This window comes from Humulus lupulus, chromosome 6, assembly GCF_963169125.1.
Source record: "Humulus lupulus chromosome 6, drHumLupu1.1, whole genome shotgun sequence".
Taxonomy (NCBI): domain Eukaryota; kingdom Viridiplantae; phylum Streptophyta; class Magnoliopsida; order Rosales; family Cannabaceae; genus Humulus; species Humulus lupulus.
Window position 1 is genome coordinate 39,738,316 of NC_084798.1, and position 72,089 is coordinate 39,810,404.

At 37.8% G+C, this 72,089-nt stretch overlaps 2 protein-coding genes and 1 long non-coding RNA gene across 3 annotated transcripts; all 3 read right to left on the reverse strand.

The window, feature by feature from the left end:
- Nucleotides 1-13,379: 13,379 nt before the first annotated feature.
- LOC133783974 (putative clathrin assembly protein At1g03050) lies at nucleotides 13,380-16,728 on the reverse strand. The gene is made up of 2 exons (XM_062223540.1): nucleotides 15,491-16,728; nucleotides 13,380-14,650 (listed from the first exon to the last, which is right to left on the reverse strand). The coding sequence occupies exons 1-2, from the start codon at nucleotides 16,143-16,145 to the stop codon at nucleotides 13,545-13,547; spliced, it is 1,761 nt and encodes a 586-aa protein (XP_062079524.1). The 5' UTR covers nucleotides 16,146-16,728; the 3' UTR covers nucleotides 13,380-13,544.
- A 1,747-nt stretch (nucleotides 16,729-18,475) lies between these two features.
- Nucleotides 18,476-19,831, reverse strand: LOC133783975 (uncharacterized). Its single transcript, XR_009871055.1, has 3 exons — nucleotides 19,607-19,831; nucleotides 19,392-19,495; nucleotides 18,476-18,690 (listed from the first exon to the last, which is right to left on the reverse strand). It is a non-coding gene; the product is annotated as an uncharacterized LOC133783975 (long non-coding RNA).
- Nucleotides 19,832-28,738: 8,907 nt separating this feature from the next.
- Nucleotides 28,739-29,092, reverse strand: LOC133784999 (uncharacterized). Its single transcript, XM_062224259.1, has one exon. The coding sequence runs from the start codon at nucleotides 29,090-29,092 to the stop codon at nucleotides 28,739-28,741; it is 354 nt and encodes a 117-aa protein (XP_062080243.1).
- Nucleotides 29,093-72,089: the final 42,997 nt, after the last annotated feature.

Sequence of the window (72,089 nt, forward strand, 5' to 3'; positions counted from 1 at the left end):
TTGAGTAAATTATATCCATGCTTACTTAGTAATCTCAGGGAGTTCTAGTAAGTATTGGTTGTAAGAGGACCATTTTTATGAATTGTGACCCCTCCACAATTATCTATGGACACCGGCAACGGCGTTTAAATTTATTTAACACCCAAAATGTGCATCCACTAAGTAGTGGTTGTAGTATAGATTGGGTGGTCGATTCCACACACTACAAAAAAGGGGACTTTTGCCGGCGCAAATTTGCGCCGGTAAAAGTATGGTTTTGCGCCAGCAAAACACATGGAGTTTTTGCCGACGTAATTTTGCGCTGGCAAAGAATCGCGTTGTATCTCCGTCGCTAATTTCACTTTTTCCGACGCAAATATAATGCGCCGGCAATGGCCTTTTTTGGCGACGAAAAAATACGCCGGTAAAAATATGGATACGCCGGTAAAAAAATCTGTCACGATATTGTGGAAAACACTTTTAGCGGCGCAATAATGCGCCGGCAATAGTTTACTTTTTTAGTGGCGCATTTTTGTGCCGGTAAAAGTGTATATGTGAAGTTAATATTGAAACTTTTTGCCGACGTAATTTTGGGCCGGTAAAAGTATTTTTGAAATAATAATTTTGATTAAATTACTAATATTATTTTCAATATATTAATATTAATTAATAATTTTCAATTTTAATATATTAATAATTATTTAATTTTTTAGTAATATTATTTAATTAGAAATAAAATTAAAATTAAAATTTTATAAATAAATAAATAAAAAATTACAACTATTAATATTTATTGTCTCTACCAAACATGAAAATATAAAAGTAATTTAGTAAAATAAATGTCTCATAAATTAAATTTTGAATAAATAGAAAAAAAGTTCTACAAATGAGTACTGCCCGCCTCATCATTCCCGCCCCCGTCAGCATCATCGTCCTCGTCCGAATCCTGGTCTGGTAAGTCAACAGTAAAACCAGGAGCCAATTCACCAACATGCTTCAACAAAGCACTGAGCAGGAGATCTTGACGCCGTTGACGACTCTCAAGTTTAGTCGTATGCTTCTTTAGGTTCTGATTTTCTAGCATAATGTCCAGATTTTGCTGCAAAATGGTGTCCACTTCAGGTGGCAATTGCTCGGAAATTTGAGAAGTTGACGAAGATGATGCCCTCTTTGCGCCAATTGCCTTCAACCTAGGCACCCCCCCCCCCCCCCCAAACCCTTTCTTATAACGCGAGCGGGGTCCAAGGACATCCGTGACAATATCCATATCAGGCGGGAAATGACCGTCGACATTATCGCCGACATAAGAAGCAGCAGATGATGCAGGGGCCGTACTCTGCGATGCTCGACGTTCGGTCATCTCATTCTGCACAATAAAAAGCACGTATTTCGAATTCCAATATAACATTATTTGAAAACCTAACTTATAAATTTTTAATATAACAACATATAAAATATAACTTTATTATCTATCTGCCAACATCCTATCATTAATGACTGCAGACCAGTGATTGAAAAAGAATGTAATTAATTTTGTTCCCGTATCAGGGAGCAAGTGGGCTAAAGTAAATTTGGTCATGAAAATCCATTTCTGATTGAAAATCATGAAGATATTATTGATATATACGGTAGGTGCAGTTAATTCCATTAATGGGGAATTTACGTCTCCAAACATATACATCAACTACATTTGCATGTTTTTCAATCAGAAATGGATTTTCATGACCAAATTTACTTTAGCCCGCAAGCTCCCTGATACGGGGACAACATTAGTTACATTCTTTTTTTATCTTAGTCCACAATCATTAATCATAAAAATATGGGCACATAGATTATAAAGATTTCATTGTTAAAAATTTAATTAATAATTAATAAATAATTACTAATTGATAACAACCAATTAATAATTAATATTTATTAATTATTTACTAAACTTTTTTAAAGTTAAATGATCATAAATTAGTTAAGGTTATGCAACTTACATGTTTTGTCGCCGCTGCATCACTAATCCACTTATCCTTCTTCTTGTGGAGGTGCTCGAATGTGTCGATCATGCTCGGGAGCTGGCCAGTAGATGGGTCCATCTAAAAAAGCAAATTATTTAAACATTGTGACATTTATAATATTTTCATAAATGTAAGGATATAAGTTATTATAATTTACGTGATCATAAACATGGGCAACGATGGATTTGGAACCGTGTCCTCCTGGTATGGTCATTTTAGCTCGAGCTTCTTTATTTTTCTTCGATATACGCTTCAAAAAGAAAACAGTACTCATTAATCTAAATTGTAATTTTGTAATTAAAAATTAATGTAAAATCTACGGCATACCTGATGAGAATCAGAAGCCCAAAAATCACACAGAATTGCCCAATAAGAAGAAGTAATCGACACAAAAGGTTTTGACTTCGCTCTCTCATTGTCCACCTCTCCTCCAACATCTACCCAGTGTTTCTTCATCGTGTGGCGCCAATCAGTCAGATGTTTTTGCATTTGTCTTACCATGGCATCGTTGATTACTGGATTGTCTTCTGGATAAATGAATTTTTCCTAAAATCACAATTAAAATTGGAATTTGTTAAAATATTATGAATATAGACAAAATATTTAATAATGAGTTATTAAAGGATTAAAGAATGCTTACAGATAGTCTCTTTCGAATAACTTCGATATCAGCTGGTTTTACTTGTTCCCAAGCTAGTGTAGTTGGGGGTACGGTGCAACGCAAATAACGAGCCATGGAATTGTTGAACCACTTGCCGTACTTTTGAATAGCTTTTCCAGTTTCTTTATCAAACTCTACTTTCAAATGACTAACTTTTTTTATGGCCAGCTCCTTCTCGATATTGGCACCGTAATAAGCTCCCCTGCCTCTCTTGGAGCCACCACCTGTGTCATTACTTGTTTCGGCCATTCTACATTAAAATATTCACTAATTAACTAATTCAAATTATGTATGTCTGTTGTTTTTTGTTATAAAATTAACATTTATTCATTATGGTATTTCCAAACCTACCTTATTCTGACATAGTGGATCCCTTGGAGATAGTAAGGAGTCATGTACTTCTCCTCATTTTTTTAAGATGTTTCTCAAACATCTTGAAAAAATGAGGAGCAGTACATGAATACATTTGCTATCCCCAAGGCATCCACTAGGTGCATCACTATTGTTTTTTGTTATTAAATTAACATTTTATTACTTATTGTCTTTCCCAACCTTCCCTATTCCGACCTAGTGGATCCCTTGGAGATAGTAAGCAGACATGTGCGACTACCCATTTTTTCAACATATTTCATCAAATATATTGAAAAAATGAGTACCAGTACATGAATACATGGACTATCCCCAAAGCATCCACTAGGTGCGTGTGTACCATTGTTTTTTGTTATTGAATTAACATTTTATTACTCATTGTCTTTCCCAACCTACCCTATCCCTTGGAGATAGTAAGCAGACATGTGCGACTACCCATTTTTTCAACATATTTCATCAAATATGCTCACTACAAATGAACAAAAAAAATTATGATTTTGGCATTTACTCGGTATATAAACCAAACATCATTATTGAAAAAATACTAGAAAACACACCTAAGGTACTCCTTAATTTCGGCACAATTGTTCAAGATATACCACTCAGACTTTTGCTTTAACTGCGGATTGAGGAGCATACTTGATTTCTTACCAAATGGACGACCAACAACCTTATAAATAGAATATTCCCAATTTGGTTGGGATTCAACGCGATCGTCATTCCTCTCAGGTCGATTGAATCGAGTCTCAATCCCCCGCAGGTACATTGAGCAAAAGGTTAAAGCCTCGTTCACCACGTAAGCTTCTGCGATTGAACCTTCCGAACGTGCACGATTTCTTACATATTGTTTATAAACTCCCATCGAACGTTCAATGGGATACATCCACCTAAAGTGCACGGGACCACCAAGAATTGCCTCTTTCGGAAGATGCAAAACCAAATGTACCATAATGTCAAAAAATGCTGGAGGAAATATCATTTCCAACTTGCATAAAATGGTGATAATGTCTGTCTCCATCTTCTCAAGGTCTTTCACATTCAAAGTCCGTGCACAAAGATTTTTGAAAAAACCGCACAACTCAATAATTGGCTTCCGAACTTCCGGAACCAAAAACGACCTAATTGCGGCGGGCAACAACTGCTGAAACAACACGTGGAAATCGTGTGATTTCAACCTAGTTATCTTGCCATCATTGACATTGACATTCTTCAAAAGGTTTGCAGAAAAACCGTCCGGGAATTCAACTGACTTCACAAATTCACAGAAAACTCGACGCTCCGAGACACTGAGGGTGTAACTGGCGTGCAGTTTCTTCCACTTGTTTCCCTCTTTGCGGAGGTGGAGTTTTTCCCTAATTTTCATGTCTGCTAGATCAAGTCTTGCCTTGTCAGTGTATTTAGATTTTCCCTCTAAGTTCAACAAAGTTCCCAAGACACTGTCGCAAACATTCTTCTCAATGTGCATTACGTCCAAATTATGCCTCAACAATAACTCCTTCCAATAATCAAGCTCAAAAAATATGCTCTTCTTCGACCAATTAAGTTCAATCAGAGCTCTTTTGTGTTTCACACCACCAAATTCTTTGTGTTTCCCAGGATGTCTAATAAGCAAATTCTCTAATTGCTTCAACACATCATCACCGGAGTAATGTTTCAGTGGTGGCCTGAGTTCCTTGTTACCGTCGAATAGTGCTCGTTTGCTCCTCCATTCATGATCCATATCAAGAAATCTCCTATGGCCAATGTATGCAATTTTACTTCTAATCCCTACAGAGGGAGATTCTTCATTGCATGTGGGACACGCCTTGTACCCTTTTGTGCTCCACCCAGACATCATAGCATAAGCTGGGTAGTCGTTAATGGTCCACAAGATTGCTGCACGCATATTGAACAAGGTACTATTGTATGCATCTCTTGTCTCGACACCATTCATCCATAACTCCTTCAACTCGTCAACCAAAGGTCTCATATAGACATCGATATCTTTTCCAGGTGAAGAAGGACCTAATATAAGAATAGACAACATTGATGACTGTGGTTTCATGCACTTCCACGGCGGCAAGTTGTATGGGACAAGTATCACAGGCCACATGCTGTAAGAGTTGCTCATGTTTCCAAAAGGATTGAAACCATCTGTAGCCAACCCAAGCCTAACATTTCGAGGTTCGGCTGCGAAAGATGGGTACAACTCATCAAGGTGTTTCCACGCCTTACTGTCAGCGGGGTGCCTCATCACACCATCTTCCCTTGGCCTTTTAGAATAGTGCCATCTCATATCCTCTGCAGTATATCTGGAACTGTACAGCCTTTTCAATCTCGGCGTCAACGGAAAGTACCGCATGACCTTATGGGCCACTTTCTTCCTGTTCCCACGATTATCTTGCCAACGACACTCACCACAAACCGGACAGAATTCCAAATTCGCATTCTCCTTCCAAAATAGTGAACAGTCATGCTTGCAAGCATCGATGGACTCATATCCCAATCCAATACTCCGCAACTTTGCCTTCGCCTCATAGTTAGACTTAGGTAAAATTGTTCCGTCAGGCATAGTGTTGACTAACAATTCCAGCAAACCATCAAAGTAATGATTGCTGCACTTGTTAATTACTTTGAGATGCATCAGCTTCACCAAGAAGTTCAACGCGGAATACTTTCGGCAACCCGGGTACAGTTCACTTGACATCTCCTTAAATAAATTGTCATACTTGTCGCGATGTTGAGGATCATCTTGGGGAGGATCATTATAGTATCCAGCGGGAACGTCATCTTCAGCGTAAACATCCTCCAGGATATCCGCTATCTCATTTCTATCATGATCTCGTACCACAGCTGGTGGCGACGGCAGCGCCTCTCCATGGTAATGCCACACTTTGTAGGACTGTACGATGCCATTGTTGAATAAATGCATCGAAATTGCATTTATAGGCTGGAACTTAACATTCCCACATTTCTTGCACGGACAGCGAACCAAACCCCGATCGTTCAACTGATTTTTGGCGATATCGAAGAACTCCTTAACACCATTTCTATACTCCAGAGACCAACGATTCCTCGCACTCATCCAGCTCCTGTCGCTCGCCATCTTTAAGCGAAATAATTAAGAAAATATTAATAATTGTCTTAAAATGAGGGAAATGATAGTCAAAGTATTTCATGACTGTTTGTCTCTCTAATTATCACTAACTGATAATAATATCCTTTCTCTGGCAAGAATAATTATTTATAGAGATATTTCCGGCTAAATTACTCAAACTTACAACTTACTAACACTTAAATGACACGTGGCACCACATGATTGGTACACATTATTATTATTATTATTTTAAATAATTTTTCATAAAAAAATCATTTTATATTTTTTATTTTTTTTAAAAAATCCAATTTATTGTTTTCCAATTTAAAGGTAACAAAAAATAATTTTTTTTTTTATTTTTTACAAAAAAAAAATCAAATTTGCTGCTTTTAATCAATTATTTAGGAATAAGTAAAAAAAATATTTAATCTTAAATTATTGCTTAGATTTTAAACAAAATTACTTAATCTTTAATTACAAACAAGTAGACAAAATGATAAATAGGAAGATTTTAATAATAATAATAATAATAATAATAATAATAATAATAATAATAATAATAATAATAATAATAATAATAAATTAAAAAATTTGAGGATATTAACAATATAAAATTAAATTTTAAAAAAAATGTATTTTTCATACTTAATCTTAAGTTGAAAAAAATTTTGAATTTTTTTTTAAAAAATGTAAATTTTATTTTTTTGTTAAATTAAAAATTATTTTAAGAATAATAACAATGTAGATCAATCATGTACTGCCACGTGTCCGTTGACTAGTCTACTTTAACATTTACTTATTTATTACTTTTAATTTAAAATTAATTTAATTATACATTAATCTCCATTTTGTAATTTTTTATTAAATTCTTCAATTTGTATTGGATTATTTACTTAATCAATAATAATTTTATTATATTTATATTTTATTAAATCATTTATATTTTTAACTTTTTCAATTACAAAACATCTAATATTAATGTTAAAATTAATTATTAATTATTATGATTGGTAATTTTATTTTATTTAAATTATAGTTAAAAATTATTTTTTTGATGAATTTTTAATTATACTTAAATTTTTATTTAATTAATTATTAAACTTTTATTAATTTTACTAACTCCAACAAAATTTGGGCAGCATAACGACTATATTTCAAACTATCCCAAAAATTGAAAAACCTACAAATTAAACACATATATAACTAGAATATTCCCAGAGCAATATACAGAACATTATCATAACATGCACAACATAAACCAAGATTAATAACATATATCAAATCTTTTTATATCATTTTATATCAGTAACATCAAAACAATTTATTTAATAAATATTTATAAAGAAGTAATATTTAATATAAAAAATATAATATATATTTTTTTAATATACATAATCTAATCTATTTTTTAATATACATATTAAGCATTAAAATTAAAAAATATACATACTCAAATCAAATTTTTTTTAATAAATACTAAAATCATATTTTCTTTTTCATTATTAATCTCATTTTTATAAAACTACACATATTTATTTATTTTTTTAACAGAAAAATATAACTATAATATCAAATATCACACACATACATTTATATTAATCAATTTTCTAAAAAAATTTAACATTAAATAAACATATATATACACACATTTACACATATACATAAACATATATACACACACATTTACACATATACATAAACATATATACACACATATACTGAAATGCATATATATATATATATATATATTCGGATATATAAATATATACATATACTCAGATATATAAATATAAACATATACTGATATATATAAATATATACATATATATAAACTGATAAATATAAATTAATATATATAATCAGATATATATAAATATATATATAAAACAAAATAAATATATATATAAACCGAAATATATATATAAACATATATAAATATATATATAAACTAACCTTTTTAGACTTGTTTTATCGAGAGTAGCTACACACATGTATATATAGGGAGAGAATAACAAAAAAAATACAATTACAAAAAAAAATATAGAGAAAAAAATCCAAAAATGTTAAAAAATCCCGAATACTAACTTGAGAGAGAAGCTTCACTAACCTTGAGAGAGAAGCCACGGTGGGATAATGGCTCACGGTGGTCGGAGAGTATATCACAGAGGAGAGAGAGAGAGACGCTTTGTTTCAGAGAGAGAACTGAAATGGGGAAGAAGGAGGCTCGGGCGGCTGAGTATATCGTTATAACTTTTGCCGGCGCATTTCGTTGCGCCGGCAAAAGTATTTTACTAAACCCTACACTCAAACGACGTCGTTTTAATTATTTCAACTTTTTCCGGCGCATTTTTTCACTTTTGCCGGCGCAACTAAACGCGCGGCAAAAGTATACCCACCTACCTTCTTTAAAACGTGTGAAAATTTTAAAAAACACGTTTGAATTTTGCCGGCGCGTTAGGTGAAATGCGCCAGCATAAGTTTGTATGTTTATTTTAAAAATCTGGTGGTACTTTTGCCGGCGCAATTCGGGGTTGCGCCGGCAAAAGTGATGACATTTTTTTAACACGATACCTTTGCCGGCGCAACCCCGAATTGCGCCGGCAAAAGTCACCTTTCCCAGCGTAAATTTGCGCCGGTAAATGGGTTGATTTTTGCCGGCGCAATTCACGAATTGCGCCGGTGAAAGTAATTTTTGCCTGCGCAATTCCGAATTGCGCCAGCAAAGAACTTATTTCTTGTAGTGACAAGAAGGCAAAGAAATAAAGTTAATCAATAAATAAAGTTTAGAAATTAATAATATGAGGAAAATATAACAAATGATATTTTTATTGTTTTTGAGATTTAAAGATTAGAAATAAAGATAGACTAAAGTGTGATGTAACAATAGGTAACAAGTCGGAAGGATCAAGAGTCACCAATATGTATACTTATTTATTTGAATCTTTGATTCATAAAAATTAGACAAATGAGTAGTTCACATCCCAACTACTCATTTGGAAGATTTAACATTGAAGCACAAATATGTTTCACAAAAATGTATTCAAGTGATTATTATACTTTACCATGGAAAGATGAGATAAATCTTATGAGAAATCTAAAAATGACATTATACCATTGGCAATAATGCAATAAAAGATTGGACATAAAACCTAACACAAATATTATTTTTACTATTTATAAAATACATAGAAAGAGCATGACTAATTCTATATAGATTTTAACAAAAGTAAATATATATGAATGAGATGGAGAAAATGATAAAGATATTATCTATATTATTTTCACTAATTTGATAATACATAGAAAGTGCTTGACAAAATCTATATATTATTAGTAAATATAACTATAGATAACAAGAAGAAGAGGATAAAAGAAAATAAATCACTCAAATATATAAACTTTAAGCACACAGTGAATCAAAAGTATCAAACAAAGTCATAGTGCATATATGATCATCCTAACTTCCTAAGAAGGTTAGCCTATTATGCTAGACATTCTCATGAAATTCTAGAGAGAAAATATGAGAAATGAGACTAAAATTTGGTAGAGTTTTGTGACCTAAAAATTACATGGTAAATATGAAAGAAGAGTCCCTATTTATAGAAGGAGAAAATGACTAAAAAGTAATTAAATAACAATTGGGGTTTACAAAATAAATTTGAAATATTAATAATAAAATATGATTTTGAAAAATCAAATCTTATTATAAATATTAACCTAGTTATTTTGGTGCATGGTCAATATACTCTTTTTCTAAAATACCACAAAGTATGAACTTTAAAGCTCAAAATAGCAATTTACAAGGCTCAATACCCACAAAAATATTGGTTGAAGGTGGCTGGTGGCAGAAGTGGGTTTTAACCCATTCCCAGCCAATAGCAAGGCACCACGTGGCGCTGGCTGGGAGAGGAGAAGGCAGATGGGTGCTGGGCTGGTTGGCGAATGCTGGGATGCTTCGGATGGGTTGCTGCTACGTTGAGGAGGCAAGGCTGGAGCTTGGGCATATGGCTGAAGGAGGCAAGGCTGGGACGGGTCCAAGTGTGAGGCGGCTCGGCGGCTTTGTGGCTCGGCTCGACAGGCGTGGCTCGAGCTAGCTTCGGTGGGCAAGGGCCTTTGGATTGGGTCCTTTGTTTCAAGAAAAATACCATTTTTTTCTTCTCTTTTTCAGATTTAATTGTTTTCTTTTCTCTTCATTTTAAAGTGCTAAAAGACAACTTTAATTCCTAAAAAATAATAATAAATTAAATCATAATAAAATATTTTCATTTATTAAATAAATCACATTAATTCTATGAAAATATTAATTAAAACTTCATTTATTTTGACAATAAAATCAATCAATGTGTATTTTTCACCACTAATCAATGCACTATAAGCTTGAAGGCAAATCTTCAAAATATTGTTGCATTATCTACAACTGAAGCAGAATCTAGTGCGTGTACTGATCAGATAACTTGGGTTGGAGCAGAGAGTTGTGATTGTTTATTATGATAGTCAAAGTGCTTTATACCTCAGTAAAAATCAAGTATTTCATGAAACAACCAAACATTGATGTGAGACTTCATTTTATTCGAGACATTATTTCATAAGGGAAAGTTATGCTTAGTAAAGTTTCAACCGAAGAGAATTCAGCTGACACGCTCTCCAAGTCATTGCCAACAACAAGTTTAGACATTGTCTAAACTTGCTGCACATCACTGAAGACTAAACATAGTGATCATAGATGCCTCTCTCTCAATCGAAAGTAAGTAAAACGATACTAGATTGACAGTCAATGTAATGACCCACTAATCTAGACTATTTGGACCATTAACAAAACTATACATAAACTTACATTTTTACGAAAATACCACAATTTTATTTAGTAACTTGTAAAATAAGAGTTACTTACAAATAAATAAAATTCTAATAAGGATATGGGATCCCATTGTCTTTAAAAACAAAAGATGATTTTAAATAAAAGACATTACATAATTGGTGCGGAAAATACACATAAAACCATAAAAACATAAAATGAGACTACATCCTCGAATCGAATAACGCTCGGCCCCTTGACTCCATTCACCATCGATACACATCCTCTAAGCGTCACGAATCTTACCGCCTCTAAAACTTATTTTCCTGCACATAAAACAGAAAGGAATGAGCCTAATACCCAACAAGGAAAATCTAACACATAGTCATATACAAAATTTCATAAGAAACATAAAGACTTAACATAATACATATAACATACACTTATTATAATGCCCATTATTACTTGGGGTCCCATAGACTAAACAAGCATATGCCCATGGAATTTGTGGGGTCCTACTAGCTAAGTAGGTCATATGCCCATAATCCATTTGGGGTCTTGTTAGTCATATGGGTCATATGCCCAAGCCTACAAACATACATACATATCATAACACATTAATAACATAAAACATATAGATAACATAAGCACATAACATATTGATTCTAGCCTATTTTCCTTACCAAAGTTACCAGGATATAATGGACTGAGTTGGGACTTTTTGGAACACTCCTAAAACCATAAGAAAGAGTGAGTCTAAAGAAAGGAGATGAAATGAAAGAGATGGAAAGACTAAACCATTTGAGAAACACGCTTACCGAACTTATGTGCTCAAGAACTTAGATTCCCTAACCAAAATGAAGATTAAGGTTAGAGATTGAGTAGAAGACTATGAGAAAGAAAATAACATAATACAGAAAGGAACTAGAGTTTTGGTTACCTCAAAGACTTGAAAGACCAATCTACACCTCCACCGAAATACTATAGAACTCACTTCCCAAAGTGTTTGATAAGCTTATGATGTTTAAGCTTATAGTTTTCCCAAATCAGGTGTTTACACTCTCACACTCACTTAACACTAGCAGCTTCTGAACTTAGAGCAAAAGGTGAATAATGGCTGGGTACTAGGTCCTATTTATAGAGTTTGGGAATGAAAGTATCTTGATTTTACTTGAATAAAAATAATGGCTTTTTAGGTGAAAATCATTTGAATAATCGTTCAGCAGAGGCTGAAGACTCGTTCAAAAGAAGCTGGACTGTTGAAGGAGTTTGAATGGCTGAAAGGAAATGAATTAAAAAACGTTTGAAAACATACTGGAGGAGGCGATATATCGCCCCCTATAGGCGATATATCGCCTGGGCCAGTATGCCCGAGGCGACCGTGCATCGTTTCGTGTTTTCCGTATTTACGTGCTACGATATATCGGCACACGCTGAATAATTAAACACGAAATTACACATTTTTAGCTAAGTTTGAATGGAGTAAACAGCCTTGACTAAGCCCTCAACGTATTCAATGCTGCTGACTGGCCCTATAACATTCAAACTTTACTCCTTATTAAATTAAATCCTCAAAAATCTTTAATCCTTAATCACCATTCATAACATGTGCTTAAAATCCTATTGGTTGATGTCTAAACCTTATAATATAATAAATATAATCCTTAATATCAGTCACATTAATCAAACCTTAGGTTATACTTAATATTCTTAAACTATAGATTAAACTTAAGAAAATCTATAACTACTACTATGAGTGTCCAAATAATTCCCGGTCTGAACCAAAAATCCATAGTAACAAAGATAACATTAAACATACTATAACACTACTAAACAATTAGCTAAGTAAAGTTCTTGGACTCTACAGTCAAGGTGGAGAATTTGTAATATGTTAACTGCCAATCAGTACACGTGTATGTTTCTTTTATTCTTAATGGCTATAAGTTGTAATTAGAGAAAAGATTCCGTTAGGTTCGGTACTCTTGTCCTTTTCTTTGGTCAGAGCCGACTTTGTTGTATTGTATTGTAACATACCATTGATCAATAAAGATTGGAAGAGCTGGGTTTTCCCCCGTGGATGTAGGTTGATTAAACTCAGCTTTACCACGTAACTTTGAGTACTTTATGTGTGTGTGTTGTTCAGTTTGTGTTGAGTGTGTTCTTGGCTGTTCTTGGATCAAATCTAGAGAGTGTTTGCATAACAGTTTATATCTTTTATAAATACTTTGCTTCTACATTTATTATTTCTTAATTTAAATTTGTCTTTTTTCAAATGAAAGTAGAGTTAATTGATTTGATTAATGAATAGTTAGATTAATCTATCTCTAGATATTCCACCGCAATGTAAATAATTAGAAGAAATACGTACAATGTCAACAATGTGAGTGTTTAATATATCACCAGACTAAAAGCTTTGTCATACCATTTTACCCCAATTCAATGACATTTTGAAAGTTAATAATTTCTATTCCTGTTTGCACGTTTATATATATGCCAAAGTTAAAACACAAATAATTTTTGTGCACGGATCGATTGAACATATATACTCTTTCAAATCCCACAAGACAGTAGAGAATTATCAACAAGTTCAAAAAATTACGACCAAAACCATATAATGTTAACCCTAATTAACAATTAAATAATTAATGAAGCCTATTTTTAGTAGGTACGTGTATAACCTCCATTGTAACTTTTATGTTGTATCTTTCCCATTCCAAGCTGCCCCTGCATTCCATCCCTAGCATACTGCTGCCACATCAACTGCTCCTCCACCAACAACTTCTGCTTCTTCTCCATCTCCGACATCTGAACATACGGCGGCGGCGCCACTCCTAGCGAGGCAGCAAATGGATCAACATTGCCATTAGAAGGTACCACGGCGATCCCATCGGACGTGGGCGGTGGAGCAGGTAGCGCAAGCATGGCCGGCTGCCCAGAAGAACCCACCGCCACGCTGCTGGCACTTCCACTGGCTCCGAACCCCGGCCCAGCAATCGCCATCGACGTCTTTGCCTGTCGGTACATTCCGTCGAGCAACAACATGTCGAACCCTCCCGCAAGATTAGTCTTCTGGTTGGCTAACCCAGTGGCCGACTGAACCAGCGCCGTCTCCCAATCAGCCGCTGCTTTGTCCGAAAAAGCTTCCCAACCAGGCTGCTGCTGCTGCGGTGGCTCCTGCGGAACATGATCAAACAAAGCCAAAGCTAATTTATCAGCTTGGTCTTGGCTCGACAAGCCATAATCTTCTCCCAAGTTCAACAGGTCACCCTCTTGTTGTTGAGGCTTCGTATCAGTAATGGCTTCTTTTTCTGGCTTTTCTTTCTTCTCTTCCACAACTAGGGTTTCCGGTGCTGGAAGAGCTTTTATGGCATTCATATCTTGTTCTTCTTCTTCCTCCTCCTTCTCTTCCTTGACCTCTTGATCATCGGAAGTCTGTCTCCTTGTTTTTTCCATGGTGGACTTTTCTCGGATGAAGTCGTCCATTACCTCAAGCTTTTTCGGCGTAATCTTTTCGACTTCTGGGTATTCGGAAGAGCGGGCTATTCCAGTGGTCTTGCACCAGCTGTAGAAATGGTCCAGTTCATCGAACTGTTTCCCGACGCGAGTGAAGATATCGAGTACCTTAACGCATTCGGGGACTTCCATCTCCATAAAACGGTCGATTAATATGCCTATTGCTTCAGTGAGATCGTAATACATTTGGAAGCTTTCTCTAACTGAAGGGTACAGTGCTACTATTATAACTCTGTTGACTTTAGCTGCACCTGTTTATGCACAAAAGATTTACGAACATAAGCATTTAATTATATAACACAATATAAATATAAATTATATGACACAATATATAAATATATTGTAATTTAATATAACACAAGCATTTAAATATAAAAACAGTTGATAGGTTTTTTTTTTTGCACATAAGCATTTAATTATATAACACAATATAAATATATTGTAATTAAATATAGCTGCTTATTTACGAACGTGCATGCATTTTCTAAATTAAAATGTATATTAATTTGACTTCCTGAAGCAAAATTTATATTCATTGCATATGATCATTGAGAACATATATGCTGTACTATTACTTTTTCGGTAAAGGGTTGGGTGTGAATTGAATTATATATAGATAGTTCTATGTAAAAACCTATCAACTCATTTTGTTATAGCTAGTATATAATATGTGTTTTATTTCCTGTGGAATTAATAGATTATAATTATAATATTTTGAAAAGAATAGAGAAAAAGAAAAAGAAAAAGAGAAAGAGAAAAACAAAGATAAAAATGTGATATTAATTGTTGAAAATTTATTTACAATATTTTTTGTCTTATCATCTTCATATTCGTGCATGCATGATTACTTTAGAGAGTGGGATTTTGAATCTGGAATTTTCTAAATCATGTTTTTACAAATTCTCGATCCAAAACTACACTATAGTACATACAAAAACATACATATATCTATATATAATAGTTATATATCATGAATGTGGATTTGAATGTGTACGACTTATATTATATATATAATTTTGCAAAACATCAAAAATAAGACATTCATCCAAATATACTATGTAATATTAGCTGTATCTGAGTTCATCACAAACCTGTAGGGCGACAGGCTAAGAAACGGTCAAGCAGCTGCAACAGATGCTGAACCTTAGAGAAGACTTGTTCCGTTTTCATCTCCCTCACCGGCGTGGCCCTCACGCACACGGCCAACTGGTTTGTGGGAGCCACCTGATCATCGTCATCCTCATCCATCCCAAACGCGCTCCGCCTCCCGCGCCGGCTCTGCATCCGGTACTCAAGCCGCTCGTCCAGGTAGAGCGCGTATGTCCTCACGAATGCCGAGTAGTCCCACGAGGACGAGCTCGAGCTGTCGCGGAAGTCCGACATGTTGAGGAAGCGCGTGCCACGGCGCGTTGAGAAGAATATCTCCTGCTCGTAGGCCGGGTCGCCGTCGGAGAGCAGGCGGTGGATGAGAACCAGGGTCTTGAGAGCTACGGTCCAGTTCTTCGTCTTGTTGAGTCGGCGGGCCAGGGTGTTGACGCAGGCGCTAATAAAGGCGCGAGAGTAGCATGTCAGGCTGAGGATCTCCCTGATGTGCTTCTCCTCCGCCGGCTGCTCCTCGTGGCGCGTGGCTTTCACGATGGCCACGTCGAGGTCGGCTAGCGACGCGCTGCTGCCTACCTTGGCGAGGCCAATGCTGGTCTGGTCCTTGACAGCGCCCAGGGCTCGTCTCATTTTGCTGGGAGCCATAATATTGGTCTAACTTCTTATTAGGTGATTGTTAAGGACTTTTGAGGAGGAAAAGACAAGGTAGAAAGAAAGAAAGAAAGTTTTGTGAGGCAGAAGAGAAGAAAGATGATGATTTTGATGGGATGTAAATTATTATTAGCAATCTCTCTTCTCCTCAATCGAGTCCTTTTTGTTTATTTTTATTTTTTCATTTTCTTGGTATGTTTTTAATTCTCTTCTCACTAACTTCTTTTTTTAATTTTCTGAACCAATCAATATTAGGTCTTCGGTTCGGCCATGCATTAAGCGTCATTGTAGCATAGAAATATGGAAGCTCAATGGGAGATAGTCAGCCACGTGTACATTCATAATTCATCATTTGGATAACATTAAACTTTTTTTCCGAGTACATACCTACTAGAGTTTTCATAATTGTGACATTATTACATCATGAGTTTAGAATGGAGAATAATATGGCCAGGAACACACTACTAGAGTTATGGGACTCCACATGAAAGTTTATATATAGAAAATAAATGATAAAATGTAAGGTTGATTTTTTAATTTTAACTACTAATTAGAATTTTGAATTTTTGAGATACGGTTGAAAAAGAATTAAATTCGTCTTAGCTTTGACCCTCAAATTTACATGATTAAAGACTATAACAAATTAAAGCAAAACATTACACCAAAAAAAAAAAAAGTTTGGTAACTTCGGTCGGGATTTTGGAGATTGAGAGTAAATTATTATTAAAATATTTAATGTTATGTTATACTTTTATATTAATTTTTTTTTACAGTGTATATACTTAATGTCTTGAAAATGTTGCACTTTTATACCCAAATTTTTTAACGATAAATATATCTAATATTTTTAAAATGTTGCACTTTTATACCTATTTTTTTTATTATTTTGAGAAATAATAAGTCATTTAAAGAAAAATATAAAATTTTAATTATTTTTAAATTTTAAATTATTCCTTTTCATATTTTTTCTCCAAATAACTATTTTAAATTAAAAAAACTAATAAATATTTTATTAAAACTAATAAAAATGATTTAAAATACTAAAAAACTTATATTTTTCCATAAATGTAAAATATAAGTTTAAAAAAATGAAGGAAATATATAAGTTTTAATTATTTTGATTAATTTTAAAATCTTAAATGATGTTTTTTATTATTTTGATCCTTTAAACATCTTAAATGAAATGGTTTATACTTTTTTGGACCCTGTGTTTTTTCTCATTTTCTGTTTGGACCCTGTATTTTGACAAATTACTTTTTGGAATCTATGTTTTGTAAAATGGTTAAAATAGAACCCTAAACTCAATTTTGATGAAGAAAAAATTGAATATAACAACACAGGTTTTAAGCAAAATGATTTTATTTTTGTTCTGAATTGTTAGTTTGGTAAATTATTTGTGATTTTAGTTGAGAAAACATTGACCAAAATCGAATTTAGGGTTCTATTTTAAACATTTTACAAAACATAAGGTCAAAAAAGTAATTTTTCAAAACACAGGGTCCAAATAGGTAATGGGAAAAAATACAGGGTCCAAAAAGGTATAAACCCTAAATGAAATAACATTTTCGCCCACATGTTTTGAACTTGCACTGTTCCCCTTCCTACTTAATAACTAACTCCAGAGTCGTTGAAGTTCAAAAAGAACCACTTCAAAGACCTGCTAGAACCAAAACCTTTGTAACCAAACCTTTGTAAACATGCCTCTACTATTGAAGAGTAAAACACAGAAATTATACATTGGACAATCCAAAAAATCATTTTATACTTACTATCACTTTAGTACAAGTTCTTAAAATCATTCTCAAATGACTTTAGTTAGTGATTGTGTGATTGTGACAATGAATGATTCATTTTTCTCATGACTTATTAAACATCATTTGCGACTTATTAAACATCATTTGCATCGCCTCACACTTTGCATGTGTTGACGACATTTTTTGTCAACTATAAAAACAAGTGCAATTAATAAGCAAATGTATAATTTAGCAAGAAAAGAAGAACATTGATTTTTTACGAGGTTCAACAGTTAAAATCTGCCTACGTCCACGAGTCACTTTTATTAATGTCACGACCCGAGCCCTAGGCCGTGGCAGATTTGTAATATCCATAACTTTGGTGGTCAAAGGTCAAACTTTGATCCTCGTTGAAAAATAGTCTTTATAAATGATCATTTACTTTATATTAATCGTACTATAATTATAAGTTAAAATAATGAAATAACTCCTATAATTAGATAGAAAAATATTAGTAATAAAAGTATGATCATTTATCATTATACATAAAACAATAATATTCCCACAGTTATGTAATCACCAAACAGTTAAATTTAATAAGTCATAAACACTCAAAATAATACTTAGCATCCACCATTCCTCATCCCTAACTATTTCATAGCTCATTCAGATATACCGATCATTAGATTCGAAGTCGAATACATATATAATGCTCAAAAGATAAGGCAATGACCCGAAATAGAAATAGGCTAAACACATTGGCTCCATCGATAATTCATCATTTCCACGTTCGCGTCACTAGGCTCCTGGAATGGGAGAGATAGGGGTGAGCTTATAAAGCCCAGTAGGAAAACAACTAATATCATGGACCCAAAAGTTTAATAAAACCCCTGCATAGTTAGCTTTGAAAGCAAAACATATATCATCATGTATAAACCAAAATAGAGAAACCACAAATAATCATAAGAGCATAGCTACAAGTGCACATCACACCGTCCACTAGATCCCTAGTTCCCGTTACCCACCATAGAAAATCCGACATCCTAAACCGGGTAGCCAGACCTGATAACCACCACAATGGGGAGGCTCAGAACACTTCCTGTATACAGATGCTAGGTCTTTACACCTACAGGTGAGTGGACACCTGATCTACCTATGATGACACAGAGACTAGGTCGTGAAACAACAACGTGCACCAATCATGATCACTATGGCTCTCATCAGTATAACCAAATGCAGGTAAACATGAAAAGAAAGAAACATATCCCCTTTATATTTTAGAAAATTGGGCAGCATAACAACTACATTTGAATAAACCCAAAAATCATAACCTGCATAAATAAGTGAACAAAATATATATTTGGCACTCGGTGCCCTCAGAACAGATCAGAAAACATGCAGGTTAGGTTTTCAATTTTTCAAACATTTTATAAATATCAAAATTGGAATATGTTGAATGCAATTTAATATGAGTAAAATAAGTCCAATAGTCTAGTTGAGTCCCTACCTCTTTAGATATCTCCTTAGAATTTAATCCGAGCCCAAAGCAACGCTCCTAAGCTTATCGATGATCTTAGAATGATTTAGTCCGATTTTAATATCATGTTTTTCCTACGTGCACCAAATGAGCAAACGATTATCATCATAGCATTCCTTATTCAAAATCGTGTCCAATGACATATAATATGACCATATTTAAAATTTCAAGTTTCGGAACCTCACCCAAGCGGTGCACAATAGCGGTTGGTGGCGGTACCGGAAACGTCAACGAATATATGCATGGCATATATCAAAACGATAATCCCGATGAGTACATCACGAAAGTACAGCTCCTTCGCCCAAATGACCTCCGGTGTCGCCGGAAAATGCTTCCAAAGGGGCGAAGATACCCAAAATCTCGCTGGAGAAAAATGGTGAGTTGACCGGAATGACTTAGTGGGAGGCGATCCTCTCATGACGCTGATTCCAACGATACCACCCACTCGCCGAACGGTGGTCGGAGTTGGCCGAAAAGTCACCTCAAAGTTTCGGCGGCGAAACTTCGGAGTGGCTGTATAGGCGCGTCCTTGCTCCGATGGCCACCAAACTTTGGGGTTTTCTTCATCGCTAGTCAGGGAAGCTGCAGATCCGGCGCGTGTCGGAAATGGCACTCCGGCGGTGGTCCAACTGGTTGTGGCCGTGACTGGTTTGGAGAGAAAACAAAGGAAAGAAAAGAAAAGAAAAAGGGAGAAGAAGAAGGGGTTTCGGGGAGAGAGAAGGGAAAAGAAGAAGGAAAGAAAAGAAGAAAAAAATGAGTACTGACTCATTTACTCAGGTGGGTCCCACCCACAAAAAAAATAATTTAAATAATACTTTTTTTTTTCTGAGTCTCTACAATTAAGGTCTGTGTTAAAGTTTTGAGAGCAATTTTACAAAGCATTTCTCAGTAAAAAAATAGTGTGTGAGTACAAATGACTAACCCCATGCTATTTATAGACTCAGTTACCATAATTCTCCCTCAATCTTAGGGATGTTACAATATTCATATTAGGTTCAAATTTTAAATACAATTCGTTACTCAAAATTCAATCAATTACATTAATCGTAGATAAATATCCCTAAACAATAGGGTTGGTTACACGGTTTGAATTAAATCCTTATGATTATAGGGATTTCCTAACAGCACATCCGTGTATTAGTTTAATGCGTCTTCGAGCTTGAACGCTGCTTCAGCACACTTTTGAGATCATATGTGACTTCAAGATCATTGTTCTAGATGTTGCTACTCCTTGCTTGATCGATCTTTTGAACTCATCTTTCAGAGGAGACTCTTGTTGCCTTCGAGCCTGCAACTCATGCTCGAGTGCAAGCAATATGGCTCTTTGGAACTTCATATTTATTTGTACAAGTATAATGTTAATATATACTTATGAATTCTAAGCTTACACCTTATGAGCCTACATTTCGAGGCTCTTTATTTATTCTCGAAATTTGGATGTAACATTTTGCCCCCTCAAAAGTGTTGGTTCGAATCCTATGAGAATGAAACTTTTGAACTTCACTTTTGGGACACGTGCCCACCTACCACACTCGAGTGTGAACATGTGTCAACATAGGAATGGATGCTAAGAGTACTCGAGTACTCTTTTTCTGCACACGTCCTTTCCTATTCCCTTTTTTTCCGCCAATTTTTGAGATCAAACGTGGTCCATTGGATCACGTTTTAATCTGATTCAAGGGCTCAGATTCCCCTTCCCCCTCCGAATGCCACCTTATCTATTTAAACCCATTTTTATCTTCTCCATCTTCACATTTACTCTCCCATCTTTCAGAAAAGAATCACAAACTAGAGTTCCAAACCCTCGCATGTTCTCCAAGCCAAAAAAAAAAAAAGCCTTCAATGTTTGGTTCCACAACATTGTTCATGCTTCCAATCTTCTGATCGACAATCTACTCATTTCCACGATCGACTTTGTGTAAGTTTTTTTTTGTACCATTCTTTTATTTTTCATGCATGAGAAATTTTTCTTAGTTCTTGTTGTATTCTTGAAGTCTTCTCTATACAAAGGGAGATTTTGATTTGTATGGATGAGTATTGGTAGTGAATAAAGATCTATTTAGGCAAAAAAATTGGTAAAAAATTGGTTAAAATGGCACCTTTTAGGTTTTATAGAGTAATAGGTTATAGGTTTCGTGTAGTACAAGAAATAGGGTTTTAATGCTCATAAACCGATGATATCCCCATTTTTGGTAATTGCCCATTTCTTCCTAGAATACCCCAAATTGGAAGTAATCGTCCCACTCTCGCATGGATCTACTATCGGTGCCTCGAATAGCCTCACTATTTCGAGTTATCAAGATTTTTTCTTTCTGTTTTTTTCTAAGTGATGGGCCCTCACCCTCTTATTTCTTGTTAGATGATGCAGTTTTCAGAGAATCGGTGGGGGCTCGAGCTTGCAATCCCTTATTACCCACCATCTCCTCGAGTTGAGTCTCAATTTACTCAAAATCAATGGTTGATTTGGGAGCACAAGAGCCTCGAATGTGAAGACATTTGAGCCCCCTTCTGGCGTCAAATTACCGAGGTTGAAGAAGGAAAAAGAATAAGACTACGATTCGTCATATATCCAAACCCAGACCTCGAAATCCATCTGATTCCCCTAGATCCCAAGTGTAGGGTTTCCATAGCATTTCCCCCAGATAGGCTCTTTTTCGAGATCATGGAGAGTACATCAAACCGGCCAGCCAGTCAAACAGCCCCCGAAGTTTCTTCTGCCCCGGTCTCAGAGAGTTCTTTCTTCAGATCTCCACAAGACAGATTTCGGACATTCTGTCTCGCCATGGATCAAAGTTGTCTAAAAAATTGGTGTGTCATCCTGCCAGCTCCGAAAAATGAGCTGCTTTGCTCCGGGTGAAGACAACCAAGAGAGAAAGGTTACACTCACAGCCAGGAGTCATGAACATATGCAAGCTGAGGCACTATTGCCTTTAAAAGACTACTTCAGGAAGTTCATCGACTACGTCGGTATGCCCCCTTACATCTCTAGTCCAACTCATACAGGGTCCTAGCAGCACTAAGGTCGTTATACCACGAGAAGAAATGGGATGGACCCTTGGCACACGAGACTCTATATATCTTTTTCCTGAAAAGAACCCTTCCCAAGCTCACGGTGGGGATGATTTCTATTACCTGTCGAGTTATCCAAGGGAGAGGAAGTTGTTCAAGTACATACCTAATTACCCTCCAAGCCTCAAGAACATCTTCTTCTGGACAAATGGGCTTGATCCATCCAGATTCTATTCTTTTCAACGAATTCATAAGTATTCTCTTGTAGTTTTCTTCTTGAATTCTTTTCATTTTGAGTTTGAAATGCTCATTCAGGTAACTTATGCAACCAACTACAACTGCCCAAAGCCTACTGAGGCTATGAAAGAACATTGGGAGAACATTTTAAAGCTCCCACATGGTTAGTGGTCCCTTAACTACCTCTTACATGAGGACAAGCTTCGCTTATGCGGTCTTCATGGTGTAGGCAAGTCTGCAGATGATACTGGGACTCATAAGTATGTGAGATGGAAAGATTTCCCTGTCCCAACTGCCAAGCTTCCACCCAAAAGGAAGCACTCGAGTTCGCGTTCCCGAGCCTCCATTCCTCGTCTTGTTAAACCTTCAGGCTTGAGGACCGAAGCACAAGATGAGGCCTCTTCAAGCTAGTCTGATGGAGGTAAAGTCATGTTAGACATGTCTATGTGGTCTCTGAATTTATTAAAACAAGAACCCAACGTCATAGTCCTTTTTAATGATCCCTAGAAAAAATTTATGACATGGTCGGGGCTAGATTTTAATGTACATAGGGACGATAGTTGGTTAGGAAAATACCAAACCATGTATAGTGTAAACTAGGTTTGGGAAGGGATAACCGTCCAACACGGGACTAATGGCTATAGGGATTTGCCGAGGTTTTCCCATACTTATCAAGAAAGAACTCCCAAGAGTCTTCTGAAGATAAAGGGATTTCTTGGTCCCCAAGTCGAGCCAGAGTGGGTCTTCCAGTTAGGTTTCTTTACTTAGAAGTGTGTTCATACTTCTTACAAACACTTTTGAATACAAATGTTTGCTTTCCTTTTTTCAAGTGAGATGGATTCGAGCATTGAAAACATCCTCAACCAGCACATCGTGTCTAAGGGATCCAAACGCCAACAAGTGTCCTCAAAGAGTGTTCGTTTCTCAAAGGTTGGATCGAGGTTGCACCTGCGGCCTCGGCATAGGCTGATTTGGGCCCCCCGTGCTTCCAGAGGTTGTCATTCCTCCTCCTTCAAGTTAGGTGAAGAAAACTTGTCCTTCCCACACTTCAATCCAGGACTATAAGCTCATGATTGCACCCTACGTTCCTGAAGTTCATGATCAATAATGCTATCGGTACTTTAGGAGCCCAACTAGGTTCAGATGCCTTGACCCGCATAAGTCAATGCTATAGTAACCTCGAAGCTCCCTAGTGGGAGTTCATAACAGGCTGTAAGAACGTCAATGCCCTTTTTCGACCAGAGTGGAGAGTTGTTCTCTTCAGTAAGTTTGCCTTAAAAATTGATTAACTATGTGCTTTAACGCCCAACTCTTTGTTAACATCTACTTTCAATTACAGGCCTTCCTTGCCTTTGTCCAGCACAACTATATTTTGGACCATGAGGTTGCAATGAATAAGGTGTACACTCAAAGTTCCTAGGAATCACAGATCAAGGCCGAGGATGACCTTAAGAAGGCACAAAGCAAAATGCCTGGAGCTTAAGAGGGCTTAAGAGCTAAATGCCAAGCTCGAGGAAGACAAGAAGACAACCTATGAGTTCATTGAAAGCGAGAAAACTCGTCTTCTTGATGAATTCAAGACCAAGAAGAACAATGTCGTTGATATGGCGATGTATCATATCTGGGTCACGAATCCCGAACTTGATACCTGTTTTCTGTCTTGCAAGAAGACTGAGTTTGTCGATAGGTGGTAGGCTCATTTAGAGAAGGAGGAAGCCAAGCTCACAACTCAAGAGGATGCAAAGGCCAAGGAGCAAGCCAGATCGGTGGATGCCAGAGCCGCCAATCCTTGAAGATTCAAACATGGGTTGTGACCCATGGTATATTTTTTTTTTATATAATTGTAATTATCTTTTTTGATGCTCTTGGGGAAAGAGAATTTATAGCTCAAGTTTGAGCTATTTTTATTATCTTGCGAATGTTTATTTAACTTAAAGTAGTTTTATGCTTTTAATTCTCTAGCTCAAAAACTGTTTTGCACACTATCTACTTATAACCTTTTGCCTTAATATCATGCATCATATTTCCGTATCAAAACATTTCAAGCTTATTACTAAGGGATTGCTCTTATACTTGTTTATTCACACAAGTACATGTTTGAGCTTAATTTCAAACTTCCATATAATCATACATAGTTCATTCGATCACTCATTTTCGACCTCATTATATTCAAGGCCAACTACTACTTATACCACGTATTTTCGCGTTTAAAAACACTTATTGGCATGTAGTCTCGTTAGTCTAGTTATTTTCTTAGTGATAGTAACTTTCCTCATCCTCGCGTATGGTCTCAAGGTTGCGAGGTTGAAACTATTTTGCAAAAAATTCTAGCTCTGTCTCGATTTATGAATATTGTTGGTTAATCTAGAATTCCAACTTTATCCTTGTATCATTTTATTTGTAATGGTTAATCCAAACTCGTAATGGATTTATGCCCGTGCTTGGTTATTGGTCCATGCACTTATTTTTATGCTCGTTCTTAATTAGTGATCCATGCACTTAAATTTATTTTTAATTTTTTGTTATATTTTTTCGAGCTTATGGTATTATTGTATATCACTTATGCCCCCTTAAATTCCTATGATTGATAAATCTTAGGTTGTTGAATATTGAGAGCTTGCGAAAAATAACAAATAAAAATAATGAAAATGAATAACATTTTATTGATAAAAGGCCTCGTTAAAACCTTCAAGAGCAAACCCCATGGGAAAATCTCAAGAAGGGAAAAGAGTGCCTTCGGGAAAACACAAGCTTGGTTATAACTAAATAAACATCATACCATAATTTATTGATAATATGGTCGTTGATGTTCAACGTTCCAAGCTCGTGAGACCAATTCTCCATTTAATCGAGCTAGTTTATAGACTTCGGGTTTAATGATAGATTCAATTTGGTAAGGTCCTTCCCAATTAGGTATGAGCATGCCTTCAGAGGGGTCTCGCATGGCCAAAAATACGCGCCTTAGCACCAAGTCTCAAAATCCAAAGTGTCTATCTCGAACCCTTTTGTTGAAATATCTTGTAGCCCTTTGCTGGTATGCAACATTTTTAAGTTGGGCTTCATCTCGCTTTTCTTCAATTAAATCTAGGGATTCTTCGAGCTAAGATTGGTTTGAGTATTGATTATATACTTCACGCCTTATAGTGGAAACTTCGACCTCAATTGGCAACATCGCCTCGCAGCCGTAGGCTAGGGAGAAAGGTTTATGTCCGGTTGAGGTTCAAGCAATCGTCCTGTAAGCCCACAGTACTTGTGGTAATTCTTTTGACCATCTACATTTATCCTTTTCGAGCCTTTTCTTCATAGAAGTCTTGAGAGTCTTGTTTACAACTTTGACCTAACAATTTGCTTGGGGATGGACCACCAAGGAGAAGCTTTTAATAATCCCATTTTTCTCGCAGAACTGTGTGAATGACTCGTTGTCGAACTGGGTTCCATTGTTCGAGACTATCTTTCTCGGTATCCCATATATGCAAATGATATTCTTCAACACAAAGTCCAGAACTTTCTTTGAGGTGATCGTGGCCAGAGGTTCACCCTCAGTTCATTTAGTGAAGTAGTCAATGAAAACTACTGCATATATGACTCCACCTTTTCTAGTTGGTAAGGACCCAATGAGGTCGATTCCCCATACTGCGAATGGCCAAGGGGAGCTCATCATGGTGAGATCGGTTGGTGGAGCTTAAGGTATCGAGGCGAATCATTGACATTTGTCACTACATATTTAGATGAGTCTGGCTTTATCGTAGGCTAGAAATACCCCTGCCTTGTTACTTTTTTCGAGAGGCTATACTCGCCAACGTGATCTCCACAAAATCCTTCGTGAATTTTTTGCAAGATTTTCTTAGCCTCAGATGGAGTTACACACCACAGTAACGACATGGAATCTCCTCTTTTGTACAATCTCCATTCCAAGATAGTGTACCTTGGTATTTTGTACAATAGTTTTTTAGCCTTGTTCCAGTCTACATGCAAGTTCCCTATTTCGAGGTAGTCGATTATAGGTGTCATCCAAGTAGGTTGTAAGTCTATCATATCGACTTTGACCATGTCACACTTGGTTATGCTTGGTTCTGGTAAGAATTCTACTGGTACCACGTTGAGTGTGTCAACTTCCCTGGTTGTTGCGAGTCAAGGTAGGGCATCTGCATTAAAGTTCTTTTCTTGCGGTACCTGCTCTATCACGTAGAACTCAAATAGTTTGAATGCCACTTTAACTTTTTCCAAGTATGTTGCCAGTTTAGTCCCACGATTTGGACATTCTCCTAAAATTTGATTGACCACACAACTGAGAATCATTATACCAGTGTATGGCCTTAGCGTTCAGCTTGGAAGCTATTCGAAGCCCTACTAATAGTGCCTCACATTTAGCCTTGTTATTTGAAGCCTCGAAGCCAAATCTTAAGGATGAGTCAAACTTGTTTCCTAACGGGGTTATTAGGATAAGGCTTGCCTCTGATCCGTTCTCATTAGAAGATCCATCGACATAAAGTCTCCATAGCTCACGAGCTTCGGTTATGGCTTCTTCGTTGGTTAATCCTGTACATTCAACTATAAAGTTAGCCAAGGCCTGGCCTTTTATTGTTGTTCTCGAATGATACATGATCTCGAATTGTCTGAGTTCAATAACCCACTTCAATAGTCTTTCGGATGCTTCAAGTTTCGCTAATACCTGTCTTAATGGTTGATTTGTTAGCACATGTATAGGGTGTGCTTGGAAGTAAGGCCAAAGCTTTTGAGACGCATGTACTAGGCATAGTGCTAGTTCTGTCATCAGTGATTATCTCGATTCAGCTCCCAGTATTCTTTTGTTAACGTAGTAGATTATTCTTTGTACTTTCTTATCATCCTGAACAAGTGATGCACTGATTGCATGCTCGGTTGTAGCGAGGTATAAGTACAATATTTCCCTCGTGACTGGTTTGGATAAGATTGGTGGCTCAGTGAGGTTCCTTTTGAGAGATAGAAAGGTGAGCTCGCACTCGTTTGACCACTCGAACTTCTTGCCCCCTCTCAAAAGATTAAAGAATGGTACGCACTTGTCTTTGGATTTCGAGATGAACCTACTCAAGGTCGCCCTTCATCTAGTTAGGTTCTACACATCTTTGTGCTTTTGAGGTCAAGGAATATCAATCAAGGCTTTGATCTTATCCAGAGCATTCACTATAAATCCTAAGAACTTTCTCGAAGATACCCCGAAGTAGCACTTTTATGGGTTGAGTCTCATGTTGTATTTTTGAAGTATAGCAAAGCATTCTCCGAGGTCATCAACATGGTTATTATTGTGTTTGGACTTGACTAGCATGTCGTCCACATACACTTCCATGTTGTTTCCAATCTATTCATCGAGCATCCTATTTACCAGTCTTTGGTATGTCGCTCCAGCATTTTTGAGCCCGAAAGGCATTACATTGTAACAGTTTAGCCCTTTGTCCGTCATGAAGCTTGTATACTCCTAGTTTGGTGCATGCATTGCGATATGGTTATATACAGAATATGCATCCATGAATGACATTATATTGTGACCTGTGGTTGCATCAACGAGCTGATCAATTTGAGGCAACGGAAAACCGTCTTCCAGGCATGCTTTGTTGAGGTCTGAATAATCAATGCAAGTTCTCCACTTGCCATTCAGCTTTGGGACTAGTACTGGGTTAGCTATCCACCCTAGGTATAAAGCATGTCAAAATAAACTAATTTGCCTTCAATTTTTTGATCTTATCTTTCAAGGCCTTTTTCCTCTCATCTTAGAGGAGTCTTTGCTTTTGCTATTTCGAAGGGAAGATTTTATCGATGTTCAGTGCGTGGCTTATAACATTAATACTAATCCCAATCATGTCTGAGTTCAACCATGCAAATACATCATGATTTTCCCTTAAAAAGCAAATTAATTTGCTATCTCGCTTCCTTTGTGAGGTTCTTCCCGCTTTTCACCACCTTGGTGGTTTCCTTATCACCGAGTTGAATGTCTTTGAGCTCCCCAATGAGACCAATATTGGCCATGTCTTCTTCTATTCTGGGGTTGATTTCTTCTTCGACCTCGTAGACTCTCTCTTCAATTTACTCTATGATTACTGATGCATGTGCACTTGCTTGGCTTTTTCCCTCATGGAGATATTGTAGCATTCTTGAGTTGCTAATGGATCTCCTTTCAACGTCCCGATTCCACTAGCTGTTGAGAACTTTACAGCCAAATGCCTAACAGATGTGGCTGCCCCCTGCCCAACCAGGGCTAGTCTCCCGAACAGGACATTGTAGGCTAATGGGGTGTCCACTACTATAAACTCCAGCATCTTAGTTATCAAGATTGGATAGCCTCCTAAAGTGACTGGGAGCTCGATGGATCTGGTACTGGTGATTCTCTCTCCTAAGAATCTGTACAAGGTCTTTGCACAAGCCTTTAAGTTTCGAATGGACAACCCCATTTTTTTTTTCCAGTGTCACCTTATAAAGGATGTTTAAATATATATTTTTCATAATATGACACTTATTCTATTTTATTTGATTTTTTGTGATACTTGGATATAGTTTATATAAACATTAAATGTTAAGATTGGTTAAATATAATGGTTAAGATGTTTTCATGTTGAGGTACAAAACACTTAACAATTTTCACTTAAAGAGAAGTGAAAATATCAGATTGTGTAGAAGGCATCTAAAAGTGACTTTTATGGGTCTAAAGTGATACAATGAGGTATCCTAACATTCCCAAAAAGTTTGATAGCATTTGGAGGAATTTTAGGACCATTAGAGGGGTCCAAAATCATAGAGGGTGGCGATGCATTGCCCCCTAAGTGGTGTAGCATCGCCAAAATTCAAAGGGCTTCAAAAGCTCTAGCAGGCGATGTATCTTCTGCTAGTAGGCAACGTATCATCTGACAGGAGATACATCGCCTGGGCAGTCTTTTAGGACTGTATAGTTTACGCAAAATCCTTCAAATGATGAGTTTTAAATGCTCTAATTCTATTGGTTAGAATAATGATGATGCCTACATTGTTATGATTAGTTAAATACAAATGATAAAGTGTTAAAATACAAGCAAGGTATAAACACTTAGTAGAATTCACATAGTGAAGATGTGAATTTGAGTTTCAAATTGCAAGTACTTAGAAAATAAAATTTTGGGTCCAAAGTGATACATAAAAGTATCTAAGGGTTCCCAAAAAGTTTGGTGGCATTTGGAGCATTTCTTGGACCTTTGGAAGTGTCCAAAGTCAGAGGGGGTGGTGATATGTCGCCACCCAGGAGGTGACACATCGCCTAAAAGCTAGGGTTTCCAGAAACCCTAGTAGGCGATGCGTCGCCTGATGTATTACGTGGATTTACGTAAATGCTCAAAATTACATGTTTTGCAAGTCTAATCCTATTGGTTAGACCTAATGATTGTGCCTACTCTATGTATGGGTCAAAAACAGTGATTTGGGAGACTTGATCACTTTCTCCAATCTCTCTCTACCCTCTCTCTCGCTAGCTCCAAGAATCTCTAATTTTCTCCAAGAACTCTCCAAGAAAGTGCTTGACTTAGAGAGTTCAAGGCTTGTTCAATCTCAATCCTCATTTCCTCAAAAGAATGCCCCAAGCATCAATGGTGGCTGGGAAATAGAGTATTAGGACAACGTTCTACAACGTGTATAAGCCTTGGTTTGTGTTTGATTTGGTCAAGGGTTTGCTCAAAGGATTATTCAAAGTGGTAAATTTTCGTAGGGTTTGAAGCTTCAACAAAACTTGAAGAACACCATTATTCTACTTGGGTTTGCATGTTCTTTCTCAATCTTTTTTCAAGTCTCTGTCAATCCAAATTTTGTATAGATTCTATTTTTTGTGGTGGTGTTATCTCACTCTCCCCCAACATACACTATATATATATAAACATCACACTTTCCAACTCTCTCTCTCTCTCTCTAACCTCATTCTCTCTCTAGCTTTCTAAGACCAAAGTTTTCTCCAAGAAACTCATTAAGCTTTGCTTGACTTGCATGAATTTTAAGGCTTATTCAATCCCAAATCTCATTCTGCTTAGTTAAAGCTTCAATAAATTGGGAAGGCTTGAAATAGAGATTTTGGACAACAATATTCATATTGTGTATAAGCCTTAGAAGTTCCCCAAGTTTTGAAGCATCAAGTTGCTCAATACAAAGGTTGTATCTCTCTAACCCTAATCTTGTATATTGTCATTCTATTATTTTAATTGTTAGTATTGATGATTAAATATATCTAAGTTCATCTTATCATTATTTAATCATTTAGTTTCTTATATTTAAGATTAACATTCATATAATGAACATGTTTATTTGATTGTTAAGAATTGCATTCATACATTGAATTTGAATCTTGATCAACATATATGGTTTGGAATATTGCATTACTATCATAATTCATTGTTGATTTGCAAAAAGTAAAGTCATATATTCCCAACATTAAATTCTTTAAATCTCTAAAAAAATAATAAAAAAATAAACCTACAATTTTCTAGATTATCTCTTGAGACGAAATCCTAGAAAATACATTATTTAGGAAGTGATTGAGGCCACCTTTGGAATGTTGAGCCTTTCTATTAATTACCATTGTACATGATACTCCATAGTTCACCCATTTGAGCCAAACACAAGTCATTCTTGTTTCACCACATTTGAAGTTGCATGTTTCTACAAAATTCATTCCTTACATCGTGAGTAAATGATCATTACTGTATATGTTAAAAAAGTTAGTCAAGTTTTGGGAAAAAAATTCATAAAGTCACATTGAAAATATATATATACATATTTTGTGACTTGAGAAAAGAAAAATATATATATACATAATTTGTGACTTGAGAAAAGAAGAAAAAAAAATTATGACTTGAGAAAAAAGAATCCAAGGGGTGAAATAATTATTTTGAAGCATGATGGTGTACATGTAGATTTATTTTATTTTTTTGAAAACAATGGTTATGAAAGAACAATCAAGTTAGCAACTAGTGAGTTAAGCCAAATTTTATATCTTTTATCTCACCATTTTGCCTAACCACATTACAAGCTTAATAAAGTCATATTGATTCTTGACAATGTTTTATTCTGCATTAGTAGAGAGAGATAAGAAAAGCAGATATATATATATAAAAGAAATAATAAATATATATATGTTTCTTGAGATTTAATTTATTTTTGTTTGCATAAGCTGGTCTAAATTTTACATTGATGATAGATTTGTGTTTGCATGTTGAATATCTATTTTGAAAACTATTTTTGAAAACTATTTTAACTTTTTAATTAATTACATAAGCTTGACTTTTATTTGTGATTTTTCCTTGAACTATTTTCATTATACAATTTTTGAGGAAAACATTTGATATCACCAATTAAAAAAATGTGTGTTTTTTTAATTTTCTTTTGCTTGAGGATCTAGCCAAACATTAAGTTAAGGGTTGTGATAACTCTACAAAATAGAGTTATTTTTATCACATTTTGTAAGCTAATTGTTGCTTAGTTCTTGAGTTTTAAATTAATTTGTTAATTTTTTTAGTCTTTTTGAATTTATTAGGTTTGTTTTATTTTTAAATAATTTTGTGTGTTTTTATAGTAATTTTTTTGTAGAATGTTGCAGTTTGATTATTTGAATTGTTGTTGTTTAATTAGAGGTCAATGTAAATTAAGTTTTAATTAATAATTTCATGGAATTAATGTTGTATATTTTATTATTGAAAATAGTTAAGTTCAATTTAGTTTATGATTATTTTTATGATGCATTTTGTGCTTGAAAAGAAGAAGAAAATAGAAAGAAATAAAGCTAAAATTAAAATGGAAAAAGTGGCATTGTTGAAGAAAGAAAAGAAAAAGATGATATTTGAAGTCTGTTGATGGTGAAATTTCGTCAACGAAATTAAATCGGAAAACTCAAAGGTAAGTATGGAGATATTTAGATAAGAACTTAGAATGAACTTATGGAAGGATAAACCCAGATCAATAGTGGAGTGAGCCTTTGTATATTGCTTTAATAGCTTGAGTGTACATTGAATTTTCCAACCCCTTATTATGAGGGGTCCAGGACTATTTATAGCTGGGCTCTAATGGCCCCTCATACATGGTGGTCCCTCAGGACCAAATAGTACATGAGTACACTGTCAGGGTAATAGCACAAGTGGTAGTGGTGTTGGAAGAGTGGTGGTCTGATCCAGTACGTGTCAGGGGTCTGCAAAAGTGTTCCTGTCTTGGTACCATATTATGCCTCCACTACTTTTCGGGTACGGACCTCATAAGTGTGCTGAGGGAGTCCGTACCATGTACCATTCTTGTACTGCCGTTACTTGTCTGGCATGGACATCGTGTCCGTACTCTAACTCCTCCTGGTTTATAGAAGCATATCGTACTTGTACGGCCTCCTCGAGTCACAAGTTTTTATCCTCGCACGGTATCTTATTCCCATGGACTTTAAGTGTTGAAACCCTTATACATTATTCTAAGGTTCTTGGAAAATATGGACCTTGCGGGATGGCTTCATGAAAATGAGCTGAGAGGTGTCTCGTGATGCCTTCATTGGGACACCCCCAGCAATCCTTGTGATAGGTGGTCATGTGAGGCGAGGCCCCTAGGCGCACGAGATGGCACCTGGGCTAGGCTCCTAGGCGTGCGAGATGGAACCTGGACGAGGCCCCTAGGCGTGGGAGACAGCACCAGGGTGAGGCTCCTAGGCGCGCGAGACAACACCTGGGCGAGGCCTCTAGGCGCGCGAGACGACACCTGGGTGAGGCCCCTAGGCGTGCGAGACGGCACCTGGGCGAGGCTTCTAGGTGCGCGAGATGACTCCTGGCGAGGCCCCTAGGCGTGCGAGACGACACCTGGGCGAGGCTCCTAGGCACGTGAGACGACACCTGGGTGAGGCCCCTAGGCGTGCGAGACGGCAGCTGGACGAGGCGAGGGCCATGGCTGCATGAGGCACGAGGCCATGGCTGTATGAGGCGCGAGGCCGTGGCTTCATGAGGCACGAGGCCGCAGGAGAACCTATGCAAGATGGCACCTAGGCGAGGCCTCTTGGAGCGAGGCCATGATGCACGGCCCTTGGCACAGGGTGCTTGGTGGTGTCGCAAGGCCATGCGCACGAGCCCCTGGTTGTGTCGCGAGGCCGTGCGCGCGGATCCCAGGTGGTGTCGTAAGGCCATGCGCGCGCGGGTCCCTGGTAGTGTCGCGAGGCCATGCACGCAGATCGCAGGTGGTGTCGTGAGGCCATGCGCGTGCGGGTCCCTGGTGGTGTCGCGAGACCATGCACGTGGATCGCAGGTGGTGTCACGAGGCGAGGCGCGCGAGCCCCCTGGTGGTGGGGGGAGGCCATGCGCACGGATCCCAGGTGGTGTCGTGAGGCCATGCGCGCGATCCCCTGGTGGTGTCGCGAGGCCATGCGCGCCAATCCCAGGTGGTGTCGTGAGGCCATGCGCGCTTGGGTCCCTGGTGGTGTCGCGAGACTATGCACGCGGATCCCAGGTGCTGTCGCGATGCATATGACTCGAGTGCACTCGACATATATGGCTCTGGTGCCCTTTGCACGTAGGTAGGCGTATGCCTCGGGTGCCTTTGACAACCCTTGTGCGTGTGAGGTCACCTCGATCCATGAGCATGTCAACCTCGCACGGGTACGCCGGACCTCACTATGAGAGGGCCTTGTGCACCCATCCTCTTGCAATATTTATTTTGGCCCCTTAGCTTAGCAGGGCCAAACCTCAAGGCTCATAATGTGTTGTTTCCCTTGAGACAATCTCCTGTATCTGAAAGGCCTATAGGCTCAAGCCCGATCACATGACTAAGTGACCTTTATCCCTGTGTTCGAACCAGGGACTAGAGATTTTTTTTTCTTGGTGGATTTTTGGTATCTACACTTGCCCCCAGTCTATAGGGAGGCCTTTAGGCGTTCTTGTAGAGTCTTCTCTTCCTTTTTATTTTTCATTATTTTTTTTTTGCTATTTATCATGCCTGATGTCCTTTGGAGCCCACGCGAAAGGTGGTTCGATAGGTCTCTCTTTGGTGCACCTTGATTGTGTCTATAAGGATATGTTGACCCCTTGGGTTCTAGTTATCCTTTTATATACTTTTGCACGCGCTTATTATTTCTTGCGAGAAGCGTCCTTCTCGTCATTAGGCATAGTACTATTTTTGCAAGCGTCTTCTTTGAGACCCTTTTTGCAAGCATCTTCTTTAAGACCCTTTTTGTAAGTGTCTTCTTTGAGACCCTTTTTGGCAAGCGGCTTCTTTGAGACCCTTTTTGCAAGCATATACTTTGAGACCCTTTTTGCAAGCGTTTTCTTTGAGACCCTTTTTGCAATCGTCTTCTTTGAGACCCTTTTTGTAAGCATCTTCTTTGAGACTCTTTTTGGCAAGCGCCTTCTTTGAGACCATTTTTGCAAGCATCTACTTTGAGACCCTTTTATGATTTTTGAGGTGATCTCCCCTCGGGTCAGGACTTTTATGGCTAGATGGTCCTCATCCAATTTTAAACTTGGTTAGCGACCCCTCTAGTATGACGTCCCCTTCTATATCGAATCTTCAGACGTATTGGTAGCAATGCGACTGGAGGAAGGTTCGCTTTCTTCAACATGCGAGTTCTTATGGCCCTCTTCCACACGTAAGTACTTCTGTGCTCTTTCTAAGAAATCATCTAAATTCAAAACTTCTCTTTTGAGTATGCTACCCCATAACTTGCTTCCTGGAAGAACTCCGGCTATAATAGCCATCTTGAGCTCTGCTTTTGTTAAACTTCCCACCTTTGTTGCTTCCATATTGAACCTATGGATATATTTCATCAGACTTTCATTTTCACCTTGCTTTATGTTAGCGAGGCTGGTGATGGGCATAACGTAATCACAGACCGCGTGGTGCTATTGAAGAAATTCGCCAGAGAATTGCTGCCATGATCTGATTGTCCCTGGCCTTAACCTTTTGAACCACTTTTACGTAACACCTTTAAGTTCAACAACAAATAAATGACATTTTTCTCTACCGTTGACCCCTCTTAACCTCATCAAGTTATTGAAGTAGTCTAAGTGATACTTTGGGTCCGTAGTACCCTCGTATGGAGTCATGCGAGGCTCTCTGAGGTTGGCAGGGATTTGCTCAGCCTGGATCTCCCTTGTGAAGGGCGAATCATGGTCAAATTCTTCATCATCTCTGTGCCCCCCGGGCGTGGTGATAATCTTGCCTTGAGGGTGCTGCATTTCGATGTTTAGTTCCCTCCTCTTTTTGCTTAAGGAGTCTTGCGGGTTGTGTTCCTCGTGGGAGCCACGAGGGGTGCGTTTCTTACTTCTGACCTCTTCCCAGGGAGCTTTTTTCTTAGGCTAGGGGCACCTCTTTTGAGGTGACTTCTGCTTCGTTATTACGACCATCATCTTACCCCCGCCTTTGCTCCTAGGGGCATTTTGTCAGTCTAGATCCCTCATGGTACTTTGTCTAAGGAGTTTTACTAGTGGAAAGTCGGGTTCTCCCATCATCTATAGGGATAGTGTTTTCCCCTTTTTCACGCTCCTTCTCTTTACGCTTAGGAAGGGGTATGCTTGACTTTCCTTGCAGTAGGTCATTTAAGACCTCCTGCATGCTCTCTATCATGGTTTCCAGCCTTAAGTCTTTTTATGTAACTCGTGAATCTCATCCTTGTAGAAGCGAGTTCTTGAGTTGGATCTTACCGATCGTACCCTAGGACCTTTGCCTGGCCCGTGCGTCGATGGACCTGGGTCTTTGTGGCCTGAGCATGGTGCCACCGGGGGCTGGTGAAGTGGATGTACTGGCGGCTCTGGATGACCTCCGTCGGGCCGGATAGCCAGGGATGATGCTTCCTTCTCCTCCCTTGGGGGAAGAGGTTCCTCCGGCCTACCTCCATGCTTAGGCAGAGGGGGTTCTTTCTTGGAAGCCCTCTGCTCTACTCCATCCCGGCGAACCTCATTATCTTGTAGTCGCCGTAGGCGTTTTGAACGCCTTACCATCTTTCTTTGGTTGAAGTGATGAAAGAACATTGGCTTGATGCTTGTTCTTTCCATAGACGGCGCCAAACTGTTGATGGTGAAATTTCGTCAACGAAATTAAATCGGAAAACTCAAAGGTAAGTATGGAGATATTTAGATAAGAACTAAGAATGAACTTATGGGAGGATAAACCCATATCAACAATGAAGTGAACCTTTGTATATTGCTTTAATAGCTTGAGTGTACAGTGAATTTTCCAACACCTTATACTTAGGGGTTCAGGCCTATTTATAGTTGGGCTCTAATGGCCCTTCATACATGGTGGTCCCTCGAGACCAAATAGTACATGAGTGCACTGTCAGGGTAATAGCACAAGTGGTAGTGGTGTTGGAAGAGTGGTGGTCTGATCCAGTACGTGTCAGGGGTCTGCAAAAGTGCTCCTGTCTTGGTACCATATTATGCCTCCACTACTTTTCGAGTACAGACCTCATAAGCGTGCTGAGGGAGTCCGTTCCATGTACCATTCTTGTACTGCCATTACTTGTCTGGCATGGACATCGTGTCCATACTCTAACTCCTCTTAGTTTGCAGGCGCATATCATACTTGTACGGCCTCCTCGAGCCACAAGTTTTTATCCTCGCAAGGTATCTTATTCCCATGGACTTCAAGTGTTGAAACCCTTATAGATTATTCTAAGGTGTTTGCAAATTATGGACCTTGCGGGATGGCTTCATGAAAATGAGCCGAGAGGTGTCTCGTGATGCCGTCGTCGGGACACCCCCAGAAATCCTTGTGATGGGTGTCCATGCGAGGTGAGGCCCCTAGCACGCGAGACAACACCTGGGCGGGGCTCCAAGGTGCGCAAGATGGCACCTGGGTGAGGCCCCTAGGCGCATGTGACAGAACCTGGGCGAGGCCCCTAGGCGCACGAAATGGCACCTGGGCGCGGCCCCTAGGCGTGCGAGACGGTACCTAGGCGAGGCTCCTAGGCACGCGAGACGACACCTGGGCGAGGCCCCTAGGCATGCGAGACGGCACCTGGGCGAGGCTCCTAGGCGCGCGAGACGACACCTAGGTGAGGCCCCTAGGCGCACGAGATAGCACTTGGACGAGGCGAGGGTCATGGCTATGTGAGGCATGAGGCCGTGGCTTCGTGAGGCATGAGGCCGTGGCTACGTGAGGCTCGAGGCTGTGGCTGCATGAGGTAGGAGGTCGTGGCTGTGTGAGGCACGAGGCTGCAGGAGCACCTGCGCGAGATGGCACCTAGGCGAGGCCTCTTGGAGCGAGGCCATGATGCACGACCCTTGGCGTGGTGTGCTTGGTGGTGTTGCGAGGTGAGGTGCGTGAGCCCCTGGTGGTGTCACGAGGCCATGCGCGTAGATCCCAGGTCGTGTCGCGAGGCCATGGATGCATAGGTCCCTAGTGGTGTCGTGAGGCCATGCATGCGTATCCCAGGTGGTGTCGCGAGGCCATGCGCGCAGATCCCAGGTGGTGTCGCAAGGCTATGCGTGCACGGGTCCTTGGTGGTGTCGCAAGGCCATGCGCGAGAATCCCAGGTGGTGTCGCGAGGCATATGGCTCGGGTGCCCTCGACATAAATGGCTCTGGTGCTCTTTGCACGTAGGTAGGCGTATGCCTCAGATGCCTTTGACTACCCTTACGCGTGTGAGTGCACCTCGACCCATGAGCATGTCAACCTCGCGCGGGTACGCTGGACCTCATTATGTGAGGGCCTTGTGCATCCATCCTCTTGCAATATTTATTTTGGCCCCTTAGCTTAGCAGGGTCAAACCTCAAGGATCATAATGTGTTGTTTCCCTTGAGAAAATCTTCCCTATCCGAAAGGCCTACAGGCTCGAGCCCGATAGCATGACTAAGTGACCTTTATCCCTGTGTTCCAACCAAGGACTAGAGATTTTTTTTTCTTGGTGGATTTTTGGTATCCACAAAGTCCAACCCCACTTCCTTTCCTAGTCTAGATCGCCTTAGCTCCAACTCTCCACTTGGGCTCGCCTGCCTCTAGGCCCGCCAGCCAACTGCAACTCCACGGGCCCACCAGCTCCATCCCAGCTCCCATGCGTACGACCCACAGGTCTTCTCCACAAAAGAGCCCATTTTGGGCTTCCTTCTCTGCATCCTGCAGCCCAGCAGCCAGGAGCCCTTTGGGTTGCTTTCACCCCTGCGCCAATAAGCTCAGTGCCCTCTTCTCAGCCAATCCGAGAGCTAGCTTCAATTTTGGAGCCCATTTCCCAACATTGCACATCAAGCTCAAGACAATTTTCAAATGTGCACCATATCCAAGCTCAACTTGTCACCTTGTCTCAATTGCACCAAATCCCCAACTCCGACATGCAAGTTACCAAGAAAAAAAGACAACAAGTACATCAAAATTTCCATTTTTATTCTTTTTAATTATTTCTTGTTTTATTACACTTTAATTCACCATTTCAAGGACACCTTCTCTTACACCACTTCTTCCAGCTCTTTTTTCTCTCCATCTTTTTATCTTTCTAGAGTAGATTTTATGTATTTTTAGAGGAATAATTTGGAGGCACCTCCTCCAATTTTTCTTATTTATATTGTAATTTTTATTTTGTTTTTGATAGCTATGAGTCTTTAATCCCCTTAAGATTATTAAGGTGGAGGATGACTAAATAGTATTTATTTTATGTTGATCTCCCAAAAATGAGCAATGAAAAGTTTATGATTTCTTTTCTTTTAAATATTTATTTCATCTATAATATCATGTATTTTAGATTGTTAGTATATATTTTACTTGGTTATTAATTTTTTTAAAATATAATATTCTTTGATTAAGTATGGTTCATTAAACTGTTCACATCAAATTCTTACAACATAAGTATTATATTTGACTAAAGATATAACATTATTTAATTTTTTGTTGTTTCACAATTAATGCTTCGAAGTTATACTATTGAAGTGAAGGAAAATCTATATTTTTTTAAAGAGAGCTTAAAGAAAATAGATTTTTTTGTAAAAGATGGTTTGATTTGTTTCAACTATCACTAATAATTGGGAAGTCAACATATTTATAAATATTATTAATTATATTTTGTGGATTCTAAAATCTTAATAAGGCATGGCCTCCTCAGTACGAGCTCGACGGTATATCCAGCTCGGGGTAATTTGAAGATATGGCGTATCCGTGGATCCCCGAAGACCCGAATACTGTATACGATTATTTATGGCCAGCCTGTGCTATTTAATAGGAGACTATTTATTTCATGATCAGATCATATCATAGTATAAATGGGAATATTTCATATTAAATGTAATAAATGTGTAAATTCGTGATTGACTCACACGGTTACCCAAACCTGTCCAAGGAATTTCTCTATAAATACTGAGAATATTGGACAGGAAAGGGGAGGATTATTCTATAAAACCGAAGCTCTGTCAAAATAGAGAGAGAAAAGCAGTAATAATATAGACTCGTGGAATAGGTGGATTTTAACCATTGAACCACGTAAACAGACCAGTGTTCTTCAGAGTTATTTTCTTACTTCGGTTTGTCATCAAGCACTAATTCAACCTTGTTATTTTCTTAATTCATTGTTGGCGAAAAACCACGTCAACATTTTGGTGCTTTCATTGAGAGGAAAATTGGTGCTTTCATCAAAATCCCAATCAAATCTCATCACGGTGGTCATTCGCTCAATGCACGACAATGAGATGGAATAGCCTGATGGGCAGGGGGCCCACCATACCGCTGTTTCAAATGAGCATGGCCCTGAAATTCAGCAACGACCAGGAAAGCAACAGGTGGGCCACGACGATACTGGGAGTTCGGCGTCATTGCTGCCGAATCTAAACCCAAACTACTTAACTACAGTAGAACTGGAAAACATGGAGTTAAGGAGCCATCTTGCTAAGGTAAACAGGCAAATCGATGAGGTTTTGGCTTGGTTATCCCCTCTTGCAACCAACGTTAATGTCGAAAAGAGGCAAAGTGGGTCTCATAATTCCCACAGGAATAACCGATCCAAACCAAGTCAGTCAGTAAGAACTGCCACCCCATGTTTTGTGCCCACAGCGCGAGATCGTCAAAATGCTCAGCCTAGTGGCCCTCCCAGGGGTCATCGGCAGGTTAGTCGATCAGTTAGAACCGCAACCCCAAGTTTAGTAGCATCGTCGCACGTGCCTAGGAATACCCATGGCAACCCATGAGGAGTAGCCGGAGCAGGCTCACAGAGATAAAAAAATTTGACCAACCTTCCTACATCACGATCAAATTGCTAGACACAAAGAACTAGAATTTGTGGAGCGGAGCGACCGCGGGCTAATTTAGTTCGCTCTGATGGGACAAGAATTGCCTCGCCAGTCAGGCATCGCCCATCACCCATAAGACATCCGACACTGCCTTGTTCTGCACGAGACATTCCTGCTTATTGGGACAAAGGAGAAATCCTCCTCCGTCTGCCCCTACTTATGTCCCACGGACACGTGTCAATAATCCAGATCCTCAGCCTCAGCTGCGAGCAATGAGCTTCGCTAATGGAAGTTATTGGACGAAAAGCCATCGAAGTGGCAGGTCCGAAGGCAATTTGAGAAATCACATGAGTTCGGCTCCGAGTCCTTCATTCGATCCATAGCCTGATCTACGAGATCACCTAAACTCACAGAGAATAAATTCATCACGAAATGAAGGAGTTAGTTATACTCGTCAAGGGGGAGGTCCTTCCGAAGTACGTGATAACGGGAATGTCCCACCAAACCAAGCCCGAACATGGAGGAACTACAATCTGCCGAACGCGTATGATGGGACAGGAGCTATTGAACATCCCCAAAATAACCAAGGAACCAAGGACCTAACCCTTGAAAGGTTAGCTCAGATGGAGGAGCTAATGAAAAGGCTCCTGTCAGAAAAAGAGAAAGATGAGTGCGATTCAAAGGATGAGCTCGAGCTTTTTGCCCCAATTATTGCGGCGATTGCATATCCACAGGGTTTTAGGATGCCACATTTGTCAAAATTTGACAGAGATGGAGATCCATCTGACCACTTGGGGATGTTCAACACCATGATGATGGCCCACAACATCGGGCCCGAGCTAAGATGCCTAATATTCCCCTCGACTCTGATTGAGCTAGCTAGGCAGTGGTTCAAACAATACAAGAGGCATTCAATCAGCTCATGGAAGAGTTTTTTTGCCGATTTTAAGAGAGCATTCAGGGCTTCTCAAGCAGCTCAGATTAAGGTTGACTCTCTGGCAAATGTAAAGCAGCAGCTCGGTGAATCGTTTAAAGCATACCTAAGTAGGTTTCCCAAAATTGTTGCGCGGGCTAAAGATGCCGACGAGAGTTCTAAGCTCATGGCGATGAGGATGGGGATCCTTGTTGGAGGTGACCTGTGGCAAGAGCTACAGAGGAAAGGAATTAGTACTATGGATGAGTTCTTGAACCGAGCTCAAATGTGGGTTAACCTAGAAGAGGTACGAGCTTTCGTCGTAGGAACCAGCCAAGTCCCAGTCCAGCCCGTTGAAGCGGTAACGGATGTAGAAGCTATGGCTCAAACTATTGCCCAGAATAACCAAGGGGGAAATAATAAGAGAAAGGGAAATGGTGAGGGCGACCAGAACGGAACAAAGAAAAACAAGTCCATGGAGAAATTTAAATTGCTATACACAACATATACCGATCTCACAGATACTAGAGAATGCATCTTCTTGACAAATTCTGCTCGCCTTCCATGGAAGAAACCAGAACTGTTAAAGAATCAAAGGGCGAAGAGAGATCCTTCAAAATTTTGTCGATTCCACAATGATATCGGTCATAATACTGATGACTGCAGACACCTACAGGATGAGATCGAGACTATCATCAGGGAAGGACCTTTGGCTCAATATGCCTGGAATCGAGCAGCTCCCAGTCAACCCGCTGGACAAAACACTCCGTCAGCTCCGGAAGCTCCAGTGAATGAAGTTGGAGCTCATGTGAATCAGGACAATCCTCCTCTGATAACAGGAGGAGATATAGCCACCATTTCGGGAAGACCTCATCTGGCAGGCACGAGTAGAGGTTCCCAGAAGAGATATATCGACAAGATGAAATCCCATAATGGAGTAGAGTTCGCCCCGAAACAACGGTTATTAAAATAACAGCGATTGGAAAAACAACCAATCATTTTTATGGAGGAAGATACCAGCCATGTCCAGTTCCCACATAACGATCCTCTGGTCATAACAGTTCAGCTTGCCAACCAGAGAGTTAGGAGGACACTAGTAGATAATGGAAGTTCTATGAATCTACTATTCAGGACCACCCTAGAAAAAAACAGGATTTTCTATAACCGAGCTGAAGGCAACTTCCATGATTCTATATGGGTTTTCTAGTGAAGTGTCGACAGCTATCGGAATGATCGAATTAATGGTAACATTGGGTGAAAGTCCACGGACTGTCTCCAAGCTTCTTGAGTTTGTGGTCATCGATTGTCCAGCCACATACAATGCGATTTTGGGACGACCTGTGTTGATGGCGTTTGAGGCCATAACCTCTATCTGCCACCTAGCAATTAAATTCCCCTCATCTGCGGGAATATGCACTATCAGAGGCAATCAGCTCACTGCCAGGGAATGCTATAGTATTTCCATGAAGGGAAAAACACAAACCGTACAGCAAGCAATGGCCATAAGTGACAGAGGTAAGGAGTCCCAGGAAGTGGAAGTTACCTCCAGGACGGAAGAACCTCAAGAAAAAAAGGATAGAGACGTTGCCTCAAGTGATGATATCGACCCACGAATGGGCGAGGATAGGTCAGAGCTTTAAGCTATTGAGGATCTCGAGGAGACAAATATAGATCCCAAAAGACCCTTCAAGAGTCGTTAAGATTGGGAAAAATCTTGGCGATGATAGGAAAAAGGAGCTAGTTGAATTTTTACAAGGGAATCTAGATTTGTTCGCCTGGTCTAATGAAGACATGGTGGGAATAAGCCCGAGTGTGATCATGCACACCCTAAACTTGGATAAAAGCGTGCCTGCGAAATCCCAAAAATAGAGACATTTGGGAACAGTCCGAGTTGAGGCATTGGATGAAGAAGTAGCTCGGTTATTAAAGTGCGGGTTCATTCGTGAGGCAAAATATCCAATCTGGATTGCGAATCTTGGTCTGGTCCCGAAGCCAAATGAAAAATGGCAGAATTGCATCAATTTCTCTGACCTGAATAAAGCTTGTCCTAAGGATTGCTTCCCATTGTCGAGAATTGATCAGTTGGTAGACGCCACCGCGGGACACGAGCTCATGTCCTTTATGGATGTGTACTTTGGATATAACCAGATCGCGATGAATCCTGCAGACCAGGAGCATACTAGTTTTATGACTCCAACAAATGTGTATTGTTATAAAGTTATGCCCTTCGGGTTGAAGAATGTCGGGGCTACTTACCAACAGTTAGTCAACATAATGTTTGTTGGTCAAATCGGGAAAAATATGGAAGTGTATGTCAACTATATGCTAGTCAAATCCAAGACTGTTGATAACCATGTTTCAGATCTAAATGAATGTTTTGAAATCTTGAAATATAATTTGAGGGTGAATCCCTAGAAATGTACTTTTGGAGTAGCGTCGGGAAAGTTTTTGGGATTCATAGTCAATACAAGGGGGATAGAGGTGAACCCAGATAAAATCAGGTCATTATTGGATATGCCTTCGCCCAGCTCATGTAAAGAAGTTCAGATCCTGACTGGAAAGGTAGCAGGGATAAACCGATTTATTTCAAAGTCCACTGACAAGTGTTTTCCATTCTACAACTTACTCAGAGGAAACAATAAATTTGAATGGACTGAGGAGTGCGAGTAGGCATTCCTCGACCTAAAGACGCATTTGGTCGAGCCCCCAGTATTGTCTAAGCCTGTATCTGGAGAGCCCGTGTTCCTTTATTTGGCCATGACAAAGAATGCAGCCAGCACCGTGTTAGTTCGGTAAGAAGACTGTGCTCAAAAATTGGTGTACTATATAAGCAAAAGACTTCTCGGGGCTGAATCACGGTACCTGCTGATAGAAAAGATAACATTCTGTCTGATATTAGCTTCTAGGAAGCTTAGACCATACTTCCAGTCCCATTCAATCAACGTCACGACCAACCTCTAAGGCAGGTATTGCAAAAACCTGAAACGTCGGGACGTCTTCTAAAATGGGCGGTTGAACTCAGCTAGTTTGAGATACTGTACGTACCACAGACCTCGATCAAAAGCCAGGCCCTGACTGATTTTGTGGCTGAATGTACCAGATTTCAAGAAGTGTTTTTGAAGGAACCGGTGTAGGAGTTGTGGAGAATATTCATGGATGGCTCATCTAACAAGAATGGGTTCGGAGCTGGAATTATACTAATCTCTCCAGATGGGCATCGATTCCACACAACTTTGAGATTCGAGTTTGAAGCATCCAACAACGAAGTCGAATATGAAGCTTTGTTAGCCAGACTTAGAGTGGCAAAGGAATTAAAAGCAAGGGTCATCCAGTGTTAAAGTGATTCCCAGTTCGTGGTCAATCAGTTGTTGGGAGAATATCAAGCCCGTGGTACCAAGATGACGACTTATCTAGCTAAGGTGAAGGGAGAGCTATCAGATTTTGAATACAGTACTATTGAACAGATACCTCGCGAGTAGAAGTCTAATGCTAACGCTTTGGCAAGACTTACCACCACCAAGGAAGTTGAGACTTTGAATGTAGTACCAGTGGAATTCTTGGAAAGTCCCAGCATGGCAGAAAAAATGGTAGAGGTCGAGATGATTGACACTAGGCCGACCTGGACGACCCCCATAGTTAAATATCTTACAACAGGAAGGTTACCTGAGGAAAGAATGTTATATTATTTTATAATATAATGTAATATTATATTATACTATAATATAATGTTTTAGATTAAATAAATGTGACAAAGAGTGTCACATATTGTAACATATAATAGAGAGTTACAATATTTAGATATATGAGAAATGTCCAAATATGTAACATATTTGGTGTTACAAATTTGTAACTTCCAAATATTACCCTTTATTGTGTAAATTTGGTGTTACACAATATTGAGATGAATTTCATAAAAGCCATATATGAAATGGCTGTTAGAGATATGATTTAAACCCCAATAATGTGTTTTGGGGTTTACAAAATCATTTGGGAGGGTTTGGAACCGTTTGGAAAAACAGCACATTTTCAAGTGCTGAAATTGGGCTGTGGTTGGCGGCCACGGCCTAGGGGACAGAGAGCAATGGCCGCGGCCACAGGTGCCTTTCAGGCCAAATGTTCAATTTTTTCCAAATGTGTTGAATGGTTCCAAAAACCCAAATAACTCCCAAATCTCATTTTTAATTCCATAATAATCTAATTAATCATTGGTAACAGCCATAGGGGTTGGTGGAATTTGAAATTCAAAGGGTGTCGCTAAACTCTATAAATAGGAGCCTATAGCTCACTTGAAAGACACAACATTTCTATCCATTAGAGCACTTGGCTAGAAACACCTTGAGGCTTGATAACTCCAGAAAGCATTTCCAATATCTAAGAGAGATCTCTTAGTGCTTGAGTTTGGGGGAAATAATCTTTGGACAAAGGTTTTAAACCTTGTTAAAGTTGGTGATCCCCAACACTCTTCACTTAGTTTTGTAAGTGAGAGTTTACTTTTGTTTTTGTTCTTACTTTTTACACTATTGCTTTTCTTCTTATTCTCTTGTTCTATTTGCTTGTAACCTTTGTTTAGAGTTGTAATCTTCTTTTCTTTTGTTTCAAACACCTTTACTTTACTTGTAATCTTTTGGTTAAAGTTGTATTATTCATTATTCTCTTCTTCTTCTTCTTCTTCTCCTAGTTTATTTGTATTTTTCAGTTATAGAGTTGTAACTATTTGTAATCAAACATTATTTATTTGTAATATATTGCATAGAGTTGTATACCATTTCCATTGAGGCAAAAAAACTATTTTTCCTAACATTCAAAAGCTTATCCCATTGTTTTTTTTTCAATGGAAGGTGAGACTATCAATATCATGAACCAAGACCTAGTGAGGTTGCATAGATTTGATGGATCCAATTGAATTAGGCAGTAAGACAAGGTAAGTGTAAATGTATTCACTATTTTATATAATAGTGATAAAATTTGATTTCATGTATTAGCATGTTTTTGAAATTTTGATACATGAATAATTGTGTAAATGTTAACATGTTAACTATGAGATACATTGTAACATAGTTGACACATCTACTTGTGAAAGATAATGTGTAATCCTTAGAAGTGAACTTTTGGCAAGCTCTACATAATCTAGGGAATGTTTATCTTATGTATGCTATACGTGAGATAGTAGTACATACATTTGACATGAAAATTATGTTTTGAGATTTTATAAAGCATGATAATTAAGTAGTTTTTGACATGCCTATATATTGCCTTTATGAATCAATAGTATATATCAATACGTGGATATGTGAATTATTGTATGATATTTGTGATATAATTACAATATAATTATGAGATTCAAAATGCATGCTAATATGATGGATATATGTTGACAAATTATGTTAAATTTATTTGAGACATAATTATGTTAATATATAAAAGTATTTTGATATATACATGAGAATTATCATGATTATTATGGTGTGCCATATAATATGATTATTAAGGTGATAATAATATAAATATGTTTTATCCTCTATTATTGCAATGTGATGAGTTGCCATTTATTTGGTAAATAAAGAGAATTATTTGAGAAATTAAAATTTCTCATTTAAATTGTTGATCATCTCAACTTATGAGATAAGAAAAGATGAACCTAAGGGGGTCACATCTTTTGATATGTGTCTTTCTATTGCAAGAAAATGGATTAAAGGGGGTCCAAAATTATGGGATGACATATTGACCTATAGGCTTGGAGTCTAAAAGTGTGGTCAAAAGAGAAAACATTTGAGATTTATTTAGTGATAACAATTCTCAAATATTCAATGTCTCAATGAGGTGATATTACAAAATTGGAGAAGCAATTGTGAATCTTTATACCAATAGTGAATAAGGTTGAAGAGAATTTTATTCATTCTTGTTAAAGATGGTGATATGTTTCAAATTAATCTCAATGAGGAGATAATTTTAAACAAAAGCATTAGAAATCAAAGTGTTTGAATAAATCATTGAGGGTTTATTTTCTTTGATTTAAGTGTTTAAAATTGACATCCTCGAATTGATTTTGATGAGAAAATCAATGGATGTCAAAATGATGTTTTCAAAAGAATCTCAAAGAGACTCTTAAAAATGCACAAAAGTTGTTTAAGTGATTTTGAGATTATTTAGACAACTAAAAGTGAAATTAGTGATTATTTGCTTGAGAAATTTTCACATGGTATTTATATCTCCATATGAGTTATGGAAAGAAAGAAAACCCAACATAGGGTACTTCAAAGTGTGGGCGTGTCATGCATATTGCAAGAAAAACAAACCTAATAGAACAAAGTTAGGTTCAAGAGCCATCAAGTATGCTTTTGTTGGTTATGCCAACAATAGTAAAGCTTATAGGCTATTAGACTTAGAGTCTAATATTATGATTGAATCTAGAGAAGTTAAATTTTTTGAGAATATGTTATGTGACAGCAATTCTCAAGCTTCAACATCTCTAAAGGAGTATTTGTTATATGAGAACAATTCTCAAGCTTCTACATCCAAAGTTGATTCTCAAGAGGAGAATTCTCAAAAGAATGTAAAGCAGCCCTTTGAACTTAGAAGAAGTCAAAGACTTAAAAATCATAAAAGTCTAGTAGTGGATGAGATAGATTCTCAACGAATTTCATTCTGCATGGTAGAAGGAAATAGAGAGGAAGTCTGTTATACCCAAAAATTGGAGAATGCATCCTAAGAGGCTAAGGAGAATGCATTCTAGGAGAGCTAAGGGGAGTGGCCCTAGGAGACCCCAAGGAGGAGGTGGTCTTAGGAGACCCCAAGGAGGATGTGGTCCTAAGAGACCCCAAGGGTGTGTAGGAGGCAAGTCTCCCAAGGTTTCCTAAGTGTTGGCTTGAACGTGTCCAAGGTAAGTAGCTAAGGAGGAGGAGTCTCATGCAAGAGGGAGGAGACTTAGATTTTGATAAGGAGAGCCTATACAATGTTCGATCGGACATTTTTGGGAGATGCTAAAGGAGAAGGCCTTGATCTTGTCCAAGGTGAGATGTTATGGAGGAGGTTGCCTCAATGTTGTCCAAGGTGAGGTGCTAAGGAGGTTGCCTCAATGTTGTCCAAGGTGAGGCACCAAAGAGGTTGCCTCAATATTGTCCATGGTGAGGTGCCAAGGAGGTTGCCTCGGACCACCTTGGTCCGAGGAGAAGCCAAGGAGATTGGTTCAAGGAGGAACATGGCATGCTAGAGGAGAGTGCCATGATAGAGGAGAGAAGTGCATGTCCTACCACCATGCACGTTCAACCCACCAAAAACATGTCCTACCACCATGCATATCCTACCACCATGCATGTTCAACTAGCACTTGCATGGGTAGTGAGTAGGAGGTGGACCAACTAGCTAGAGGGGACTAAGTCAGACACAACTCCAACAACGTACGTGGGAATCTCTCATTCTTCCCACAAATTGGGGGTTTGTTACATTTCGAATTTTGAATGTTTAAATGTAATAAATATAATAAAATATCCCTATCATAAGGGGATATCAGTTGAGGATCCCAGGCCTATAAATAGAGAGTTTATGGGATGAGAGAGGCTGCTTCTGCTTCTTCTTTCTAGAGAGATAAAATTGGGTCTGTCTATTCTAGAGAGAGAAAGTGCTGAAATAAGAGAGAATTCTTGTATTTTTCACAATCTGTACTGAAGAAACTCAGTTGGCTCAGTCCATCTGATGTTGAGTATAGGTTTATAAATCACAACTCTAATTGGATTAGGCTATTACCGACAATCAGGGCTGAACCACTATAAAAATCTCCTGTGTTATTTACTTTTCTTGTTTATACTGTCTGTTGTCATTTTTATTTCTCTTGAAGGCTTGTCGTTATTGACGTTCTCACGTCGTTGGCTAAAAACGCAGTCAACAAAGTCATTAGGAAAATTCTTATTGTACTTCTCGTTGAGGATGATCCTAAGACTTATAGAGAAGCTATGCAATCGAGAGATAGTGCATTTTGGAAATAAGTCATCAATGATGAGATGGATTCCATTCTTTGCAACGACACTTGGGAATTGGTAGACGTCCCACCGGGGTCTAAGACAATTGGGTGTAAGTGGGTATTTAGGAGAAAATGCCACAATGATGGCACTATTCAAACCTTTAAAGCTAGATTAGTAGCTAAAGGGTTTAGGCAAAAAGAGGGTATCGATTATTTCGATACCTATGTGCCTGTTGCAAGAACAACTTCTATAAGAATTTTGTTCGCTTTAGCTTCTATACACAACTTGTATGTTCATCAAATGGATGTCAAAACGGCATTCCTTAATGGTGACCTCAATGAGGAGGTCTATATGGAACAACCCGAAGGGTTTGTCCTGCCAAAATATGAACATAAAGTATGTAGACTTGTAAAATCCTTATATGGATTGAAACAAGCTCCTAAGCAATGGCATGAGAAATTTGATCAAGCCATCATGTCTAATGGGTTTAGACAAAACAATGGAGACAAGTGTTTGTATTCCAAAACTTGTAAGGGATATAAGATCATTGTTTGCTTATATGTGGATGACATGCTTATTCTAAGTGATAGCATGAAAGGGATAGAAGAAACGAAGAGGTTTCTATCATCAACCTCCAAGATGAAAGATCTTGGAAAAGTTAAAACCATACTTGGTATCAAAGTAAAGAAACATAGCGGGGGTTTTGTCTTGGTTCAAGCCCACTATGTTGAGAAAGTATTGAACAAATTTAACCATCTCAAGGGCAAAGATGCCAAAACTCCATTTGATCATAGTGTAAAACTAGAAAAAAATGAAGGAAGAGCGGTGGCTCAGTTGGAGTACGCTAGTGCTAAAGTGAGTCTAATGTACGCTGCTCAATGTACTAGACCTGACATAGCATTTCTGGTAAGTAATCCAAGTGTGGATCACTAGAAGGCAATTGGAAGAGTCCTAGGTTATCTCAAGAAAACCAAAGGACTAAGCCTTCACTACTCCAAATTTCCTTCAATCTCATAAAAATATACAGATGCAAGCTGGATATCCAATATTGGGGATAACTTGTCCACAACTGGTTGGGTATTTACACTTGGTGGGGGTGCAAGGTGCAATTTCTTGGGGTTCCAAGAAACAAACCTGTACATATCATTCCACTATGGAAGCAGAATTTATAGCTTTAGCTGCTACCGGCAAATAGGCCGAATGGTTAAGGGATCTGTTAATAGAGATACCCCTAATCAAAGAGAATGTATCCATTATATTGATACATTGTGATAGCCAAGCGACATTGGCTAGAGCATACATCGGAGTGTATAATGGGAAGTCTAGACATATTAGTCTAAGACATGGATATGAAGAGAGTAGATTCAAAGAGGAGTCATCTCAGTATCGTCTGTGAGAACAAGTGAAAATCTGGCAGATCCTTTCACTAAGCCACTAATGAGGGATTTAGTAACTACATTAACTCGAGGGATGGGACTTAAACTCCCTAAAGAGATTCACGATTGATGGTAACCTATCTTAACACTAGTTATTCAACTAGTGTTAGGTTCAATAGGTAACAACAAGTTAATCAAGTGAATATTAGTTGTACTCAAAACAAGTCCCATATGAGATATTGAGTACTTGTGAGTTACCAAGTAGAGGGTTAAAACTGAAAGGTTTTTTAATATAATTCAGTCTTGTGAAGACAAGTATTTTTGGTAACAAAATAATGCAAGAATTCTACCTATATGGACCTAGGGGTGGTGCCGCCTCTCATGAGAATTGGGAGTATTATCAAGAACGTCCATGAATGGAAAGTGCACATGGCCATTAACGGTGCAAAGCGAGACACAGAGGTCTCAAGTGAACATCGCAAAGATGTGTGTTATCACCATTTTTGTTATCATGAAAAGATGGTTAAATGCCTAGTGCAACCAAATTTTTGACAAATTTTGTGATAATTATGCTATAGTAAAGTTCAAGTTGAAAAACACTTTACTTTATGCAGTAATGCAATGACTCCTATAAGAGAGAGTTCTTATTTAATCAAGTGAGGGATTTGTTATATTTTAAAATATAATGATTGATTAAATACGTGTTACAATAGATAACTATTTAATCTAGTGGGGGAATGTTATATTATTTTATAATATAATATAATGTAATATTATATTATATTATATTATAATATAATGTTTTAGATTAAATAAATGTGACAAAGAGCGTCACATACTGTAACATATAATAGAGAGTTACAATATTTAGATATATGAGAAATATCCAAATATGTAACATATTTGGTGTTACAAATTTGTAACTTCCAAATATTAACCTTTATTGTGTACATTTGGTGTTACACAATATTGAGATGAATTTCATAAAAGTCATATATGAAATGGCTATTAGAGATATGATTTTAACCCCAATAATGTGTTTTGTGGATTACAAAATCATTTGGGAGGGTTTGGAACTGTTTAGAAAAACAACACATTTTCAAGTGTTGAAACTGATGGTGGCCGCGGCCTGGGGGACAGAGAACAGTGGCCGCGGCCACTGATGTCCCTGGCCGCGGCCACAGGTGCATTTCAGGCCAAATTTTCAATTTTTTCCAAATATGTTGAACGGTTCCAGAAACCCAAATAACTCCCAAATCTCATTTTTAAATAAATAATAATCTAGTTAATCATTGGTAACAGCCATGGGGGTTGGTAGAAAAGGAAATTCAAAGGGTGTCTCTAAACTCTATAAATAGGAGCCTATAGCTCACTTGAAAGACACAATATTTCTATCCATTAGAGAACTTGGCTAGAAACACCTTAAGGCTAGATAATTCCAGAAAGCATTTCCTATATCTGAGAGAGATCCCTTAGTGCTTGAGTTAGGGGAAATAAGCTTTTGGACTAAGGTTTTAAACCTTGTTCAAGTTGGTGATCTCCAACACTCTTCACATAGGTTGTGCAAGTGAGAGTTTACTTTTGTTTTTGTAATGTCAGGAAAAATAGTTTTTGCCTCAATGGAAATGGTAAGAAAATTACAATTCTATGCAAAATATTACAATAGATAATGATTGATTAAAAAAAGTGTTACAACTCTATAACGGAAAATACAAATGAAAGAAGAAGGAAATGTAAGATGATAGAAATAGAAAGTACAACTCAATTACAAAAGATACAAATAAACTAGAAGTGTTTGAACTAAGGAAATAAAAGGATTACAACTCTTAAACAAAAGTACAAGAAAATAGAACAAGAAGAAAAGCAATAGAAGAAAATAAGAACAAGAACAAAACAATAAACTCTCACTCACACAACCAAAGTGAAGAGTGTTGGGTATCATCAACTTGAACAAGGTATGTAACCTTTGTCCAAAAGATTATTTTCCCCTAACTCAAGCACTAAGGGATCTCTCACAGATTTTAGGAAATGCTTTCTGGAATTATCAAGCCTCAAGGTGTTTCTAGCCAAGTGATCTAATGGATAGAAATATTGTGTCTTTCAAGTGAGGTATAGGCTCCTATTTATAGAGTTTAGAGAAACCCTTTGAATTTCAAATTATACCAACACCCATGGCTATTACCACTGATTAATTGGATTATTATGGAATTAAAAATGAGATTTGGGAGTTATTTGAGTTTTTGGAACCGTTCAACACATTTGGAAAAAACTGAAAATTTGGCCTGAAATGCACCTGTGGCCGCAGCTAGGGACAACAGTCGCCGCATCCACTGCTCTCTGTCCCCCAGGCCACGACCACCATTATTCAGTAGCCGTAGCCACAACGTAGTTTCAGCACTTGAAAATGTGCTATTTTTCCAAACGGTTCCAAACCCTCCCAAATTATTTTTTAACCCCCAAAACACATTATAGGGGTTAAAATCATATCTCTAACAACCATTTCATATATTGCTTTTATGAAATTCATCTCAATATTGTGTAACACCAAATTTACACAATAAAGGGAAATATTTGGAAGTTACAAGTTTGTAACACCAAATATGTTACATATTTGGATATTTCTCATATATCTAAATATTGTAATTCTCTATTATATGTTACAAAATGTGCACTCTTTGTCACATTTATTTAATCTAAAATATTATATTATATTATAATATAATCTAATATTACATTATATTATATTATAAAATAATATAACATTCCCCCACTAGATTGAATAGTTATCTATTGTAACATTTATTTAATCAATCATTATATTTTAAAATATAACAAATCCCTCACTTGATTAAATAAGAACTCTCTCTTATAGGAGTCGTTGCATTAGTGCATAAAATAAAGTGTTTTTCAACTTGAACTTTACTATAGTGTAATTATCACAAAATTTGTCGAAAATTTGGTTGCACTAGGCATTGAACCATCTTCTTATGATAACACACACACCTTTGCGATGTTCACTTGAAACCTCTATGCCTTGCTTTGCACCATTTATGGCCATGTGCACTTTCCATCCATGGACGTTCTTGAGAATACTCTCAATTCTCATGAGAGGCAACACCACCCCTAGGTCCATATAGGTAGAATTATTACATTATTTTGTTACCAAAAATACTTGTCTTCACAAGACTAAATTCTATTAAAAAAACCATTCGGTTTTAACCCTCAACTTGGTAACTCACAAGTACTCAATATCTCAGATGGGACTTGTTTTGAGTACAACTAATATTCACTTGATTGACTTGTTGTTACATATTGAACCTAACACTAGTTGAATAACTAGTGTTAAGATAGGTTACCATCAATTGTGAATCTCTTTAGGGAGTTTAAATCCTATCCCTCGAGATGATGTAGCCACTAAATCCCTCGTTAGTGGCTTAGTGAAAGGATCTGCCAGATTTTCACTTGTTCTCACATACAATATTGAGATGACTCCTCTTTGAATCAACTCTCTTACATATCCATGTCTTAGACTAATATGTCTAGACTTCCCATTATACACTCGGCTTTATGCTCTAGCCAATGTCGTTTGGCTATCACAATGTATTGATATAGTGGATACATTCTCTTTGATTAGGGGTATCTCTATTAAAAGATCCCTTAACCATTCAGCCTCTTTGCCGGTAGCAGCTAGAGCTATAAACTCTACTTCCATAGTGGAATGAGATATACAGGTTTGTTTCTTGGAACCCCAAGAAATTGCACCCCCACCAAGTGTAAATACCCAACCAGTTGATGACAAGCTGTCCCCAAGATTGGATATCCAGCTTGCATCTATATATCCTTATGAGATTGAAGGAAATTTGGAGTAGTGAAGGCTTAGTCCTTTGGTTTTCTTGAGATAACATAGGACTCTTCCAATCTCCTTCTAGTGATCCACACTTCGATTACTTGTAAACCTACTAAGTTTACTTACTGCAAATGCTATGTCAGGTCTAGTACATTAAGCATCGTACATTAGACTCCCTATAGCACTATCATACTCCAACTGAGCCACCACTCTTCCTTCGTTCTTTTCTAGTTTTACACTATGATCAAATGGAGTATTGGCATCTTTAACATGGTTAAATTTGTTCAATACTTTCTCAACATAGTGGGCTTGACCCAACGCAAAACCCTTGCTATGTTTCTTTACTTTGATACCAAGTATGGTTTCAACTTTTCCAAGATCTTTCATCTTGAAGGTTGATGATAGAAACCTCTTCGTTTCTTCTATCCCTTTCATGCTATCATTTAGAATAAGCATGTCATCCACATATAAGCAACAATGATCACATATCCCTTACAAGTTTAGGAATATAAACACTTGTCTCAATTGTTATGTCTAAACCCATTAGACATGATGGCTTGATCAAATTTTTCATTCCATTGCTTAAGAGCTTATTTCAATCCATATAAGGATTTTAGAAGTCTACATACTTTATGTTCATATTTTTGTAGGACAAACCCTTCGGGTTGTTCCATATAGACCTCCTCATTGAGGTCACCATTAAGGAATGTCGTTTTGACATCCATTTGATGAACATACAAGTTGTGTATAGAAGCTAAAGCGAACAAAATTCTTATAGAAGTTGTTCTTGCAATAGGCACATAGGTATCGAAATAATCGATACCCTCTTTTTTCCTAAACCATTTAGCTACTAATCTAGCTTTAAAGGTTTGAATAGTGCCATCAGTGTGGTATTTTCTCCTAAATACCCACTTACACCCAATTGGCTTAGACCCCGGTGGGAGGTTACCAATTCCCAAGTGTTGTTGGAAAGAATGGAATCCATCTCATCATTGATGGCTTCTTTCCAAAATGCACTATCTCTCAATTGTATAGCTTCTCTATAACTCTTAGGATCATCCTCAACGAGAAGTAAAATAAGAATTTTCCTAATGACTTCCTCTCTATTTCCTTCTACCATGTAGAATGAAATTCGTTGAGAATCTATCTCATCCACTACTAGACTTTTATGAATTTTAGGTCTTTGACTTCTTCTAAGTTCAAAGGGTTGCTTTACATTCTTTTGAGAATTCTCCTCTTGAGAATCAACTTTGGATGTAGAAGTTTGAGAATTGTTCTCATATAACAAATTCTCCTTTAGAGATGTTGAAGCTTGAGAATTGTTGTCACATACCATGTTCTCAAAGAATTCAACTTCTCTAGATTCAATCATAATGTTAGATTCTAAGTCTAATAGCCTATAAGCTTTACTATTATTGGCATAACAAAAAAAAGCACACTTTATGGCTCTTGAACCTAACTTTGTTTTATTAGGTTCGTTTTTCTTGCAATATACAAGACACCCTCACACTTTGAAGTACCCTATGTTGGGTTTTCTTCCTTTCCATAACTCATATGTAGAAATCTCATTTTTCTTCATCGGTATTCGATTAAGAATGTGACAAGCGGTTAATAACACTTCACCCCATAAGTTGAGATTCAACTTAGAAAACACCAACATAGAATTTATCATCTCTAGATAAGTCCTATTTTTCCTTTCGGCAACACCATTATGTTGGGGTGTATAAGGTGTGGTGCACTCATGAATTATACCATTTTCTTCACAAAATATATTGAATTCATTAGAGAAGTACTCTCCTCCTCTATCACTTCTTAACACCTTAATCTTTTTATTTAGTTGATTTTCAACTTCTAATTTATACAATTTAAAAGCATCAAAAGTTTCATCTTTATGCTTTAAAAGAAATACATAGGTATATCTACTAAAATCATATATAAAAGTAAGAAAATACCTTTTACCACCTCTAGTTAAAGCACCATTTAATTTACAAAGATCACTATGGATTAAATCTAGTAAATTAGATGATCTTTCTACACTAGGAAATGGTTTCTTAATCATTTTTGCCTTAACACATGTTTCACATTTACCATAGTTTTTAATATTGCATGCAATCATACAACTTTTTAATACTCTTTTTGTTGGGGTTTTATGCCCTAATTAAAACCCAAATTCTTTGTAATCTCATTTTATTATCAATAAAAGAATAGAAATCATTTTTTGACTTGGTCAATCACTTTGCTCACATGTTTTATTTTCATGATTATTTGTTTAATATAAACTTCTATTAAATCCCGAGCATATAGCTGATCTTATTTATAGTGACGTAATCACAGTGGAATATAAATATGATTATATGTTCAAAATAAGTTAGTCCTAAGATTAGTCAGTGCACTGGATTTACACTGACTTGCCAATCTACGATATGATCTACTTACACATTATAGTGTTATGTTCTTTCCAGAACATTAGCAAAGTAGATAAGATCGGATGTATTTGTTACATCGGACAGGACCGATATTGACAGTTGATAAGATAAGTACACATACTGTTATTATCTATTCTAGTCATATCATATAGTTGACCATAGGTCAATTCAATCTCAATTCTGAGTGGTTAGTATTCTAACTGGTTGTATTATTTGAGTTCTTTGACTTTTTCGTTACCAGCTTACCCTACGGACTAGCCCATACTTACATCTTGGGAGCTCGGTAGTACAATTGAGTGGGAGTGTCAATCATAGATATGAACATCTATAGCTTCTGATGAAGAAGTGAAATGATGGTTTCCTTTTAGTTTGGTTCAAGGTGTTAAATGATAGAGATCTCATTTCAGTAATTAAATTAGTTTACTGAAATATCATTTACAAGGAACTAAGTGTTTTAAGGATAAAATACAATGAGGGGTAAAACGGTATTTTAGTCCTGTCTCATTGTAGACCGTCTATAGAGGATTGAGTGACAATTATGGTTGTAACAATGGATAATTAATAGCGTATCTATATTTGTTATAGAGCGTTCTATGAATTCAAGAGAGCAATTCCAAGTCTATAGTGGAGTCACGAGGAATTAATAAGTTAGTAAATTTATTTGTTAGATTTATGATAACTTATTGGAGCTTGATTTCATAGGCCCATGGTCCCCATTGTACCTTGGATAAAATCATCTAGATAATCTCAATTAATTGATTTAATTATCAATTAGAATTATCAAAGTTGACCAGGTCAATTTTGGATAGTTTCACAGAGTTGTGTAATTTTGAGAAGAAAAGAGAAATTATGGCAGATTTATTAATTAAGATAAATTGGTATCTAAATTAATAAATAAATTTAAATCAAGGTTCAAATTATCAATAATTAATCTGATAAAGGATTTAAATAATTATTTAATTAATTAAATCAATAGAAAATAATACAGGCCTTGATTTTAAGTCCAATGGGCTTATAATCAAATGGGAAATTTCACGGGCCTATAGCCCATGATAATTTTGACCTAGGGCTTAAAAATGGCTATTATTTTATTGATTTTTATATTAAATTAAATGGCCTAATTGAGTCTATAAAAGGAGTGCTTAGGGAGAAGTCAAAACAAGAAGTTTGATAAGTCACAAGTCAGATTTTCTGATAGTTTTAGATTCTCTCTAAACACAAGTCCTTTTCTAAGCCTCTTTATTATTTTCTCTTCTTCTCTCTATATCTATGTCATGTATTGAGAATTTCCCACACTAGTCTAGGTGGTTCTAAGGATACATTGGAAGATCGTGAAGAAAGTAGAAGATCGGTTCAGTTTCTTGATAATACTCTGCGACAGAGAGGATACAAGAGTTAGAGAAACTGAAGGAATGACTCTTTAATTTCGCTGCGTATACTGTAAGTATTCTATTTTTGTTTCTCTTTGAATTCAATTTTAGAAACATGTTTTAGGCTATCTCATATTAATTTGTTTAATATTAGATATACATGAAAATAAATAAAGATCCTGTATAAGCTAATCCAACACTTTTCATGGTTGAAAAACCTATATGCGATAGTCTAAGATGCCACAAAAATAAAGAATCATACTCAACAATATAGGCGGAATTAGCATTTTTATTGATAACATTGAAAGTTACATCATTGGTGCACAATTTAACCATACCCTCACAAGAGTACTCCTTTCCCAAAAATACATTTGATTTGGTAAGTATAAGTTTACCGAACTAAAAAATGGCTTTAATGCCGGGTTTGCTAAGAAAATCACCACTTACCAAGTTTCTACTCATTTCGGGAACATTAAGTACATTCACTAATGTAACTTTCTTGCCAGAGGTGAAAAAGAATTCAATGGTACCTTTGCCAAGTACCTTGGATTTTGCTTCATTGCCCATTTGAATCTCATGGTTGCCCTTTGACTCTTCAAAGGTCTTGAACAATGATTTGTCATAGGTGACATGGACGGTGGCACATGTATCATACAGCCACCCTTTCACCTTGCCTTGGACCGCATTCACCTCATTAAGGGTAGCAACTATGTTTTCCTTTTGAGTTGCATTCACCTTAGGTCGTTGTTGGTCTTTTCTATGCCTACACTCTCTATCATAGTGACCATTTTTCCCACACACAAAGCAATGACCTTTCTCGCCCTTAAACTTGTTTAGGTTGGTTTTTAGAACCAAAGGTTTCTCATTACCCTTTTTCCCTTTGTTTTTGGGATGTTTTGGTTATGACACCGCATTTGCTTTGGAAGTCTCTCCATTAGACCCCTCCACAAGTTTATCTCTCCATATCGATTCCTCCGCGATTCGAATATGTTTTTGAATTTCCTGCAAAGAATAATCCTCATTTTTGTGAAGGATTCTTTTCATATAGCTCTTCCAAGTTGGTGGTAATTTAGCCACTATAGCACCAACTTGAAAGGCTTCGGGAAGCTCAATCTTTGGAAGAGTCCTAGGTTATTGTAACGACCCAACTATTCTAAAATTGGACCATTAGAAACTACTATACTAATCTTAAAAAATGTACATATGAAAACACCATAACTTTATTTAAAACTGTAAAGTAAAGGTTTTAATACATAAAAATCTCACTTAGGATATGGGATCCCATTGTTTTGAAAATAAAAAAAAACATAACTTAAATAAATTGGTTACAAAATTAAGTGCGGAAAAATAATACATAGAAATCATAACTAAAAGACTAAAAAAAAACTTCATCCTCGAATCGAACGCGCAATCCACTGATTCCATCCTGCCTCAATACACATTCCCAAGCTGCCAAGAACCTTCCCGCCGCCATAACTCTTTTCCTGCACATATAAAACATAAAGGAATGAGCCTAATGCCCAGTAAGGAAAATCTACTACAAGCATGAAACATATACATACTCATAAACTATAAACTATAAACTATAAACTATAAACTATAAACTAAAATCATATAACTATATAAATACAACATCTATTATAATGGCCATCATACTTCTTGGGACTTGCTAGCTAAGCAATCATATGCCCATAAATTTATGGGGCTAGTTATCTAAACAAGTCATATAAATTTATGGGGCTGTTATCTAAACAATCATATGCCCAAGGAAACTACTATTGGGACTTGTTATCTAAACAAGTTATTTATTTGTTCTCTAAACAAATTATGTGATTGTTATCTAAACAATCCAACAACTAAAAACATATCATACTTACAACATAAACATATATCAACAACATAAAAGCATAAAAATCTACCCTATTTTCCTTACCAAAAACCGAGATGTGAGAATAAGATTGAGACTTTGGAACACTCCTAAAAACCATAATAGAAAGGTGAGTATACTAAGGAAAAGAGATGAAAAGAATGAACTACACCATCGAAAAGATACTTACCAACAAGAACCTCATGTTCAAGAACTTAGATGCCTAACCAAGAATAGAAAAGACTGAGTTAGGATTTGAGTAGAGAAGAACTATAAGAATCAATACAGAAAGGAACTAGAATTAGGAATACTTTGAATGCTTCTATGACCGAACTATACCTCGAAACAGAAATACACTATAACCTTACTTCCCAAGTGTTTATTAAGCTTATAACCCCAACCCAAGTGTTTATCACTCTATAGTCTCACTAGCACCTAGAAGGCTCTGATCAATGCTTGAAGAATGAATGAAAAGGCTTGGTGCTAGCTCCTATTTATAGAGTTCTAGGAATAAAAATCTTCTTTTTGGCTTTGAATAAAAATAATGAATTTAATTGAAAATATTTGAATATTCTTCAGCCAAAGGCTTAGGACTTGGTCAAATTGTTCAGAGAGAGAGATGTTTGAGGAGTCAAAACTTGATTTCTAAAACAAAAATAATAAAAACAAATAGAATCTTAACTTCTAACTCCCTAAATCTCGTAACTCTAAACTAACATGCAGTAAAATCAACATATATAGAGTTCTAAGACTTCGATTTAGAATCTATTTATACCGTTAGAAAGATAATTCAATTATCTACAACTTTCTAGAAATACTATTTTTCAAAATTCATAACATAACTAGGTCAAAAATAGGTTGGAAGTAACAGTACCCTAAAGTTACGAAAATTTTATTTACAACCTAATCCATAAATAAATAAAATTGTAACAAATGTCATGCTCCTAACAGATTCTGGTGAAGACCAAGTCTTATATTTCCCTTATTTTATCATTAAAATAATAATTCCTTAATAATCATGCATATGACAAATGTCATAATCCTATTGGCTCTATCTAAACCTTAGGAATAACCATGCTCATGACAAGTGTCATATTCTTATTGGCTCTATCTAAACCTTAGGTTATAATAATTGTCATATTAATAACCAGCAATATTAATTAAACCTTATGTTATAATTAATATTCTTAAACTATATGTTATACTTATAAAATCTACAAGTGTTACTACGAGTGTCCAACTAAGTCTCGGCTTGAACCAAAATCCACAGTCATAAACATACTACAACTACTACTAGCTATTCCTACTACTACTACAATCTAACTAGCTAAGTGAAGTTCTTGGACTCTACAGTTATCTCAAGAAAACCAAAGGACTAAGCCTTCACTACTCTAAATTTCCTTCAATCTCAGAAGGATATACAGATGATAGCTGGATATCCAATCTTGGGGACAACTTGTCCACAACTGGTTAGGTATTTACACTTGGTGGGGGTGAAATTTCTTGGGGTTCCAAGAAACAAACCTGTACATCTCATTCCACTATGGAAGCAGCATTTATAGCTCTAGCTGCTACCGTCAAAGAGGCCGAATGGTTAAGGGATCTGTTAATAGAGATACCCCTAATCAAAGAGAATGTATCCACTATATCGATACATTGTGATAGCCGAGCGACATTGGTTAGAGCATATAGCGGAGAGTATAATGGGAAGACTAGACATATTAATCTAAGACATGGATATGTAAGAGAGTTGATTGAAAGAGGAGTCATCTCAATATCCTATGTGGGAACAAGTGAAAATTTGGCGGATCCTTTCACTAAGCCACTAAGGAGGGATTTAGTGGATACATCATCTCGAGGGATGGGACTTAAACTCCCTAACAAGATTCACGATTAATAGTAACCTATCTTAACACTAGTTATTCAACTAGTGTTAGGTTCAATAGGTAACAACAAGTCAATCAAGTGAATATTAGTTGTACTCAAAACAAGTCCCATATGAGATATTGAGTACTTGTGAGTTATCAAGTTGAGGGTTAAAACCGAAAGGTTTTTTAATAGAATTCAATCTTGTGAAGACAAGTATTTTTGGTAATAAAATACTGTAAGAATTCTACCTATATGGACCTAGTGGTGGTGCTGCCTCTCATGAGAATTGGGAGTATTCTCAAGAACGTCCATGAATGGAAAGTGCACATGGCCATTAATGGTGCAAAGCGAGACATAGATGTCTCAAGTGAACATCGCAAAGGTGTGTTTGTTATCACCGATTTGTTATCATGAAAAGATGGTTCAATGCCTAGTGCAACCAAATTTTCGACAAATTTTTGTGATAATTACACTATAGTAAAGTTCAAGTTGAAAAAACAACTTTACTTTATGCACTAATGCAATGACTCCTATAAGAGAGAATTCTTGTTTTAATCAAGTGGGGGATTTGTTATATTTTAAAATATAATGATTGATTAAATAAGTGTTACAATAGATAACTATTTAATCTAGCGAGAGAATGTTATATTATTTTATAATATAATATAATATAATGTAATATTATATTTTATTATATTATAATGTTTTAGATTAAATAAATGTGACAAAGAGTGTCACATATTGTAACATAGAATAGAGAGTTACAATATTTAGATATATAAGAAATATCCAAATATTTAACATATTTGGTGTTACATATTTGTAACTTCCAAATATTACCCTTTATTGTGTAAATTTGGTGTTACACAATATTGAGATGAATTTCATAAAAGCCATATATGAAATGGCTGTTAGAGATATGATTTTAACCCCAATAATGTGTTTTAGGGATTACAAAATCATTTGGGAGGGTTTGGAAAAACAACACATTTTCAAGTGTTGAAACTGATGGTGGCCGCGGCCACAGGTGCATTTCAGGCCAAATTTTCAGTTTTTGTCCAAATGTGTTGAACAGTTCCAAAATCCCAAATAACTCCCAAATCTCATTTTTAATTCCATAATAATCCAATTAATCATTGGTAAAAGCCATGGGGTTGGTGGAATTTGAAATTCAAAGGATGTCTCTAAACTCTATAAATGGGAGCCTATAGCACACTTGAAAGACACAATATTTCTATCAATTAGATCACTTGGCTAGAAACACCTTGAGGCTTGATAATTCCAAAAAGCATTTCCTATAATCTGTGAGAGATCCCTTAGTGCTTGAGTTAGGGGGAAATAAGCTTTTGGACAAAGGTTTCAAACCTTGTTCAAGTTGGTGATCCCCAACACTCTTCACTTTGGTTGTGTGAGTGAGAGTTTATTGTTTTGTTCTTGTTCTTATGTTCTTCTATTTCTTTTCTTCTTTTTCTTCTTGTTCTATTTACTTGTACTTTTGTTTAAGAGTTGTAATCCTTTTATTTCCTTTTTTCAAACACTTCTACTTTATTTGTATCTTTTGTAATTGAGTTGTACTTTCTATTTCTATCATCTTACATCTCCTTCTCCTTTTATTTGTATTTTTAGTTATAGAGTTGTAACACTCTTTTTAATCAATCATTATCTATTGTAATATTTTGCATAGAGTTGTAATTTTCTTACAATTTCCATTGAGGCAAAAACTATTTTTCCTAACAAAGAAAAGACGCGAGAAAAATACTCTATCAAGCTCCGAGGTATGTGATTGTGGATGGAACATTGTACCGGTGTGGGCATTCACTGCCTCTTCTACAGTATGTTCTTCCTGAGGAGACTAAAACCATTCTGCAAGAGGTGCATGAAGTCTTTTGTGGAGATCATGCTGGGCGCAAAACCTAGCTTTAAAAATATTAAGGCAATGTTATTTTTGGCCCATTTTAACAAAAGATTCCATCTCCCATGTTCTGAAATGCGAAAAATGCCAGCGCTTCGCCACAGTCGCATGAGATGCTCCAATCAAACTAATGATGATCTCATCCCCGTGGCCATTTACAGTATGGGGCATTGACTTAATAGGTCCTTACCTATGGGAAAAGGAGGAGTTCCCTACGCGGTGGTGTCAATTGATTATTTCATGAAGTGGGTAGAGGCTGAGCCTTTGGCAACCTTCATTTCAAATAGAGTGTTGGACTTTGTGGTTAAAAACATTGTATGCCAATTTGGGCTTCCTAAAAAGACCGTGTTAGATAATGGAACCCAGTTTGACAGTGATCTCTTCACCGATTTCTGTGAAAAACACAGAGTTATTAAAAGTTTTTCTTTGGTTGCATATCCACAGGCCAATGGACAGGTCGAGGTTGTGAATAAGACCCTAAAGGTGAGTCGTAAGAAAAGGTTAGATGAAGCCAAAGGAGTATGGCTTGAGCAGCTCCCGCAAGTACTTTGGGCATACCGAACTTCCCCCAGGACTTCCACGGGACATACTCCTTTCTCCTTGACCTTCGAAAGTGAGGTCGTCCTTCTCGTCGAAGCAAAGGTAACCAAGCATAGACTAAGGACATTCAGCCAGGAGCAGAATGATGAGTTACTTAATGCGTCTCTCGACCTGATCGATGAAAAGCGAGAGGATTCACAGTTACAACCTGCACACTATCAATAGAAAATCACTCGTTATTTTAATTCTAAGGTCAAAAGACGTAGTTTTGGGTTGGGCGACCTAGTTCTCCGAAGGGTCTTTTTGGCAAACAAGGAACCTAAGGACGACGCTTTAGGCCTGAACTGGGAAGGACCTTATCAGATCGTGGAAGTTTTGCGTGAGGGAACTTTCAAATTAGCTCGACTTAGTGGAGAAACAGTCCCACGGACCTGGAACGCCATGCACTTGAAGAAGTATTACCAGTAGTATTACCAACCACTTATGTAAGGCTTAGTTATAAAAGCCATTTAATTAAATAACGGGGGATTATTATATAATTTTTTCTTGTTAGCGTGTTTTTAAATAAGTTTTCTTTGTAAGGTTATTTATCAATTAGCTTGTGTATTGATGTTTGTAAAAGCAACCAAGAAAGTCTTTACATTCTGGTTACATGGGGGGGCATATAACCTGAGGTGAATCTACTTAAAATCTTGGATACAACCAAGTACAAAACTATCCTGGATACAACCAGGTCAGAAACTTAGAAGCTTGGAAAATTGATTATCCGACGACTTTTTAAGAGCTCGGGGTGTCAATAAACCTAGCACGAACTAAGTTCAAGTCATTTAAAATCCTTGATACAACCAGATACAAAACTTAGAAGTTAGCAAAATTGAATATTTGATGGCTTTTTTTTAGAAGCTCGAGATGTCAATAAACCTAACACAAACTAAGTTTAAAATATTTCAAATCTTGGATACAACCGGGTCCAAGGTTTGACACTTAAGAGGTATGATATAAATCAACACATTAAATTTGTATATAACCAAACTCAAAATATCTATCCCGATGTAAAAATCGATTTCTAAAATCTCGAATGTGCAAGTATAAGAAAGCATAAACATGAGAGATAATCAAGGAAAAGACATATAGATTAAAAGTTAGATATATGAATTGAAATTTAAGTTGTCTCGAATAGAAGAAAACCTCGAACTAAGCCCAAGGGCAATTATTTACAAAAAAAAAAAAAGGCAGGAAAGAGTAAAACAACAAAGGCTTAATTAAGCCCCTCCAGGATGTTCTGAGGACGTGACCTCCTCGACCTCCTGCTCGCCCGCTGTAGAGGCATCCCTTGTCTTCGACGGCTCTTGCAAGATCCAGGCCTTAAATTTTTCAAGGTATGGATCCCGCAGCTCGGGGGCCATGAAAGAAAAGTTACCATCCTGGTTAAAAGCCCAGCAATGATACAACATGTCTTCCATGGCAGATAGTGAGGTCGCTTTCTCTTTTTTAACCGCAGCCTCGGCTTCTAGCTGCTTTGCTTTGGCCTCAGCAACCTCGACCTGAAGAGTAGCCAAGGCTATCTTTACGGCCTGCTCGCTTTCTTGAGATGATGCAAGGGCGAACTTGGCATCGTACTAACCTTTTTGAGCAACTGCAAAGGCAGCTTGGGCGGCCTGCTCACCTTCTTGAGAAACAGTAAAGGCGGTCTTGGAAATTTGGAGCTCAGCTTGGAGTTCATCGTTTCTAGTCCTACCTCGGGCTATACTGCGGTGTTGAGCCAGGGCTGACTGCAAAATAAAGAAACAAGTTAAATGTATACTTTGGCAAGATGAAAAGAAAAAAAATTCCCTAAAGAATGATATCTTACTATGAGGGTCATCCCTAAGGCTGACTCTAGGATGTTCTCTGGGCTCCGCTCTTCTATTGTCCTTAGATCCCTCGGGTTGGCTTTATAAGCGTGCCCCACCATGTGGCTCACTGTCTCTTAGAGGATTCCCCGAAAGGCATCAAGGATCTTCTCCAGGTCCTGTGGATCAACTGGGATGCGCACAATTCCAGCTGAGATAGGAGGAGCTGGGGGATCAGCTTGTATTACCTGATTCCAAGCAGGCGCGAACTGAGGAGGAGGAGGTGGAGGAGAAATCCTCTTCTCTATCACAGTAGACGCTGGAGCGGTTGAGCTCGCGCCTTTCCCCTTAGCAGGGGATTTGGAGGTGTTTCCTACCGCATGGGGGGTTTTCTTTGTAAAATGGGGCTTCTTTACAAAAGGACCCGAGCTAGACTTTCCGCCCTGGAAAGCTGTATGGAGGTCAAGAGCCCCGGATCGTTCCATCTCTTCGCCTGAAAATAATAAGAAGGGAGTTAAATCACAAGTAAAGTCAGAAACTCACATAAAATAAATAAATGAAGGACCTACCCTCCGAGCTGGGGGAGGAGTCTATTATCACGACCTCCAGCCTTGGGATTACTAGAGGAGAAAGGGAATCTAAGTCTAGAATTTCTTGGATTATAAGAGTTTCGGGATCAGGTTCTTCCTCGGGGCTAGACTCGTCTACATATTGCCTAAATCTAGGGGCAAAGGCGCCCTGGAGCAAAGAGGGCCACGACCTATGATTGGTCCTATACTCCTAAAAAATGGTTGACCTAAAGGATGAGGTATTATCTACGACAATGGAAACCTCTAGGGTAACTCATATCATGGCGCAACACTAAGTGATCCACGCACTAGAGCAGGGTACTATTACAGTCTGGATTATTAGAGTGGCGGTGGACGAGATGATTTGGGTTAAATCTAACTAGCCTAAAGTCGACAACAACCCTATTTAATTCCCTATACGAGTATGGGTTACCTTAGTCGGAGGGGCCGGCTACTGCCCCCGATACAGCTCATTCTAAATCAAGTTCCTGAGCAGCCTCAGGAACCCGCCTCTTCTGCACAAGAGGTACTTCATCCTCCTCTCGCTCCTCGCCTTCAGCAGCTTCTAAGTCTTCTTCTCGGGAAGGCGGGAGCTCGTGGACTATCAGAAGGGTAGCTCGGGTCCTTCTTAAGGCCAGCGTTTGGCCTTTGCCGATCAAATTACACGCCAACATCATGGCATCATTCACGAGCTGGCGGTAGTCCTTCTCACTGGGTGGAAGCCCAGACAGCAATTTCATATTGACCCCTAAGGGTCACTGACTTCCCCGTCCTCACGAATATGGATGCACAAAATTAAACTCAATTAACATATGCACAAGGAGTATGTCTTTAAAAAGGAAAAATAGTGATTTTATGAGCTAAGAAAAGAAAAAAGACTTACAAGGACGGTTGAAGTATTGATGCTCATATTTTCAGAACCCAATTGACATGAAGAATTGATCCTTGTAGTCGTTGGGGTGACTTGGGAGCTCGATGACTGAAGCGGAGTTCAGGAATCTGGTGAGGTAGTAGAATCCTTCACCTCATTCCTTTTGCACTGGGCTAGCCATAAGGCAGAAGAAGAATAAAATATCTGCCGGAGTGGGGACCTCCCACTCGTGCTTCAAAAAGAGATATCTCAGCCTCGCCAAAAGTTTTTATGAATTTGGGGGGAGCTAAAAAGGTGCCAACTTCACATAATTCAAGAAGTCAGCATAGTATTGATCCAGGGGAAGGAAGTGTAACATCCCAAATTTCCTAATAGGGCTTAGTGCCTGGATTAGGGGGCCAGGAGGCAATAATTGAGTTATTATGTGAATTATATTATAATATAATCATGCTTGTATGTTAGAGATATTAAATATGTGTATGTGGGCCCGTTTCTTATAAGAAGGGTATTCCAGTAATTTGACCCATTCGGGGTATAAATGCAATTATGTGAATGTGCGATTGTGTGATTGAGACCACATTATTATGGGGATATATTTGAGTTACTTCACGAGAGGCGATCCCGATGAGCAAGTTAGCGGAAAAGTCACAACGGGGTTTAATACCCGGCTCGGGGTGAGCTTAGGGGTATTTTAGTGATTTGGTACATTACTGGGAATTAGTGGGTAATGGGAATTTATTGGTAATCATGTGAGAATATTGGAAGTAACGGGAATTATAGGATGTAAATTGTGGATAGCGGGATTTGAGGCAAGGGACAAAATTGCCCTTGTCAACACTTGATGAATAAGCTAGGGGTAAGGGGCAAACTAGTCATTTTCTCTCCAAGTATAGTGTAAGGTGAGCTGGGAATTTTTGAGAAGATTAAGGAAAATTAAAGGAAGGAAAAATATAGCAGCAGCTCTCCCTTTCTCTCTCCCTCGTTTTCTCTATGCACCATGGAAGCTTAAGGAATTTTTGGGGAAATTGTATATTAAAGCTTAAGAATCAAGGTGTTAGACTTCGGGATTAGTGCAAGGGCGTTTCTCATCTCTGAGGTAAGATTTTAACTCAGCTTCTCTTGATGTTTCTGTGGTTATTGACTAAAGTTTAAGTTTATGCATGCTTGATAGTTGGGAGGTTGGGTTTGGTAAGTTTGATGAGTTTTACTGTGTTAATTAGTTGAGTTTTATTAGTGAGAATGAGTGTATAAGTTGTGGGAATCGAATTGGAGGTGTGAGATGAATTTGGTTAAGTTTTAGTTGGGTTCGGCTAAAGAAAAATCTAGAAATTTCTGGGTTCATGGTGATGAGCCGCGACTCTTTTATGGTGAGTCGTGCCCTGCGAAGAAGATTTTGAGCCAGCAGGGCTCAGATGCAGGGGTGGGTCGCGGCGCCTCAAGGGCGCGGCGCGGCGCGCGTTGGTTTTCAGGGAGGCCGAGCCTCTGGAATTAGAGGCAGGCCGCAGCTCGAATTTTTGGGGCCGCGACCCTTAAGGGGAAAATTGTCTTAAATGAAGTTTTTAGATTGGGAACTTAACCATTTGGGCTCGGGATCGATTCTACTTCCTTGTTAAGTGGAATTCGATGTCCCGAAGGCTAAGAGTTGGTTTGGAAGTTGTTATTTAACTGTTATTGATGGGAACTTCCTTATCGCGGCTGTGACTAGGTTTACGCTAAAGGCTTGAATTAGAGATTGTACTCAAAGGGTTGTCGCTAATAACTCGAATACGGACCGAAGGTAAGAAACTGTACCTGTTATGTAAATGCATGACTAGAGCTTAGTCAAGGTGATGAACATGATTATAATTATGTTTGTGAATATCAGATTAGGTACATTGTAAGGTGCATAATTATGATTATGCTTATGACTGCTATGTGAATGTATTATAATCCATTTTGATTGTTGATAATTATGTTATATGAAACATGTGACTGTTTGTTATGATTGTGAAGCTTAGTTTATAAACTAGGGTATTATTGGGGTGTTAAGTAAGGATCAACTTATTAGTTGAGAATATGGGGAAATCTGGGAGACTCGCCTCATAAGTTTAGAGTCTCAAGGCTTCAACTTATAAGTTGGAGGCACGTGGTGGCTTGACTTATAAGTCAAGGGTATAAGGAACTTAGTTTATAAGCTAAGATTGGCATAATGCACGTGGAGTGCAGGCCACCATGGCTGGGCCACCCTAGGAGTGCAACATGCACTTGACTGGCTCAGATGCCAATAATTTGAAAGAAAGTGCAACATGCACTTGTGTGACTCTATGGTCTCCAGTTTGGTTTAATGAATGTGTCAGTTACTGTTTGATAATCATTTTATTCTGTAAGTTGTTGAATATGTTTTCTTGCTGAGTCTTCTGGCTCACAGGTTCTTTGTGGTGCAGGTAAAGGTAAAGGGAAGCTCAGTCAACCATGAGTTGGAGGGCATTAGTAGTGGTATGTACATATGCAGTCCGCTTGACCACCACGGCCGAGATACTTAGAGGAACTAGGGTTAAACCCAGCTTTTGCCGCTTAGGTCAGCTTATTGCGTAGTCTGAGTATTGTAATTAGTTTTAAACTGATGTTTTTGGGATCCCATGTAAAGAACTTGTTTTGACCTTAATGAAAATGTTTATGAGATGACCTAAAGTTTTTAATACCCAAACCTTAGTGGCTTAATCACATGTTTAGTCCAAATGAGTTGTTTAGCAAGTCCAGCAATGGTTTAAAACACACTTGGTGATGGACCCTAATTAGTAGGGTGTTACAGGAAGGCCCCTGCCTTTAGATGCTCGTCTCTCTAGACCGCGAAGTCGTCCTAGAGAGGCACGAAACTCTGTTCCCCTTCGAACGGATGTCCGGCAATGAGGACTCCAGACCCAACCTCTATATTATGGCTCAGCATAATTTTGTTGACCCTTACTTGGGTTGTAATATTGGAGGAAATTTTCTCTACCTCAAAGAACACGTTGGGGTCGACCACGATCTCCCCCTCCACCATTAGGCCGAAGTGAGGAAGGGGAGATTCGGAGGCGATCTATTTTCCCTTGTTTGTTTTCTAAGTAGACGAGCTAAATGCATTCTTCTGGGAGATGCTCTTCTTGGGAACGCTCTTCTTGGATTCCATTAGATCGCCTAATGAACAAGAATGATGAGTTACTTAGTAGGCGATCTAAGATTTTGTAAAGGTTAAGACACGGAGGTATGGGGGAGAATGTTATCTCTAATATACGAGCTGAGTTAGTCTCAGCCCATTGTGTGATCCCTCGTGCTACCTTATGCTGCGTGCCTCGGTTTCCCAGCAGACCCCTGATGTTTAGGGATCTGTGTGTCATAAAATCTGGCCACTACTATCCTTGGGGGGTGGTTTAGAGAAAAACCACCAAAGAAGCGTGTTCCCTAAGTAATCTGGTTTTGAGCCCTAAACTTTCATCTTCTATATCCCGAATGGGTATTTCCTCAAATTCGCCATAAGCTACCAAAATTTACCTGGAAATGACCCAATTCTATGAACATCATAGTTTTAAGAAATATTCTAAGACCTTCTCAGTAAACCTAAGTTGAAGCCTATGTTCCAAAAACATTGAGAAAACAACCTAATATTAACTATGGTGAAGCATGGGTGAGCCTGGTAAATAAAGAACAAAAATTAGTAAAGAAAAAGTTTCTTCGAAACAATAAGACTTACAGTGTGTTCGTCGATGGAAGAAGTAGATTTTTCACGAAAGAATTCCTAGAAGACTCCTGAGTAATTGAGCTACTGGATTTCGGAGAGATGTTGCAACAAAAGGTTTTTGGGTTTCTTTTCTTTGAGAAAGCAAAAGTGTTTGAAAATGCAGAAGAGAGAAGATGAAGAAAGATTTCGAATAAAAGGTGGTGAACTGTGGAAATTGTCTATCCTA

What these genes read in the sequence shown, in the direction of transcription:
- LOC133783974 (XM_062223540.1), bottom strand. Translation starts at nt 16,145, where the DNA reads ATGGCTCCCAGCAAAATGAGACGAGCCCTGGGCGCTGTCAAGGACCAG. An exon ending in CTTAGCCTGTCGCCCTACAG is followed by an intron (nt 14,651 to 15,490) that starts GTTTGTGATGAA and finishes GTGCATAAACAG; the next exon opens with GTGCAGCTAAAGTCAACAGA.
- LOC133784999 (XM_062224259.1), bottom strand. Translation starts at nt 29,092, where the DNA reads ATGGGGTTGTCCATTCGAAACTTAAAGGCTTGTGCAAAGACCTTGTAC.